Genomic DNA, 71,518 nt, shown 5'->3' on the forward strand with positions numbered 1-71,518 from the left:
AGTCTTCCAACCGACTTCACTATATGTTATTAATGAAATACGTATAAGATTTATCTTGTTGTTGGCTATCATCATCTATCAAAGAATAAAGATCGATGATACGTGGGTTTTAACATTTTTTAAGACACTTTATATGCATATTATGCAATGTTAAGTGTGTTGTGGTAGACCGGTTACGGGTACCCGGACATATACAAGTACCGATGGCTAGACATTACCTTCACTTCCATTTCGAAATGAAAGTATAATATAACGATCGTCCACTTTTGGACTGAGCGACGCAGTATGGAAAAAGGTTTCAAAATTGATGACTGAATAAATTCGAACGTGAGCACATAAGTAGTGCTGTGATTATGAGGCTTGAATATGATGAAGAAATGAAAAAACGCAAATAAAGAAGTCTATTTGTTGCAGCCCTGAGCAGAGATTCCACTAAAGCTTGAGCTTAAAAGACAGACTTGAAAGAGACCGGTAAGAAAAGATAAGCGATAAAAGATAAAGCAACGCGAGAGGTTAAAAGAACACGCAAATGCAATTATTTACGTCATTAATCGTATCAGTACTACAGCATCGCCCTTTATCATTGAACAAGGGATGCGTCTTTGTAGGACATTTCGGCAGGTGCCTAATGGACGTGGCCATGTTCCACTCGAGTGCCAACGCATGCCTATGGGCAAATACAGCTTCTCTGCCCTTCGGCGACCAAACGCTCGCTCTTCTCTTCTTGAAAGAATCAGAGATGTGCAACTATATCTTAACGGTTTGAAATCTTATACCGAAAATCTTCAGTTGATTCGCTGGAAGCTTACCGTCCGGGCAAGGCGACTTCATCGACATCACGAAGTACAACATTTACGTGTCGATCAAATGCCACAAGATAGCCTTGAGCAATGCGATCAATTCGATTCCAGGCGCGTATGTGAATCTGGATGTTGCATAGTCATAAAACTCGCAATAATGGATACACATTCATTTATCAAACCTCAATTCGTAGACTTTCTCTGAGAGCACGGTAAAGCAAAGACATTGGACCTACTGACCACTGGCTTTGAAGAGTGTACAGGTTCACCAAGCTAGAAAGAGCGATCAAATGAATACCAAAATATACATATGTCTGTTGAAAGTAGCCGATTATAATATGTTGTATAAATGTGACCTTTTGATGGAAAATCAACTTAGTGATATATATATATATATATATATAAAAATATATATATATATATATATATTATATATATATATATATATATATTTATATATTTATATACAAAATGGCTGTGGTCGACCCTCATCACCAACGAAGTCAAGCTGCGAGTCTACCTATCCGCGGGATCGGAGACTTGGGCAGCACCGTCTACGGTGATGAAGAGGCTAGGTTGCACGGAAAAGAAGCTTCTTAGACGGCCGCTTGACTACTTTTGACCTATGGTATGGCACAAAGAGGATATTTATGCGGAATTTGATGTGGTGTACCAGCGGACGAGACGTGGAAGTATCAACACCGCCATCGAAAGTGGCTACAGAAAATCGTCTTCATTTCTTTAGTCATATATTGAGAAGACCAGTAAATCGCCTCGTTCAACGAGTCCAGAAGAGTTTGTCGGGTTCAAGCTAGAAAAGGCCGACTGGCTGAAAACGGAATTTCTGGACTGCGGTGGAGAAAGAGGACGTGAGGACACTCGTCGGGGATAGGCAGTTGAGTTGAGAAGTAAAGTTAGGCAAGAAATGGAAAAGCGGCGAATGGTTTGATTCTGTGCAACTTCTTGCTGAAGATCGAAAAGGTTGGGCAGAGCTATTATTAATATGTCCAAGTACGACTCATCCTGGCGAAGATGTGGACAATCGCCTCAGGCGATTAGATCACATAATATTCCCAACTAGCTGAAAGAGCTGCATATACTAAAGCCATCACTCCACGAATCTGAGGTGGTACGGATTTCAGGTGGAGTATTCTTATAAGGGATAGTAGATTAAGGAAAGGGGGTGATTCCGTCCATTTCTTCCTAATTGCCGTAAAGAAAACGGCCCGGAAGATACGGCTTCAGGCGCTCTGGCGCACTGTTTTCTACAGGAAGTTCGACTGGAGCGCACCAGCCTTGTGCCCCGCCGAATCTTCCGGGCCGTTTTTTTACGGCAATTAGGAGGAAATGGACGGAATCACCCTCCTCTCTATAATCTACTATCCCTTATAAGAATACTCCACCAGAAATCTGCACCACCTCAATGGGGTGATGCCTTTAAGCAACTGAAATCAGCAAAAAAAAAAAAAACAGATCACCTTTTTTGCGGTTTCACTTGCTTCTCGAAAAGTTCCCGTCCTGATGCTGTCATTAATTGAAGGCGCTCAATACGTTCACGTTTTTGCTGTCTGCAAGAATGGTTTGTAACTACAGTTTTAAAAATATCTTTAATCCCTAACGAACTGAGGCCGCTAAAACCCACTTTCGACTTTTCTCTCCAGGCTGCAGATCGAGCTCACATATCTTCTGCGCTATCTCCGGGTATTCAGCAACAAGTGCCCTTTCGAAATCCTCAAGGCTTCCATGAATATCCTCGTCACCTCCAGTCGGTGAACGCTCAAGCGCTGTTGATGCATCAAAATCGTTGGAGAACGGATCGCACATGATGATCCCTTCAAGTCTATTCATTGATCTTGCATGATCTGCTAAACCACTGATCTGGTATAACAAAACGTTCGATCATAACTAGTAAAAATGGACGGCAGTATATCGAAAGGCTCAGTTCATCAAGGAAACTGTCTACAAGGGATTGCAACGTTCAAGTCTTCAACAGCCATGCGCATGTTCAAATGAGCAGTTTTGTTTCCGCCATTGGAATCGCAACCTTTGAAGAGAGCGGAGAGGAGAAATTGATGGAGAAGAAAAAAATTAAAAGGCAAAAGCAAGAAAAATAGCTCTTCATTGCGCCGTAATTAGTGCCCGTACAATCGTCAATGGCTATGTTTATCACGACGATCGCGACACGTCCCTGCCCAATTACTGTTTCGCTGCTAAGGTAGTCGGGTAGGGTTACTCTGCCGCGCTAGAATCGACATTTGACATGAGTTAGCTATGCACTTCTGGTAACTAATAATAAAATAATATAAGAGGCCAACCGATAATGAAGCCAGTGTTTTTATCCTCCCAAACAAGTTTGATACCTATTTATGGACCCCGGAAGGATGAGAGGCTTGGTCGGCACTAGGGCGGTCTCGAACCGTGTGACCACAGTGGACCTCTGACCGGCTGCGCCGTGTCTTCCTTTTCTGCTAGTACTTCTAGTCTATATGTCGTCGATCCTCTAGGACTGACGCTTAGGATTTAAGGCTGATTCAGCTTCACCTCTGGTAATGATCTGCGAATGATGATCTGCCGCCTTCTTAAACGTTTTTCTGCTTTTCAAATATGAAAGCTATTTGTCACTTAGGAGCGATCTTTCTGCTCTATGTACGATTTTGCTCGCCGTAGAGGTATAGCGTGTACCTACCCGAGCACGGGTACCTTATCACCACTGTTTTTATGCATAACGCTCCACCTCTTTCCCTTGTACCAATTAAAGAAAGGCTCATCGCAATGGAAGACATTCGGAGATCGCAGACTGTACTCATATCTGATCGCAAATCTAAATCTGTGGGTTTCCAGTCTGATTGTTATATGCAGTCCAGTCAAAACGACATGAAACACGGTGTAGTTGCGCTCGAAGCAGTGCGGTGGAGATAGCGGTTGGAATCGAGATGGGACCATAGCGAGCTGCTGCGGTGCAAAGTGCGAACATGCATCCTCAATCGATCGTAACCGCTGCGCTTCACCGCATCGCTTTGGGGCGGGTCCCTTGCGCAACTGCGGTGTGCTTCACTGCAGTTCGTTTTGACACTACTGTACGTCCGATCTACCCAGATATTAGTATGGAAACTACATACGATTTGTTGTTTGCATAGCACAAATTACCATCCTGCTGTAGGCTGCATCACTTACCGCTGCTTTTCAATCGACTGTGCGAACATGCATCCTCAATCGACTGTACCTCTTTTATCGACGAACTATCTTAATATCAGCTATAATCTATCCCCTGTTCCTACCAGTGGTACGGTGTGGGCTCCTCTTCTTTCTTTCCACCATATACCATAAAACTCAATCAATCTCCAAATTTCAAATGATCATTTTCAAAAGAATAAATCTACTGCTTGTAATAGCTATTTCTGGATCCTACATACAGAAGAGGATTATGTTTTACCGTTTAAGATTTTCTAGATAAAATACACCTATAAACAATGACAGTGACAATATGCTTTTCCTTTTCTAAAGAAAAATAGGAAAAATGGGCAGTCATGTGCAACAAGCAGCTCCTACTTGACATTTCTCCGACTGATCAAGAAAAACAAATCAACTTTATATCCCAACGGTAATTTGATAATATCGTGATTTTTTTTTCCTTTAATACGTTTCTCTTTGAATTTTATCGTCCATATTCTATTCTTAGCATCACTAAAATGATTTTATTGATCAAACAGCAGCATGATTTTATTGATCGAATAACACCAGATGGTATGTGCGAAGTATAGAGTATATTGTAAATTTTTCGTAACGACTTCAAATTATCCCTCAATACGTATTTTCCAATATGTTCCTCCCAAGGCCAACCATTCCCGTTGCACCCAACAATTCAGAATAAGCACTGCAATGTTTGTCGTAACAGCACCGTTTTCTCATCACCATGGAAACCCTCTCGTTTACTTAACTTGCTCAGCGTCAATTCACGTCATTTCAAAATGTGATGCTTAAAACTACCAGACCTCCTTTGAATCTAGAACTATCGACCCTTATAGGAGGAGATCTTCTGCAGGGAATCGAAACCTTGACACAAAAGCTGCCGAATTTCTTTGCCATCACATCCTTCCCTAGTTCTTAATAGTCCAACAAAACTCCACAAACTTCATAACTATGCATTACGCAAACATATCGCTGAGCTCCATGGGTTTTCTTTATGTTATGTAAACAAATTACCAGACGATAATGGGATTTCTTCATCCAAACAAAACACAAACATGTGGTATTTGTTCTCAAAAACACGCGGTTCGGCTATTTGTAATTGACCATTCATCTCCTGCAAGTCAGTTGTTACGTTTAGAAGTATAGATGCAATTCTTGATACGGAATAATGCAAAAAACCACATCAACTCTACTCCTTAGACAATGGCATAGTCCACACCGCTTATATTCTATTTTGAAGTTCTTAAACTCTTTCTTGCATGTTTTACAAAACACTAGTTCTCCTTAAAATTCCTATAAATCGAAGTATACCGTAGTTTTCCAGATAATCAACTAATTCTCAGCTGTCGCGTCAAAAAGCCCCTACGCAAATGCACCCTGGTTCATATCGTCAAAACGATATGAACCACGGTGCATTTGCGTAGGGGCTCGAAACGGCGCGGTGGAGGCAGCAGTTGGAACTGAGATGGGACCATCCCAAACTGTAGTGATGAATGGTGTCAGCAGGGGTTCTACTACGTTCCTAACCGCTACGCTCCACCGCACCACCTCGAGAGAAAAGGCTTACGCCGTTGCACCGTGTTTCATGTCGTTTTGACCCTACTATATATAACGTTACATGCAATATGATTGTAACATAATATTAAATGCTCATAAATTTACTACACACATAATTTGCCAAAAACAGTATTACTCTTCTGCCGTACCCACGTAAACAAGAGTGCACCTCTAATGTTAACCTACCACTACTGTTCTTCCTCTACGTCATCGTTTCAATCGAGTTACGGTAGCACTGTTTCGCGACCAAAATCCAACACAATGTAAACTATTTGGTTAACACCCTACGTCTCTACAGCTGCATCATACCGAGGCATTACTTTATTTTACAGATAGTCATTATGGACCAATCGTGAGATAAGTAGATTTCTGCAGCGAGTTCACCAAGCGGTCTTGAAAAACTGCATTTCCTTCCTTCGACCAATCTCTAATCGATATTTTCACTTCAAAACTACGTAAATCTTAAAACTCATCAAAATGCGGAAATAGCCACATGAGAACCGAGGTTCCTCTTCTGACCTTTCAACAATGGTCGCAAACCAAAATTACTAAACTGCCAGTCAATCTTAGTCATTTTCGTCGAAGCTTGCAGGTCATTTGAATGTGACTGAACGCTTCCACTGTATTCTTAAAAGTACTTTCCTTGCAGTTATCAATAAAGGAGGCAAATAAACCTCAATTATGGGTCAAATAAAGCTGCCTTGCCAACCCTGACCACTACTCATATAACATTTCGTAAAGATTACGCAGGCTTAGCGAAAGCCGAACGCTATTACTGTTTTTCCCATCTTACACATGAACTTTAAAACCAAGAAAGCTACAAAATCGACCACTTCTGCAGATATAACATGTTTCCACAAAAGGGAGTACGAAACTTTTTGAAAAGAAAATTTTATTCAAATAACCCCACCGAGCTCGGTGAAGGCGAGACCCTTAACGTGAAACGCCATCAGACGACCTCGTACTCGACTAGGAAGATGTGCGATGATGGAAGAAACGAACATCGAAATGGTGAAATGACGAGGGGGTTGGGGACAGGTGGTGGTGTGGTAAAGGGAGGGGATGACATGGTACACAGCGGCAATGTAGCCTGTTCGCTACACGACCTAAACTGGTAACATGACAAGAAGAAATCAGGGAATAGGAGAAAGGGTCAGGGGAATAATCAATGCATCATCACTACTCATCGGTTCGGCACCGAAAAACCGGGTGGAGGAGGAACTGCATGAGGGACGATGTGGTGTGGATTTGAACGTCCAGCTACGTCCGCTCCGTATGCAGACGGCGGCCATCTTGCTCCTAGTGATGAGTGTTGTGTATGTTGCTGATGTAGATGGTGGAGATTGCTGCCATTGTGACCGCTCTCCAAATCGCTCACGAAACGCACATTCACATTCGGCAACAACGCTTTCAACCCTTCCTGCCACTCTGAGATAGACTGCGATGTCATTGCAGGACGTTGTGGTGGCGTTAAACCTGGTGGAGGTGCACAATATGGATCAAATTGTTGCCGATGTTGTTGCTGATGTGTTGGATTATGCTGTAAATGGTTGTGGTTAGGTGGCTGATGCAATTGATGATGAAGTTGTTGTTGCTGCTGTGATTGTTGGTGACTGGTCATCAAGCCGGCAAACATATCAAGTGGTGTCGTCTGTGGTTGGGTGGTGTTCATTGCGGGAAACAGAGAGGCAGGACGGCTCCACAGATCTCGTAGCGAAAACAATTGTTGTTGTTGTTGTTGTTGTTGTTGTTGCATCAGTAAGTGGTGGTTCACGTAGGAAGCAATTCTAAACAAAAATATTCTAAAGACTTTTTTGCTTTCCGCACAAGCTTGTCTTGATTAAAAACAATTTCGATTTCATGCCTTTGTAGGCTCACAACTCCTTATCTGATCAAGAAAGCTGAGTTTTTGACAACGAATCCGAAACTACTCAGTGAGTGAGGACCAACTTTTTTTAAGTAGCATTTGGGACCTCTACAAAACTGACAAACACCGTTGAATCTACTACCTGAAACAACGGTGTTCATCGTCAAAATAATAACAGACAAGGGAAAGTAACTAATAATACCTGAGAGCATTAGTTTTACTATCCGTTTCGGAAATTAGCAAAAATATTCGCTTGAAAGAAGCTGACAACATTTTACTGACAGGCATAAACGTACAAACGTTGAGAACTACTGTAGCAGCCTAATAACTTGCCCGTTGCAAAACTATTTTTCCGTTTTGACAATGACTGTACGGGGTAACGACATCAATATGACCCGAGATTTTTAGAATAATTATTTTCAGGTCGTGCTTTACAGCAAACAAAAAAAAAACTTACGTAGGTTGTTTAATCTTTTCCTCCTCCTCTAGCAATCGCGCTAGACCTTTAGATGACTCGTTAAACGGATCAAACCCGAGGTCGTCATCCGACGTAAATCCTCCGAGACCTTGAAACAAACAAAAAACTATCTACGGAACCAAGAGTTCTGAGAATTCCGGAATTCACTTTATGTCGCACCTGGTGGCGGCGTCGTGACTAGAGTCTTTTGTGGAGTCATTGGTGAATGTAGCATTGAAGAAGCATATGGTGTTGTTGTGTTACTCATTGTGGTTTGCGGTGATAAACCCAAAAGAGTTTGCCAATTGACAAGAGGCGCCGGCGCCTCACTGACTGGTGCAGGTGCAGGAATCATACCCGTACCGCTGTCTTCATTTCCGCATAATAACCTGCAATTGTGACAGCTCATCCAGATAAAAAAAAAGTTTAAAAATAGTGTATGACATTAACTTTAACACAAAACATACCGCAATAACTTTGACTCTGTGTCTTGATTATAAATAGAATTAAAGGGCTTTGAATGCTCTGCTGTTTTCGACGAGGGCGGCTTGGTTTCAGAAACTGTTTCGGGTTCTGGTGTTATATAATCCTGAAGATGAAGAAAAAGCAATTTCAGCGTGCGAATAGAATCTCCTACAGTTCACAAAAAGCGGAAAGCAAGGAACGCATACCATTATTAATATATCAATGCTCTTAGGCGAAATAAAAGGAAAGAAAGGTTAGGTGTCTCCTCTATATCATGACTATTTGGATAACAATAGAAACGATTTTTTTGTTAATTCATAATAATTTATAAAAGTTTCTAGGAGAGAAGTAAACGAACTAACTGCTCAAGTAAAAGCACACGAAATGAAATGAAAAAAAAACATACAAGTGACGGAGGAGTAGGTTCTCGTGGGGGCGACGAGGGCGGAGGAGTTGGCACCGCTGGCGTGTTTGGAACGGACGGTGGACTCGATTGTTTAACTTTGCTGCGCTTCGGAATGTTCTCCTTATCGTGTGAAGACTGCCTTTCCCGTGATCCAAATGCTTCTGACGGAGTGGGGTCACCAGAAGGAGACTGCAAATATTAAAATAAACTGAAAATTGGAAACAGAGTTCCACTAAGTTTTTCAAAAAGATAATTTTTCAAACGGTAAAGAAGAGCACAATAGAATCCCGAGCTGCACTATAATTAGAGATATTTTTTTTATGCTTATTAATTGCAAACCTAAAGAAAAAAACAAATCCATCGGCATATAATAGTATTTTGGAAATATGCGCAAAATACATCGTTACAACCATTTACCGTTATATGTATGTTCCCTCATGTACGTGTGCGCAACAGAAAACCAAACAAACGATTTGTTATGAATGTTCCTTTCGAAGGATAAAGTGATGTTTTACGCGAATGAACAAGTTTCGGGCCGTCCCTCTACTTTGACCGGAAAAGAAAAACAATTTTTCGCCCTAAGTCGCCTACTTTCGTTTTTTAAGCTCTGGAACCACAAATCGCCACATTATAATCATAGCTGTATCTAGGTCCACATGTTAAAAAAAAAAAACTTGAAGTGGTCTGTTTCGATAGTGAATTTCACCTATGGATTGCTATATAACACATTCATCCCTCAAGGTCTCAAAATCCCGTTAAAGGCATCACCCCGCTAATCTGAGGTGGTGCAGATTTCAGGTGGAGTATTCGTATACGGGATGGGAGACTACGGAGAGGGAGGTGATTCCGTCCATTTCTTGCTAATTGCTATAAAAAAAACGGATCGGAAGATGCGGCGCCGCACAAGACTGGCGCGCTCCAATCGAACCTCTTGTACAAAATGGTGCGCCAAAACGAATGAAGCCGTATCTTCCGGGCCGTTTTTTACGGCAATTAGGAAGAAATGGACGGAATCACCCACCTCTCCGTAGTCTCCCATCCCATATACGAATACTCCACCTGAAATCTGCACCACCTCAGATTCGTGGGGTGATGCCTTTAATTTCAGATATCATTCATTCACTAATCGAGCGGAAAAAACAACCTGTCACCTGTCATTAGTAGTGATATAAATTAATATTCCATTTCCACTGAAAACCAAACACAGATAATATAGCTGTTGCATGTTGCAACTACCAATATGCAACAGCTATATTATCTGTGTTCTGTGTATGACTTTTCCGTACAAAAAATTAAGTGACAGCTCCAGGCAAGATATGAACGCTTCTCCAAATATCTCTAATAACGCAACAAATTTGCTTCTCCATTGGCTGAATCTATTCAAAACTTGAAGTTTTTCAGTATGAGTGGATTACAACCACATTCCAGCGCGATTTTTAGATAAAGCCGTGGGAAATGTCCAAAATCATCACCCTTCAAATTCCACCATAGCTAACAATGTTTCCAAATACTTCAACATTCAAAATCTCTCTCACATAAAATTACTCTTCAGAATCCACTTATATGTAGATATGAACTGTGCTGGGCGGGTGTAGCGCAATCGGTATACGCAATCGATCGGAGGTTCGAATCCGTCCTAGTGCTCACCAAACCTTTCATCCCTCCGGGGTCGATAAATTGGTACCAGACTTGTCTGGGAGGATAAAAACACTGGCTTGACACATCGGCTAGCCCCCGCAAGTCACTGCATAGGCCAGTTACACGTTCGTAACCTCAAACGACTCTGAATTGAAGTGAACGTGTTGGCGCATCTCAAGCGAATTGATTAACGCCAGGAACTTTATCCTTTATGAACTGTGCTTGAACCACACTCAAAACAACGTTGATCTTATATTGAGCTAGCCATGTTCAGCGTTATCTGCATGAGGGTTTCAAGACATCGATATTGCACTAGTACGACACTCGACAAACCAAGACGAACAACGACAGCAAACGTAACTGCAGACCAAAACGGAATGCAGAACTATCGCAAGCGCTTCGGTCAATTCAAGTTCTTAACAGGTGCTCTAGATAAATAGCTGATTAATGAATAGAACCTAACATAATTCACCTCATCGCCGCCATTGTATCCCCCATCACGCGTATTCTCCGTCTCTTCACTTGTTTCGCTTCCATTTTGTTCCCAACATATATTATTCTTATTATTAACCCAAGCTCTGAAAAAGAAAACGACTAGCACATATCGATAACGAACAGAAAGAAGATGTAGACTGACTGGGTCCGCCTCTCCTGTGTTTGTGGTACAGTTTTATTTAATACCGTATCAATCAATCTGAAAAAAAAAACGTCATTGACATAAAACTAATGAATTTGATGCAAATGCCCAAATAAAATCCATTCTTTTAAGCTGTTACTTCTAGTAGACATGACATTGAAGAAATATTCAGATAGATGCCTTTGAAAGAACTAACTTAAAGGACCACTGAAATAAAATCACGGAGTTCCAAAGGTGCTCAACATTCTCATGAGAAAATCGACTTTCACTTTATGAACTACCATATTTTAAGCGACAGAATCAGGTATTCGGGAAATAATTCAACTAATGTATGTTCACAGTGGTGCATCAACAACATTATTGGGCTCCTACGCTAAAGCGTCCCTACACTTTTTTTTTCAAACTTCGATGCTCTGCATACAAATACTTTCACAAAATGGAATGAAAGAATTTAGAAATTAAGAAAGTATCAACGTAATATCTACATAAGCACAAAATTACAAAGGTGAACGAGGATCCGTCCAATTTCACCAATACGAATTGTGCATCAGGATCTACTCAATTTCCTAAGCCCAATGAGAGCACGGAAGTCTAACACTTTAGCAGCTTATTCTTAGTCTAAGCTACTCGAGAATGCAGTCAAAAACCAACTAGCACATCCGAATGACTAATGAGGTAACCAAACCAGTATTGACGATCCTCCAGAGTTTGCAGCAACAACCGCGTTTTATTTCGGTTACATCCACATTACGTGCTAATCAACTCTCATATTCATTTTGAACAACAAAATTTCCACTCCATTTCATTTTTATTGATAGAAAGTGACTTCTGGCAAACCTTCCAAATAGTATTCCAAAGGCACTGATTTAAGAAAAACCGTAAGATCTACCTTTTCTCATATTCAGCGTGTTTTCCCATGTGCATATCCTCTTTTGTGAAGCTGATATCGCTATCAGCTATTTCGTGCAAGTACATACATTCCTATAAAAAAAAACTTGAGAAAACTTTTAGCAACTCTGGAAGCACCCAGGCAAGAGTAGAAGCTGGTAACCGACCGGTTTGAAACACTTTTGACTTCGCAAGAAAGACGAACAATATTTTGTCGTACCCAACGAGGCCTTCACAATTCGACCATCTAGTTGAGCATTACAAACAGCCTAAAGTAGTTAAAACGACTGTTAACCAATATCTATAAGTAGGCGAACCGATGTTAAAAAATACTTGTATGGCTCGCAAAGCCTCTTCCACCTTGCTATACGTCACATAAGCTGTATGGCTAGGCTGTGCATGCGGATGATTTGCCGTTGGCGCAGTACCTACTACAACCTGTAAACTGCATTTCTTAGATAAAGATAGATTCATAGCAGCAAAAATAAGGCACTGGAAAAGAAATAATCCGTACAATTATGTCTACTACAGACTTGCAACCTCTACCGCACAGAACCATATACTTTTGAAAAAAAGTTGTGTAGTTCCTACGGTGATATTCTTATTGCATTTTGCAACAAACTAATGATTAGGAAGCATAAGCCATCTACTACTTTTCAGTCATAAGTGGCAATCAAGGTGGAATGGACAATAGTATTTCTTATTATTATTATTATATAGTATATTCTTATTAGTAAGAATTTTGAAAATCTGAAATAGACTTTTCTATCTCAAATCAAGAAATATGTAGAGGATTTTCCAAGGAAAATAAGTAAGGAGAAGTCTCACCAGTCCGTCTCACCTTGAGAATCTTTCCAAACCTGCCGAAATACTCTGGTTTCCGTAACGTATCCGGGTCAGCCACTCGCGGAGACAATCCCACAACATAAACAAGGTTCTGAACGCGGCTAGGAACGTTAGAAAATATTCAAAAAAGACACATGTAACCCATTTTGAAAATACCTTCACTAACCTTCTGCAAGACTCTATAATTTGCCAGATGATTTCGTGATTCAGAAATGCGCAACTTCTCCGCTTGTTGTTTCATTCGCTTTTCGTCCTTGATCCGTTGAACATCGGCACAAGATAAAGGCTGGAACAAAACATTCGTTGCATTCCTATTCAACAGTTTTTTTTTTCTTTCCACCTGATGTACAAGAATAAAATTATCGTCAAGATAAAATTTCCGCCAAGACGGTTAGTCATCTTGATGACGAAGACATATTACACACAAAAAACACAAAACACAAGACACAAGGGAAAAACAACAAAATAATGGGTACAATTTGGAAACCTAACATGTAAAAAGCAAAACAAATACTAGAAAATGCACCGAAATATGCCACAGTTGCAATTTTCACTTCGAACACTTTTTTGCTTGTAACGCACAAGATTGGTACAGGTCAAAAAATTCTCTCAGCCAACTATTGGTTTCTCCTCCCTAACTTTTGTTTCCCAAGGCGATATCAGTCTCGCATTCTTTCTTTTTTGTATTAAATATCGTATTCATTATTACCACCGCTAATTACATGATCTTTCCATTACCAGTTCTAATATGGCTACGAGCGTTCTCTTAAAACAGAAACCGCTATAAATGTAAGAAAGTAACCATGTACAATCTCTAAACGACCGACTCCAAGCTCTTTAAATGACATAATGTTTATATCGCATTGTGTACAAGTACTCATAGTGACTGCCTAACTACTCCCGTTGTGTTACTGTGTGAAAAAAATAGAGGAATGTGCTAACAGAAATCACACTGCCTATGAAGTTTTCTTTTGAAATAAAAGCCGCGTTGTAGCTTAGAACAGCTTAGACAATCAAAAATTGCTGCAGCAAATATCATATCCCTTCAGGCTGTGAACAAGCTATAAGCTAAAAGATCATGTCTATCTTACAAACGGATGCATATCCTCACTTTAAAATCCCGCTGTCATGTCTATGATGCAATATAGGGATGCTCAGTTTATTGACAGAAATCATTTGGACAAACTGACATTTGCAAATACATTCTAGGCACTGGATAGTTCTCTTTTTAGTAATCCAAGAAGAAAGATGTAATTATACAGTACACTAACTTAATAAGCAGCCCCGCTTATGCGTGCCATAGTCGGAAGGGGTGCTCCGACCTTTTCACTTTTGGACGGTTGGGGAAGGAACACCCTGCACTTCTGGACTATTGTCGGGGGGATCCTCCTCAGTTGAGCTGCATGCCGAAGAGCTAAATCCTCTTCACCTGAGGACGGTCCGGCTTCTCCCTATCGCTGCAACTTGATTTGTTGCGTCTTGCACTAACCAGGCAAATGGATGCGAGATGCGATAATGCTGTGGAAAGGACTAATATTTAATATGTTCTGGTACCGAAAAAAGCTGAATAGCTACTAATAAGAGCAGAATACTGAGTTGTTAGCACAGTTGTTCTTAGAAGCGAAACAATCTAGCACAAGGAAGACACCTATTACGGTTTTTTTTCCACTGGATTCAGCGCGAGCATTATTTTGCCTCAAACATTATCTGAATGCTACTCACCTGTTACAACCTAGAACCTGTTACATACGACAGACCATCATTTCAATAAAAGTAATGACGTTCAGAACAGGTTCCTTCAAGAGAACATCAAAGTGAAATGCATATCGCGACATATACAGCTACGCTACATAAACCTGCTTCTAAAAACCTTACTGCGTGGAGTGGGCCATTGCACGTGTAGAAATGTGTCAGAAAATACCTCAACAAAAAGGTAGCTCTTTGAGATAGTTGGTAACCCTGTCTTTATGATATTATACCACGATTTAATTTAACACCAAAATCAGGATTTCTGGATACCTTTCGGATCTACACCACAGTATATACATACCATAGGGACCGCTCAGCAATCACTATTCATCAAGAAAGGAAGTCCATCAGATTAATATCAGGATCAGTGGCCCTTTCCAATCAATAACACGTCTAATGTGAGAATGAGTGACGAAAAGCAAAAAACTTCAACTGTGCACACAGGAGACCCTCAACCATTTACATGCATTAGTCCGATTTTCAATAATGGTGGACCTGTTAAGCAAGGCCGAAAAAAAAGAAGTTTCTGCTCTTTAGAAGATGGTGTTAAACAAGGCTTAAAGAAGCCACTTCCCCGGTGAATGAATTAATTACCTTGAAAGTGACAGGATCCTCCGGATATGGTTGTCGACACGCAGGACATAGACCGTTCTCATCCGTAAGCAGTCGATGCCAGCAAAATCTACAAATCTGAAACAAAAAAAAAGTAAATATTGTTTGCGGACTGAAAAGTTATTCATCAAAACATTATCATTGCAAAACAAAAATTTACGGAATGACATCAATGTGAAAGCCCATAACTGGGCATGCGCTACATATACCAAGTCAACTGTAATCATATGAATGCAAAACCCATAGAAGCGATTAATATCTCCATTATGTCGGAAAGTACTTTACATCGTTTCATACAGAGAAATATTCTCGACCCTTTACGAAACTGCTGATACAGCAGTCGCTATTCGATTAAAGACTGAGTGCGAGAAAAGCTGCGGCTCTGAAGTTGTACTAAGTGGCTAAACCAAGGAGAGTTCAGAAAATTATATTCGTCAGATCAATGCCTTCCCTCAATATGAGGAACTTCTTTTCTCTTCAAGAAAGAAAACGTTCAGCAAACAGTATAACAGCTCCAAATATGATTGTATTCAGAGATTTGCTAAGACAAGTACCATGAAGGTCAGGCAACTACGGATCCCAATAGTGACAGATTTCTCTTTTTAATGCAAAATGTTTTAGTGTATACTAATACTAATTCAAATTAATTTTTTCTAATTATACTAATTTCTCCCCAACTCATCGCCTCTGGCGCACTAAAGTATGGGATTTATAATAAGATTTATCAGACACATTTGATACGGTGATGATGATGATTATGGTCACGATTGAGTCATGATAAACCCAACATTCAGCACAATTTCGCGTTGCACAACTGTAATCTTAGCGTACAAATGCAACTCAACACATTCCAAACAGAGCAAGGAGATTTCAAGTCGATTAAAATAAATATGCAAAATTCCTAGAAGTCATGAATGAATTCCCTCATAGAAATAAAAATCTCAAAGAAAGGCTAAAAGCTGCTTGTTTTAGTACGCACATTCTTAGATAAAGAAAACTCTCAAAGAGGTATCCATGAGAAAATCTAACGAAGTTAGGAATGCCTTGGCATCTCAAATGTTCACGATACCTCGGCAGACATTTTGAGTGGGGTTGTTTTTCTGCGGCAGTTGCAAAAACAAGATTTACATTTGACATTGGGTAGAGTTCGTGTTTCGAGTTATTCAAGAATTTCAGAAATTCTTGAGCTGTATAGAGGTCTCTACAACTACGATTAAAAAGAGCAGATTTCAATTAGAAGATCCCGATCGATTTTCTAAGTTCTAGAAAAAACGGATATGGTGCTCATATCGTTGTTGCATGCATTCTCTATGTTATGTTCTTGCCAGGGCTTGGAATGATGGCTAGCAACACTGGCGATTTCATTCGATGAGAAAGTCTTAACGACCGTCATTATTCGCTATTAATATCTATCAACGGCGAAGTCGTCACCGGTAAGGACGATAAGGTACGATGCTAGCCTTGAGAACAGACTAAACTAACTCCTGTACTCAATTTATGAACTTAATTTTATTTTTATTGCCATTTATTTCACAAGCCAATGACGAGTAACATTATTTTCGGGAAATTGATGAAACTGCCCGTAAGGATGAAGCAAGTATCCGTAATAAATATAAATCTGAACCTTAGACCCGCTCTGGCATGAATAGAATAGTTGGACAAGAAATGCAAGGAATATCATATTTTATGACGACAAACCCTATAATGGTTTCACGAAACATCGGAATTACACCTCTCACTGACTGAAGCAGTTCACCTCAAGTAAATATGAACTTTTCTGAACGAGAATGATATGTTAACCTCAAATAGAAAAATTCATATTATGTCATGTGTCAAATCTTCTTTTTATTTCAACCATGTTTGGAAGTTCAGAGAGAACTTTGAATATATTAGTGGTGAAATTAAAGTTTTCTGAACCTTGCAATGAGCTATACAATAATGCTATACTGAGCAAAAGAAGCAGAAACACGAATAACTTATAAACATACAAATGTGACTGCTTTAGATACTAGCGACGTGCATATGTAACAGAAAATTCGCAAGAGTTAGCAAATTTGATCCCTCAACATCTCCATCAACAAAATCTCGGATCAGTTACAACCCCCTTTAAAAAAAACGTCTAAATCGTACCTATACCTTAACTTTCTTCACATTTAGTGGGAGAATTACATCAACTCTTTATGCTGATACGAAGTGACAGTCATGCTGGTGATACACAGCCTGTTCTGCTGTCACGCACTGCTAGAAGCATAAAACATATGCTATATCTAATATCGATTTCTGCCCAGCTACTCACACCTGGCACTTTCCGCAGACACACTTGAAACACAGTGAAACTTACACAGAAGTATGTCGCAACCTCAACGGGGAATTGCTATTTAGATTAGTCCCTCCCAAACAGAAACAAAGTGATTGGGATAGGTTTTTGAAAATTGTCTCATGTTAACTCACTTGATACTCGCATTTACAGGGGTAGAAATCTAGGTCATCGATTTCGAGTTGTTCCATACAAAGCGGACACTGAAAAATTTGGATGTAAATTCATAAAGTACTAAAACCGACGGGAAAATTCTGACTGATCCTATCTGACTTACCTCCTTATCGGATTGTTCATCACTACTGCAGGACATTTTCTCACAGAGCGAAAATCCTATCAACAGAAAATAGTTGATAACACTGAAAACGAGGGAAACACTTAAGGTTCACCGATCCACACCAACGCGAACAAATAAAGTGAATTATGAGCGGTGATATGTGCGAGATACGAAAATCACCAAAAAGTCACAGGGCTTTCGAATCGAGTGCCATTGATCTAATAGAAGAGAGCAGAAGAGACTGTGCAACTAAGGTCGAGCACATCGCTGCGAAGGGGGTTGGACAGCTTAGTGTTGGCAGCCGGCTCGAATCGAAACCGATCGATAACTGCCCAGAACGCGCCATATCCGAACATCAACGGCGGCCCCGAAGATTCTACGCACATGCGTAGGTTGGACCACCAGCAAAACTCAGTGAAAGAAGATGTAACCAGTGCTCCTGCACTTAAAACAGTGAACTCACGAGACACCACCCGTTATCGATTAACATTATCGACTGACCGGCTGGTTCCCGGGCGGGGCGGTGCTTTCGCCACCGTAAAACGAACGAGGCAATTGCTTTCCAGGACCCCTCCCACTACACAATCTTGGATCCTTTAAAGCTTGCCTCAGTTTTTTTCGGTGCGCTGTATCTGCTCCTTCTGTGTATGTAGATTGTGGGAACATTACTTCTACTTGTTCTACTCTCACTCTTTTTTTAATGATGTGTCCGTAAACCGCAGCAGAATGAGTGCGGACAGTCCTGCTAGCTGCAAATTAACGGGAACTCCCATCGAAGAGATCCGCGAGCTGAAGAGAAAAGCGTGCGAGCGAATTTCATCTCTGATACGAGCGATTTCCTCGAATTCGTCTCCGAAAAGGTACGCTCTGTGAATTATTCCCATACTTGAAACGGTAGTGTCAATGTTTTGCAGTTGCTATTATTATTAGAATAATTTATAGGTTAAGGCATTTTTTCACTTAAGAACAAATAGTTTCAGATCGAAAGCTAGTGTTGATTCTTTTTTCACCTACAAGCGATTAGTGAAGTCGTACACGGTTGGTATGTTGGTCGTTTTCATTCACTTCATGAATAGTTTACATTTATGATCTGTAATGAGCCCTGCGAAATTCAATTTGATGCCATACAGAGGTGGTGAACTGAATCAATGAATGTATTCACCATTGTTTTTCAGACTGCCATGTGGCGTCTGGTTACTTTGCAAATCAATCACGAGAATGAATTTCAGTTTGAGCTATGGGCCGGAAATGAAATAAGTCCACGAGAATTAGCCGTGCATGGTTGGGAATGCAAAGCACGGGATCAAGCACAATGCATCGCTTGCAAACAGTTTCTGTGCACAACTTTGCCGAAAATTACCAGCGTAAACATAAGTGTTTACAATAGATGTCTCAGGTACGGTTTCCTCTTGTTTAACTTGTTCAAATCTGTTACAGGGTAGACTTACCCCTCTTTCCCTGATGTGTTCTTCGACGTTACTGTGTAGTTATATAGAATTTAACTGTATTACGAAAAGGAAGCATTTTGCAGAGCTTCCGACTTAGAATCACTTACATTTAATAGCTTTGACCTTACTGACATCCAAAACAGAGATCTTAGAAGACCTAACAGCGAGACTCTGGGTTTCTCGAAGACTCCACTCCGATCTATACAGCATAATTTCTGGTCTTGATATATCTATCTGATTGCTAAGTCTGTGGACCCTCAATGTGGTAAATGGTTCCCTTTTGTTCAATTTGATTAAATTGTTATTTTTTGGTCGTGAAATTTCTTGCTCTTCGTGTCATATGTTTGTACATATGAAGTTTAGGCGTTAACTTTGAAGTAGTTCGAAAACACGTTTGGCGAGTACTTCAGTTTATTCTGTGATGAATAGGACGAGTCCTTTTTTCATATAGAAAGAAATCAGTTAAACTTGAAGCTCGGTTTGAAGTTTTGGTGCTGTTTTGTTTTTTTTAATTGTCTTTTAGGCGGATTCGTGAAAACATCGTCAACTCACATGTACTTACTTGCTTGTACAGATCAAAACCTCTTGAATTCAAACATGACGTTGATGAGACTTTCTTGAATGACATTGTACGACCGAAAATATCAACGTTCAATGTGGAAGGATTGAAGATGAACATGGTGACCAGTTGTTCCCTACATTATTTTTGTTTCTAATTCTTTATTACTTCCTTATTTTATTTCTGGACAGATTTTTGTAGCTGAATGATGTTTCAGGAAACTAAGGCTAGGAATTCTGCTTCTTAACTTTAAATAATTAAGAAGTTGTAGGAATCATTTCTGAGTTAAAAGAAAGAGGAAAACAAAGACTAAAAAACGCAAAGTTAAAGAATACTGCCTCTGCACTAGAAAGAACTGTCATGGCGTGCCACTATTATTTTGCTTTATTTATAATTGCAAATTTTCAGAAGAATTCCTGATCTTGGACTAGAAGAACTTTGTAATGTAACGTCTTTCTAAATCAAACCTTGAAAATGAATCTTTAGGGAATTAATAGTAAAGTGTATTTTGCTGCATATCTCTGTTATGCGCAGTGGTTAGGCGTTATTTGTTGTTTCAGCTAGTAATTCGCCTACAAATGCTGTTATCAGCATTATCAGTACCTAGAATTGATCGCTTTAGTAGTTTGCATTATTTATAGTGGTGTTGTTGTTGGTGTTGTTTACAGTGGTTGTTTCAATTTTAGCCAGTAAGAAATAAGTTTGAGTCGTGCTGATATCAAACTATTACTCAGAAATTTGGTCATCTCGGGAAATGATCGTGAGATGTAAGCTCACAATTGAAGCGGGCCTCACAGCGTCACCATTTATAAGGCAATTACTTTTTGACAGTAAATAAAGTATCTAGGTCTTGCTGCTTCCTAAGCTTGTGTAAGGGTTTGGAAGGGTTTTCCACAGTGAACAAAGCTTCTTATTCTTGTTGTTTTTTGAGCTTGTTCAGGGATCTTTGCAAGCTTTTGTGTAGATGAATGTCGTGTTAGTACACATTTTCCTTTACAAGTTTTATGGTAGTAGCATGTGTTTTGATAATTACATGATGCTTATCACAGTAATATTTTCAAAGGTATCACTTTTGCTTGCTGACTTCAGTTTCTAATTAAAACAACTTTCACATATTTTTTCTCTCCAAATGAAGGTCTGTTTTACACGGATCCCTCACCCCTCGCCATGTTTGTGTCGAGCGTGAGCTAATGGCGCTCTCAGAATGCCTTTCGTGTGTTCGTTTGTGACATACGTGAAAACAACTGCATGGCGCCACAAGGAACATGTCACCGGCAATAGATCTCGTGCATTCTTCGCCAATAGTAATTTAGTGCCTCAATATTTCGTCGCATCTTTATCGCTCAAAGAGACGTCATGAAAGCAAACTTACTGTCGATGTTTCTAATACTTAAGCCTTTGGGAAATTTCTATTAACATCTTCTTGTCTTTTGTCGATATTGTACTTGTTCCCATCATCAGTGTAGTGTTTTCTGACTAATTAGGCTTAATTGATAATGTAAATGTTTTTTCGTGTTCTATAATACTACGACTTCGAAGCGCTGCCACATTGTTGTCGTCTGGACAACTTAAAACTGAAAGCATGAAGAAGTCATGAAGTACTGACGGATTTCTTTTTTTTAAAATATGAATTAACAAAGCAGAACAATGAAATGGGATGTATGCATCTAGGGGTACTATGTAAGAACAGTTCGCCTCTATTTCTTTCTCGTTCATGATTTTCCCTCAATTTCTTTCGACATTTGTGAATTCCTTTTTGTTTGTGAATTTGTGAAGACTTTCACTAATGTCAAGGACTACGGTTATACTAAACAAATAAAAGAAGACTGCTCTGATATTCGCTCCAACATTTTTGTTGTGCAAAGCTAATCCTCTGATTTAATGCAGTGGATGTGGATGTTCGGAATTTGTTAACGTAGGCGTTGTTTCTCTCAAGTTGAGAACAAATATGACATTCGCTTTATAAAAATTTGACTTCTTAGGTTGTTCCTGACGACCTTGTCTGGAGGACTTCGGAGACAAAGTGTCCCGAATCACAGGAACCCTTTATTGGAGCATCACTTGGGTGGTCAATCGAAACAGAGAAAATCGGTGGCCAGAAGCTATACGTTGCTGTTTGCGATTACTGTGCAAGGGACTTTGTTCTAGGGTGGATTTCTTGTTTTCTTTTGCACAAGTAAACTCTAGTCTCCTTATTCTATTTCTTGCATTCACAAATCACCAGATATGAGGTCTTCGATCCGGTGAAAACACACAAAAGATGGTGCCCTGTTATGGATGTGAATCCTGATGATGGTGTACCATTGTGGAAGCTTATCCTTGAGCGCGTATCCCCTACCACGAAACAGGTTGGCATTTTTAAAACTGAACAATCCTAACCTCATCACATTATTCTCATCGATTTATTGATGTTCAGAGAACTAAGCCAGTAACAATAAAGGACGTGGAATCAGCTAAACGTGCTCTCGACCATTCCTTGTCGATTGTTTCCAGAGAAAATATGGTTGATTCTTAGTTATCTACACTATTCTCATCTCTCTTATGGGTTCCTGCTCTTGATTTCCTTGTAGATGGAAAGTTGTTTTTTAAGTGCATAATTCTCTTTCGCCATTGCATTCTGTCTTTTCAATGGCACTTACGGAAGCAGTAAAGGCATATTTTGGAATAAACACTGTATAGGAGACTGGTTTTATCAGTTGACAATCATATCATTAACCTACTAAATTGAGTTTTACGTCTTACAATAGAAGAGATTTAAAGGCACAACTACAAATATGTACAGTGGGCAGAATCATCTCAAACAACGATGAGTGCCACAAATTAATCAACGGAACAAGCGAGTTAATCTCTTCAACGAGTCGCAGTTGTAATAACAATACCATTACACTACGATGAACTGAAGAACTAACTAGGGGAAAAAAGGGGATTATAAGAGCGTATGTGTTCCAATCAATTTAACCAGTTCAGAAAAGTTCTGGATACATTACTTGGATTCAGAATAAGGAGATTTATGAAGTATTATTGAAATAGTTATCTGAAAAGAACCGCAAATGTCATCTTAGGATATACACTGGCATAAAATTCTATCAATATCACAACATCACAATCAGAAATGGAACATATAAATATGGAAATTAGAAATAACAAAAGAATATTAGTGCTACTTGCCAAACGCTTTTGTTAATGCCGAGAAGCCGTTCCTTTTCGTTGCTGTTGCCGGTTTCCGATATGTATTGTCAGGTCGCGCGGGTGGAACTGAAATATCACGACTGTTATAATTCCAAAAGCATGACATGCGAATATATGGTTCCAGCAATTGATCCTACATTACATACGAGATAAAGTACTTTTAGATCTATATTTAAACGACATAAGAAATCCACATATGTTGCAATGAAGAAAAATTCGGAGAAATGAATAATCGGGTGAGCAGAAGAAAAGGATTCGTGTATGTTTCATATTCCCTAAGAGAAATAACATTCGTGAATGTTGTGAATTATATGCAGCACCTTAGATAATATTATTAACGTGAAAAAAGAAGTGAATAAGAGGTTGTTGTGCATAGCAAAATTAAGCGCCAGAAGCAACAAATGAAGCTTGTGCGCATATGAAGCCACACTCGGGAAATCACGAACTACTTTCCTAATTTCAGCTGTTTGTAGTAAAGGCATTCATGATGTTTAAAGTGATAAATTATAACGATTGATTTTACTTGTACAACCCACAATAACACTACTTGAGGACTACTGGCTGAAATTATGTATAGGTTAGAATAAAGGCAGGAACTGGTAAGTAAATAAATAACAACCACCTTCACGTTAATTCTTTTGTAAGCAAATAAGCGGAAGCATGGCGTAATATGTTGGTTTAAGTATTATCCGATGCCGTCATTTGCAAATAATTAGTAAGATTGATGAATCCAAAGACAGCTCTTATCACATCACCATACATGCATCTTACCTAATCTGCTTGCCGCTCCCATTTGCGGTTGAGGAGGTATTCGTGGCGCTGGCTCCGTTCTGTACACTGGTGGTGGATCGATCTTCTTCGCTTCTCCACCGCCTCCTCTTGGTAAACTATTACTACGTTTTGTTGGTGACGTTGGCGCCGCTAGAAATAGCACATTCGCAGCACACCAGAGCAATGCATACAACATCTCAATATTATGTTAGGCACTGCATTCCATTGCCTGCTTCGAGAAATAGTGGGGACTTTTTCTATATGCACTATTTAGTAGTGGAACCAAATGGTGCAAGATGAGGCACTAATTAAAAATTAATACTAATACTGCAACGACAGTACTCACAAATACGGTTTTGATGATTTCAGCAACATTTAACATAACAAAAAATAATAACTTTCTATTAAGTGGTATTAATTTTACCTATTTATTCCAACAAGTGCAGCTTTCTTGGGGATAAAAGTAGAATAATTTTAAACCAAGAATATAATGGAGGCGATGAAGCAAACTCACAATCACAACCTTCATATAAAGTATGGTTTACCTAAAAGTTGCCAAAATAGTGTACAGCGAGACTTAGTGCTTCGTCAAGGTAAACGTTCAGATAAGGGTTTAGTAAGATAAACCATACTTCCTAGCGCAAGTGTTCTGGAAATAGAGATCTACATTTTACTTTAGTTAAAAAGTTCACTAACTCCCCCTTTCCAAGAAAAGTTCTTCTCGCGGCCAATAACTGTCAGAAAAATATGTAACAGAAAAAAATATGTAAATGATTACACGAGCTCTATCACATCCCTATCATCTCAGAGGGAAAATTGGTTACACATCGCTTTCTACAACAAACAACGATATCCTTTTAGACGAAAAAAAATACTGCACCAAAAGTGTTATCACTTGCGCCGATTATAGATTTCAAGATAAAGATCAATAAAGATAATCTTTTCGAGAGGGAAGTTCAATTGTAGAAAATGTTCAGAAAAATCAGGCTAATTCTCACACATGGAAGAGGTAAAACAATACTCGAAATCCAATACCATCCAAAAACATTGCAGCATAAGGAATGAGTTATGCGACCACAGCTGATTCTTGGGAAACCGATAAGGTGATCCAAAAAGCTACGTGCGGTAAGAAATTAGAGAAATCACAGTTATGGAACCTATAGAATAGTCACATTTGTTAGACACATTTCAGACAGATATCGAAGTTTTTTTAAGGGATAAAAGTAGACATTAACAGAAAGTTACAAGAAGATGTCATATGCTTGTAATATGCGACTAAACTTACACGCACCGTTACTTGCGGTCATGGATTCTATAGCAGCTTCTAGTTCTTGCAGCTCAGGTTCAGTGTACCGTGGTGGCTGGGGTCGCCGAGTTGTGCCTAGTCCCATTGCAGGTGTTTTCTTTGTTGGTGAAGAGGGCATTCTGAATTCTGTCAATACACGTGATATAGCGTGCAATCCATTCCCAACCAGATAAGCTACTTTCCTGAGTTTAGTTAGACGGTAAAAGACGTTAATTCTTCTTTTCGCTAATTCAACAGTGATGAGCCATCTCATAAAAAAAAACAGCCTCACCTCGGGGAAGGCACTCCCCTCGCTGGTGAGGAAGGACCGCGCGGAAGGCGGCTTTTTTCTGCCGGAAAGCTGCTTGACGTCGCTAACCTCGTACGAGACGACAGTGTGCCAGCAGACATAACAGGACCAACATCAGAACCACTATTAGATGAGCCGACTGACGCCGCCATTCTGTTCGCTACTACAAGCGAGCGCTCGTCCGCCAGGTGGGGAAGATGCTTAAACAACAAGAATGAGACAGGGTATAGAGAGAAGAATGCTTTCCTGGAAATGGTGAGATGATTGCGATGGAAAAAATATGTTACATGATCACATATTCTCATTATTGCTTTCATTATATTAGCTAGGAAAAAAGTTTAAAAAATAACAAAGTCGAGCATTCGTTAACTGACTGTTCCAGGCTTGTCGAAAGTTAATTTAGTCGATGAGATCAAGTTTTTCCTCAATATAAGAAGATCCGCTTCCTGACCCTTGACTACCTCTTTAAGGCTAAGATTCTCTGCCTAAATAAAAGTAACATCGATTGCTAAGTCATTTAATGCTCAGAGCACAAAAGCAACTGCCAATCACCTTAAGTGACTTGTTCGCACTTTTAAGCGAATCACGTTCTTGCCGTAGAAATGCGACCTCTTTTTTAAGTTCCTCCAGCAAAGCTTGGTCACCGGGCGACATGTTGGAGGCTGAAAAAAAGATAATGGAAGGACAACTAGTTCTGCGTTCAGAATAGCCACACTTATACCGTTATTCAGTACACAGAAACATGCTGACAAATGGAGGTGGGATATATCATCAAAATGTAGTGTGACAGCCTCAAAAGCCGAACACTCGCTGAAATACGTTCATTCCCAATCTCTTCTATGCTCAGTTATGATGCGTCATCAACAGCTGCTTTGAGACTGTCAGCAATCCTTCACAAAGTTTCAGTAACAAATTTTTGAAAAAAAAATGGCAAGAGAATAAAAATGTGTGATTAAAGAAGATTTTTGCAGATCCCTCATAGGAAGTAATGCTCACCGTACGACTCAGATTTAACCCGTAATTCATGCATCTTCACCAACATCTGTTTGCGTTCATTGATGAGAAACAACACCATCGTTTTGTGCCGCTCCTTCTCTGCCTCTAGCTTTCGCTCAATCCTCTCTGTCTCGGCCTTACTCTCAGCCACTTCATTGATCTGGATCTCTAACTGCAATATGGAACCAATAAAAGTACAATTCTTATAAAATTCTGCGAGACAAATGCAACGAGCTACTTCATTTGCAACAGTCAATAAGAGATTTAAAGAAGAGGATTAAACCAAACCTGTTGGGTAAGTTTTTCGCGCTCCTTCTCGAGTAACGCAAGAACATCGTCTCCTTGAGCAGCATATCGACTCTTTCGCTCTTTCTCGAGTTCCAGTTCCCGCAAAGCTTTGAAATGGCGCTTCTCTGCTGCGACCAGCAACTGATATATGGAAATATATGGAATATAACTGATATATGTTATATATATAACTGATATATATTTCTCATGTCTTTTTCTTCCGCAAGAAATAACAGTCAATCCTATATCTATGTCCTCCAACTAGACACTTTATAGAAGTGGATAAACTTTAGAACTCACGCAGTTCACCGTTGCTTTAGAAACTCATCAATAGAATCATTATTACTTCATTCTTGAACTGCAGGAGAGAAAACAAAGTGCAAGGCACTATGCAGAAACTCTATGTCTCACTCACATTTTTCGCTCGAAGGTGACTTCGGCGTTGTACAGCTATGAGTCTCTCAAGCTGGACGAGTTGTGATTCATAAAGTTGTCCGATCTGATACTCGTCCAGCTCCTCCTCAGTCATCGATGAATCGCGACGCAACGCACACATCGGGTCATTTCCTCCAAGTTTTCCATACTTAGCACCGTACAGAAGAAACTTGGTGCGTTCATTCTGGAAATGTAGGAGATATTTTAGTACATATCCAAATTGAAATTAAGAAAAAAAGAGTAGCTGCAACACGCTTTTTTTACAATAAATAACGATACTATTATTAAACAGGTGGGCTAGACGAGAATGGCTGGGAAAAAAAAAGTTGCATTACAAGATGTTACGGTCCAGATAAATCCAATGTCCCATGGGAGTGATGGCTCGATCGCGAACTAATTTTGTAGGTTGAGGGCTGTTTTAACTTCTTTCTAGAAAAAAATGCTAGGTATTGTAGCGTACATAAACTTTGTCATCAAAGATATTCGTCAAAACGACAATATTGTCGACCAATTGCACTGATCAAAAACAGCCAAGTACTAGTAACAGAGCAAACAACGCAAAAGTATAAAGAAACATTATAAAAGAACCGCTCAAAAGATTAGGAGATCTGAACTATCACACAAGAAAAAGAACTGAGACCAGAAAAAATAATCAAGAGTAGGTCACAAACAGAAAAAAAAAACTTTTTTTAGAGAAAGATTCCAAAGCATTGTATTTTTTTAAGCTATTAAAAAAAGATAAAAAAATAAAAGAAGAGGAAAAGATTAAAAAAAGACTGTAACCAATCACATTTCGCTGTCTTAGCACTCGGCCCTGCACTATCATCACTCACATAAAAATTCTTACATTTTCATTCGAATCCCATTTTTATGGAACAAGCAGAATAGATTTATTTAAAATAGAAGATTTTTAAACAAATTTCTCGATAAAAGAGTGAGCTACAACGGTCACAGGCTTAGAAGAATTCTGTATGTGAGGGGAAGGAAAGAGCAGGAAGAAACAGGAATATTAAACAAAAACTGACCCGCAAGCGTGTGACAACTTCGTCTCGAGCTTGTAATTCTCCTTCAAAATATGAAAGAAGTTTGAGCAGCTCTTCACGGGTGAAATCATCTGGATCCGGGACCACATCGGCATTCTGATGAGCGAGTAAATGTTTCGAAGTAGCTTGATTATATTCGCCATCAAAATTGAAGCCGAGGTTCATCACTACACAAGTGCGGCGACCATCGCAGGTTGGTCGATCTCACTGTAAAAGTCGTGAATATGCAACCAATTTACGAGGTCACGCTATTTTCGCTGGTCTGGCGAGTAGTTTTCATGGTTGAAGGAGAAGTGGTAAATCCATGAGATAAGCAAGAATAACTACCCCATGTTTAACTAATGTTGGGCCGCAACCATGACCAGCGTAAAGACTTGAATAGAGTTAAAGATTTAAAAAAGAAGCGGGTAGACCTTAAGAACGGACTTCAACACTTGTAATCTCATACATATAACATTTCAATATTTTGAAGCTTCGCGACTGTGAGCGAAAGAAAAAACGACACCAACACTGACGTTGCGCGAAAAGAAAATAAGTACAAAACGACATTCAATCCCTTTCTTTCAAAAAGAACGAGATTTGACAAAACAAAAAAGAAAGAGGAGAGGGATAAAAACATGTGTTTCGATTACAAACAATAATGTATCGTGAAGGACATTAGTTATGCTTTTGTAGCCACCGAAAAGTTCGAAATACGAAGTGAAAAACGCTCCAATGACTAGAAAAGTCTGGAAATAACCAGGAGAACACACATGAAATATTTCTAGATTCCTCATGCAGCGATGCTGTAACAATTGTTTATAACATAAGTCATGGTACCAGATTTCTTTGGTGCATGAAACCTAAAATTACTCCGTTTTTCGATCATCCATTTTTGACAAACCCAATCATCAAAGAAATACTTGGATCACCAAAGGCGGAAATACGGAGCTAAAATCATCACCAGACATGAGCAAAACCCATAAAAAATAATTAAAATTTCGAGTTCAAAAGGGCTCCATAGCTTGTCCTTCAAGAAAAAAATCGCTTGAATATCGAACTGAAAAAACAGAGATCCTTTACAAAAGTAAAAAAAAAAAACTAAAATAAATAGAAACATGTCGGGCACAAGGCAGACCAAGCGGCTAAGAACTACAAAAAGTGTGTGTAATCATTTCGTCAGACTTACAAGGTGTATTATACCATGTACATTTGGATGTCGATAACGCAGTTAGGAGATATAGGTGTTTGGTCTGAGTATAGTAAGGGAAATTTTAGCAAGCAGTAACCGTGCACTGATTAATCGCGCACAACGGTAAAGTGATGGACCCGAAACATTTCTTTGCGAATACTTTTTCGGCTATTGTAAAGTGGTATTTCAATACTTCCAGTAGTACACAACCAAAGCTAATAATCATGAATTTCGAGGAGAAAGCTTTAGCAGAATCCTACTACTTGTATTCGACAGGACATGTATCTAGGTCTTTTAATAGGAACACCATCGCGGGAGAACTCAACTGGATTCTATCTACAATAGTTGCTCCTCAAGTATCCAACGTTAAGTCAATACGTTAATTCTTACTAGCTAACACCGAATGAAAACACTAACACAGAGTTCAATTGTACATCTTTTATTATACTCGACTGGGCACACTCAACAACTCTAGCGAAAAGCGTGAAGGATAAGTTTCTAATGCAGCTTCCAATGTATTAAACCCTCTAGGGACGAGAATACTTCTTTGCGGTTGCGTTTTAACTGATTCACCGTTTTGAAAAAATCGGGAAGCTTTTTCAAGACTACACTATTATGCGCGTCTAAACAGCTTACTAGAATGTGATTTGATAGTCGAGTCAAAACGACATGAAACACGGTGCGCTTGCGTAAGCGGCTGCGCTTGAAGTAGCACGGTGGAGCTGGCGGTTGGGATCGACGTGTGATCTTTGCAAGCTGCGGCGATGGATGGTCCCCACTCGACTTTAACCGCTACGCCCCATCGCACCGTTTCGAGCGCAACCACTTACGCCACTGTGCCCTGCTTCATGTCGTTTTGACCCATTTTTGACCCTATAAATGGCACTGCTATGAAAAAACAAATAAAAATCAATTGTTGTAAATAAACACAGAATGTTGATTCCAACCCATCAACTTCTGACAGTTTAGCAGTCATAAAACAAATAAGTGACTTTTAATGACAAAATCTTCCGAACCAAATGGAGAAGGTCGAAAATCTCGAAGATTTTCCACAATTAGAGTCATCGAAGAAGTTAACCGTTACGAAAACAGACACTTTTGCCGAAAAAAAAGAGAAAAGAATCAATAGAGTGTAACCGAAAACGAAAAACAGTCGAGGGCTCATCAAAGCAGGTTATGCAGACAACTTTTTTGAAAATTACTGCAACAGCTTCAGTTGGGCGAATAGGTCATCTACTAACAGCGATAACAAGAAATATGTAGGTACCGAAGGAGACTCTAGTAAAACAAGCATTGGAAGACAAGTATGAGGAGTAATGCCCACCCTATCCAATCAGTTAATATGCAATGAATTGCAGTTGTCCCTGAGAACAAATCGCTTCGGTAAAAAAAAGCAAAGAACGAACAAACTCCAGCTTAAAACGCAGGAATGCAGAGCAGCTCCAGCGCCCGCCGTTCTACCCATTCCAGGACCTGGCAAAATCCTAAGCTCGGTTGCCAGTCGCAGGGCCAGCAGGGCATTGTAGCCTCTGCCTCCTTTAAACCTCCAGAACGAACAGCTCGTTCTGGCGGCTGCGTTGCGGCGCATGGGATTGCGGATGTGTTTGTCGCTCGCTGTGCCTGAGGTTCGGCTACAACAGCGTAGTCAGTGGTTTATGAATGCCGTAGGCGAACCAAGTCCTTCATCACTCAATCAATGAATGGGCATTAGACTTGTTTTTGGAGGATAAAAACACTGAGTTGAGAGATCGGCTAGCTATGAAGAAAATGTTGTAAGGATGCTTCCGTGCTCATAAACAGACGATTCTGAGATGAAGTCGAACACGTCCCGAAAGGATTGGTTTACAAGTAGATTCGCTTGATCCACGACTCTGCGGAAAAAACTCCGAGTACTAGGTGCAGAGGTGGCTTCGGGGACAAGCGAATAAAAAGCGATCTGGGCAAAAGATGGCGTAGAATATAATGTCATGTATGCAACTAAACAAACCGCGCAGGCACTTACGACATGATAAAATAATATTTTCTGATCTTCATTTCTATCGCTTTCATATCTTCCACTGCTTGTCAGGTTAGTATTATTTTTCGACATTTCCCTCGCTAATTTGTTAGCTTGTTTGTCTCTTGCATGCGTTTTATGTACGTTTGCATAGAAGCTTCTTTTCTATGCATTTTTCTCAAATATAAGTTATGTCCTCTGATGCGTGCTATGACATGCCATATGGTAATTCCATCGTTTTTCTTCTTCTTTACTTTTCTTTTCACATCTCTTGCTATACCTTCTACCATCCTATGTTGTCGCATGTATATGATCGTGCGAACCATTGGATGCTCTGGAGGGGAAGCTTGATGTATGCTGTGACGTTTCTGTCTGATACCTCCATCAAGGTCTAGCCTTTGTTACCACATCGCACTCAATCTCTGCTGCTAAGTTATCACATCATACTCATAAATAATTCCTATTTATTGAGTTTGTACACATTTAACTTTAGTCACAGAACTGGCACATTAAATAAATAAGGCTATATTTTTGTCATACTACACATCATTTCTCCGCAACTCTGCTCCGTCGCGAGGGCACACATTATTGCTGATACAGTCGGTATACATCCAGTCTTCGCAAGTTGGACACTGAATCCAACAAATTCGATGTTTTGTGCTACCACTGATTGGCTGCATCCGAATGCATACAGCACACGCTTCCCTCTCGTCTTGCGCACAGTCCGGAATGTCCAGGACTGGCTTTCGCTTAGCCTGCTCTGCTTTGCGTAAGTGGGTGCGCTAAAGAAATATTTTAGAGAACTTCTTCTTACATATGATTAGTTTCAGACCTTATGAAGCTTCCTTATCGGAGTCAGCGCTTGAGGACAGCCGACCGAAGGTACGTCATGACGGCGAGCAAGGCGTGCAGTGTCTCCGTTCCTTCCAACATTCTCAGCCAACAAGCCTAACCTCCTGGTTAGTTCGTCCATTTGCTGCAACGCCTGCTCTGACTCCATTTGCGTGCCTTCCGTTGGTTCTCTCATCACTTTAAGCATACTCTCACGAGCTGACGCATACATCTAAACGTATATTTTTTGGTTCTTGACAATCATATGCGTAAATTAACTATAAGAACCATTTCCATCTTTTGGAACATATCTTTGTAGCGGTCCTCTACATCTGTCGAACTTCTTGCGACGGACTCGTTTTTCACATCATCTTCCACCACTACTTCCATCATCTCTTCGTCTCCGTCGCTGCTGTACGGTCCATCATGCTCATTTTCAGCTTCTCCATCAACTACCGAGGAAACGCCATCTCGCTGCGAACGGCGTCCTAGTGACGTAGACAGTCAGATAAAAAGTTTACGAAGATTAATAGGCTGCTAGATTTGCTAGTGATGAAATACAGTCGAGAACGGGGGCCTCCCCTTACTTGCATACTTTTCTGTAAACCTGTCGGACGGTCAGACCACCCCTTAGCAGCGAGACTATAAACTGCTCAGCATTGTTATCAAGTCTCAGCTGAGATGGGCGGACTTCATTTCCGATATGGTGAGACAGTGTTCAACTGTCATACCTTCAGCTTTCTCTCTCACCTAGAATTTGTTTGGTTTTATTACAATTAGTATAAGGAACCAGTAGCTACCGACCGCTCACGGTGGTGTTAGTAGTAATAGGCTGCTAGATTTGCTAGTGATGAAATTCATATACGCTGTGCAATGCTCCAGAGACTTTTTCGTTTTCGCTGGGACAGAGCCTGCGCGGAAAGAGCAGTGGCAGTGTAAATATGTGATTCTGCCGAATTCCGTAGTCTTTGTCTTAGCTGTGAACCGGCTTATCACACCCGATTTCTCCGTGGCTAAGTGCAAATTTTCATATTACTCCAACCTGATAATCTTGTAGACTTTGGAAGTTGATGCTCTCGACCACGAACTCGTCTGCGTTGTAGACATGCTGTTGATGAGCATGCTCTGCGAGCTCACGTTGACTCTATATTTGCAAAAATCAGGTGTTATCAATAAAAATGTGAACGACAATTATTGCACGGTCGTGAAAGCTGTGGACTATTAGTATTACTTACATTAACCGTTTCTCTACAAATGGGACACATTATAACTGGCGTTAAACATTCTTGAGCATGCTTCGTTCCTTTGTGTCGGTTCAGCTCACTAATACTGATGAATTTCGCATCACAGTAGTCACAGCTATAAACAGGCTTCCCCGATACAGCAATTCTCCGGCTCTTTTTCTGAGCCTTGAATTCCGAAATTTGGCCTTGCGAATATCCATGGACATCAACAAGGTGCCTCTCCATTCTTCTTTTAGCCATGCCACAGACCGGGCATTCATTCATAGCTTTACTAGAATCACACCAATCCCACTAGTACACAAAAAAGATGATGAAGTGAAAGAAGAAAAAATAACTTACTTGCGAGTCATATCCATTATGTAGTTTGGAAATACGTTCAGAGAGCAAGGAAAATTGTTCGACTAACTCGGTCGGGAACAACCTCAGATAATGACTTCCTTGCAAGCTTACATGACCCAATGTTGTTCCTCCAGATGGCGGGGTATAAAGAGATCTTCTTTTAACACCACTAGGCATAAGGTATACTCGTTGTATTGGGGTCAGCAAACGTTCGCGTGGACACACCTATTGGCTCAAGCACAATATTAGGAAGGGTATCGTGGTAGTAATTTTTCTTAGAGGTTTCCAACATCCACAAGGTCTGAGCTTACAATTAGGCTTCGTTAGGCCGGCAGTGCCCTAAGGGAGGTATCAGTATCAAAAACGTCACAGCAGACATTAAGCTTCCCCTCCAGAGCATCCAATGGTTCGCACGATCATATACATGCGACAACAAAGGATGGCAGAAGGTACAGCAAGAGATGTGAGAAGAAAAGTAAAGAAGAAAAACGATGGAATTACCATATGGCATGTCATAGCACGCATTAGAGGACATAACGTACACTGGAGAAAAATCCATAGAAAAGAGGCTTTTATGCAAACATACACAAAATGCGTGCGAGGGACAAACAAGTTAACAAATTAGCGAGAGAAATGTCGGAAATAATACTCACTTGATTTCGGGGGCGGTGCGGCGCGCCTTGTTGGGCCATGCGATCCTCTCACTAGAGCGCGAGATAGTCATGATAGTTGGTTGCAGCAGCGACGTTCTCGACCACTTAAGTGACGTTAAAGGATAGAAAGTTGGGAAATACTTATGATACATATATAACATACGAATGTTGGTTCCGACCCCGACTATTTGAACAATGTTTGGTGTGATTATTTTTATAACTTCGCAGTTGTTGTAATTATTTTTATAACTTCACAGATGACGAAATATTATCAGCGGTTACAAAGTACTTTCTAACAAACATAATAACCAGTATCAATATAAAAACGACTCATAGTGCAATTCTGTAATGACCAGTATCAATAGCGAATGAAGAGACTATGAAGGATTTCTTTGAGCGGACAAAAATAGTCTCCTTATGAAAGAAGTGTGGAAAACAAGAATTAAAACGAAGAGAATGCGAGAAAATGTGCAGATATAGATGTAGCGAGTACAATGAGGAGGGGTATGAAGAGACTATGAAGGATATCTGTTATATCTCTAAGTGGACGAAAAGTAGTCTACTTATGTACGACTGAGATGACCTTTTTGAACATTCTACGAGGTCAACTCTCTGATTCCCTTGGATACATATGAGAAGAACCTTCCAGAACATTTACAAGATGCCCTCTCGGTAGAAGTCCATTATATATGAGTAAGGGAGCCTTCCAGAACGTCCCAACTATTTATGTGGTTTGTATACTGTGTTCTTAACATAAGTGTGCTCCCGTTCATATGTTATATATGTAACATAAGTATTTCCCAACTTTCTATTTTTTAACGTCACTTAATTGGTCGAGGACGTCGCTGTTTCCACCAACATGACTATCTCGCGCTCCAGTGAGAGGATCGCATGGCCCAACTAGGCGCGCCGCAGCGCGACCACACCGCCCCCGAGAAGTATCATGAGTGGCGGGTGTGGGTGCCGGCACTCATCAGAAAATATTATTTTGTCATGTCGTAGGTGCCTGTGCGGTTTGTTTAGTTGCACACACGACATTATATTCTACGCCATCCACTTCCGCCCAGTTCGCTCGTTGTGGGGCACTCAACACTGCTCTAACTGAACTGTGCTTTTAAGCGCAAAACGTCCATGGAACGCAAAAACCGTCCTTGAGTGACAAATGGCTTTTCCATGTCAGAAGCATTTGAGAAGGCATAGTTCATAAATCGCAGGTCATCCCTGGAAAACAGTAGCAAAGTCAATCCAGAGCCTTAAACGTTAGCCTTCGAGGATCTATGACATGTAGGCTAAAGGGAAAAAGGAAGATAGAGGTGGAACTAATGCTTTTACCTCACGAAACACTCCAAACAGGCTTACTGGAAACACAGAGCTAAGTCATAGTCATATCATGTAGTACTTTCAATAATTAAAAAAGGACCGAAAATGGTCTGTGTCAAAAACGTTCATTGCGCTCAATGGACGTTTTTGCGCTCGGAAGTGCGGTTCGATTAGAGGAATGTTGGGTGGCTCCCAACCATATTTGCACTGTTTATTCTCCTGGAAAAAAAACGCAAATTTTCAAAGATTTGCAGGCAGAGCAACGATAGCAAGGAGAAGCACATATCGGAGAAGTTATGCAATGTTGCATCACGACTTTTACGGTAGCGTGAGACGGTCACGTAGAAGTTCCTGCGAATCGTTGAAATGTCAAGGAAATTCAGGGAATCAGGAAATCATTAATCCACACATAGTTGTAGTCAAAACAACCTGAAGCTTGCTGCATCCGTGCAAGCTCGGTGGAGCTAGCAATCGAGGGTCCACCTCAATCTCGGCTGCCAGCTCTGCCGCCTCACATCCCCGTTGGCCACAGCAGCACCTACGCAACCACACCAGAGATCCTCAAACCGACCAGTACGACGTTGCAATTCAATTCAGGATTTTCTTTAAAATGGCTTTGAAATAGCATTACTAGCATGTGCGTTGAGAGCTCCAGTTTAGTTGGAATGGGAACAGCGTTATATCTATGTAAATTATTTTTTTAAATGGAAATACAAATATTCCATCAAAGATGTGGAAACTGTGAATTAGTGCCCTAACCCTCACATTTTGACCTATGTCCGAGAGAAGAGAGAGTTGGGATGGCACTCTAAAAAAGTGGTAAAAGTGGTCGCATTGGCTACCTAAGCAGGTTTGTTGGGGTCAGAGCCACTAAATAAGGTTGGTTGATTCAGTAATTACGTTAATTAGCACCTATACTTTGGTTGACCAATTTTTTTTCAAAATTAGTCGTAATTGCTTCCTATGACTCTACCTGGAAGCTTTACGGCAAAAAAAAATAGCACAAATTGTCTCGGCTTCCTATTGGTTGGAGGTTGATCTTGAAATATAGGGTGATTACAAATAGTTCATCGGGTTTTGAATTAATTTATTTTACAAAACCTTATACAAAATAGTGATTGATATACTGTGTGAAAGAACATCTATTCAAGTTTCTTATACATCATTACAAATGTTGTGTGTTTTCTCCTTGTGTTTCGCTTAAAGGCAGCATACCACGAATCTGAGGTGGCACAGATTTCAGGTGGAGTATTCGTATACGGGATCGTAGATTATTGAGAGAAGGGTGATTCCGTTCATTTCTTCCTAATTGCGGTAGAAAACGGCCCGCAAGATACGACTTTCGGCGGCGCACTATTTTCCACAAAAAGTTTGATTGGAGCGCGCCAGCCTTCTGCTCGCGCCGCATCTTCCGGGCCGTTTTTTTTTACGGCAATTAGAAAGAAATGGACGGAATCACACCTCTCTCCATGATCTACTAACCCGTATACGAATACTCCACCTGAAATCCGTACCACCTCAGATTCGTGGGGTGATGCCCTTAACGACACACATCTGTGCGGTGGTCTGGTTCAGCCCATATACGTTCAAGCATGTCCCTGTCAGTGTTCACCAGCGTAGCACTGATGCAATCCCGAGGTTCAGCCAGTGTTGTGGGAAAAAGTGGTGCGTGCACAATGTCCTTCACGTTACCCTCAAAGAAAAAATATCACAAATTGTAAGGTCGGGTGACCTCGGTAGCAACCTTAAGAGGCCCCTCCGAGACAGCTGAACACCCGGAGCCTTTTCCTTTACAGAGGCAGCCTGTTTCCTTAAACTGTCGACACCATCGCAAAATGTTTTGTTGAACTGATGTTTTGCTATCTTTGGAATGCACGCTGCACTGTGGTGACCGATTCTGTTATCTCATATTTAAAGACACAAAATGCTTTCCGTTGATTCGTCGCCATTTTGCAAATTGTTATCACCCTGCCAATTGGTGAATCAAAACGGAACATGCAGTACCATAAATAGAACTTTAAAGTACGTTCTTTCTACTGGTTAATGGTATGACTGGACATTGCATATTTGAAGCTATAACACGTCAAATCCCGGTGAATAATTTGCATTCACCCTGTATTTTCAAAGATCGCCGTCTATGAAGCCCAATCACCGCGAATTCGCCGTTACTAGGTGGCAGGAGCATGTCTCGGTTTTCAAAGAAAAATTTCACGAATAATTTGCTGACTGTGGATTGTTATAGAAGGAACGACCACGCTCCAACCCCAGAAATCCCCGTGAAGTCATGAAGCAGGCGAACGCGGACGGTGAAGATGCGCTCTGGAAGTTCGACTGCCACAAACGGAAGTACCGTAAAAATAACGTAGGTAATTGGGGAAAAATGTACTAGGGGAGAGGGAGGAGGTACTCAGTGGCGCCCTTATTTCTCGACTGTCTAACTTACTTTCTTCTCTTAGTAACTTAAACTTGCATGTCATATATCCTCTAAGACTAATGCCTAGGTTTTGGGGCCCCGACTGATTCAATTATTTACTTCGGGAAATAAGGGTGCCAGAGTGGCCACCCTCAACCACATTTTACCCGGTAATTGTGTTAATAAACGTAATAAAAAACCAACCAACCTTCTTAATGGTTCAGTTCTCAAAGTACCTGCTAAGGTAATCATTATGACCTCTTTCTGGTTGGCCTCCAACTCCCATTCCCCATGTGCGGCTACCGTGTACGGTTTATGTGTGAATGTCTCTTTCACTTTTTGTGTTCCATATTTTTGCGAAAGAGGAAGAGGAGCTCACTTACTCTGACAATAGTGTTTTCTTCTTACTGCATCTGAGTTTTATTTACCTGAATATAGTCAACGTGAAGGTCGGTGCGCTTGTGAAACCAGCTGCGCTCAAAGCGGCGTGAAGCGGAATCGGATGGGAACCCTCGCTAGCATACATCATCGCTGCAGGCCGAGTAACCTAGTGATGGTCCCAACAGCTAGCTCAACCACGTTGCTTCAAGCACAGTAGCGTTTGGAATCGAGGTGGAATCGTTGCGAACTACAGCGATGAATGGTGTTAGCAAGGGTCCCACCACTATCCGAAGCGCTACGCTCCACCGTTCTGCTTGGAGCGCAGCCAATTACGCAACATGGCACAGAACTTCAGGTCGATTTGATCTGGATATGTTAGAGTACGTCGAAATAAGTTTGTTATCTTCACTTCCAGTGTATTCAATTTCAGAGTTTTTTTTTTCAAAATAATAATACATGGGGTCTCATTGAAGATGTCATATTAGTAATAAATAGCGAGTGAAGAGGTACGGTACCTTTGGTTTAGGGTGTCGAGTGCAAGGTAGGATGTTTTCTGAACAGAAAGATAAGTGAAGCGTCTCAAATCACTACAGTGGCGTCGGATCCAACCAGGAAGAAGGAAAAATTAGCGGGGGGGGGGGGGGGGAACTTGACCATTAGTAATCCATTCGATTTATTGTCGATGGTTTGTTCGGTTCATTCATTTGATTCATCTGTTCGGCTGGAACCTTACTGTACTGCAGTACAAGGTCCGAAGACATTCCGCATAACAACGTGTCCAGCCATTTTAAAGGCATCACCCAACGAATTTGGAGTGGTATGGATTTCCGTTGGAATGTGCATGTAAACAGACGGCTACGGAACGCCGTTTCTTACAATAGTGTTTTCTTCTTACCGCATCTGAGTATCGTCCTCTATTGTAATGCGCCACTCTTGCGCCCCGCCCCCGCCTGCGATTCGTCAAAAATACATTCGGACGCACCGATAGGCAATTTATTTCATTCGACGAATTCTAGGGCAGAGCTTATACAAATAAAACGCTTCCTATTTATTACTAAACTATAAATGAATATTTATTAAATTATTGTTGGGTGCAAACGTGGTCTATTTCTTAGAAATTACCAAATAACATGCTTATCACCGTCTTTTTCTTGATAAATGCAAGAAGATGTGGGTCGCCTCGAGGCCCTCAACGGAAAGCAGGGTGGATGGACAAGACAAGACTTGGGCAGCGCCGGCGACGGTGATGGAAAAGCTTGACTGCATGGAGAGAAAGCTGTTTAGTCGACTGCTAGGCTACTTTGGCTGTTAGTATGCCATAACGAAGATCTTTACTCAGAAGTAGACATAGTGTACCGGCGGATGACACGTGAAAAACGTCATCATCTTGCCCGGCCTTCTGAAGTAGTCATGGAAAACCGTGTTCGCTTCTTTGGTCACGTTATGAGGACAATGTCTGGTCGTCTTGTCCAAGTAGTCCTGAGGGTGCTTCCAGATCCTAATTGAAAAAGACCTCCTGGTAGTAAAAGGAAGTTCTGGACGGAGGTAGAGAAGGAAGATCTGAGGACACTTGGCGTTGACAGGCGGTTCAGTCGAGACGTGAAATTCCGCCGCTTGTGAAATAGCAACGGATGGGTAGATTCTATGCGAACTATAGCTGAAGATCAAACAGGATGGGCTCGGATATGTTAAAGGACAACACACCCTAACGAAGATGCGGATAGCCGCGTTAGGCCGTAACACCTGACCGCCGATTAAGTCACAATAAATCAAAGTAATCACCGTCTTTCAAATTCAAAAATAACTTTATCCAAGCGGATGACAGCAGAGGGGAACGATGGAATTCACATCCACAAGTCATCTTGATGATCTTTGTGTGTGCATATCGTTAAATCTTCCCTTTAATAACCGATAGTAAAATCTGCCCATTCACATCTTCCCGCTGTTTCTTTTTGTTTTCAGATTTTCTAAAACTCATTTGGTACAAACCACAACTTTTCGAATGCAGAGCATTTAAAGGCATCACCCCACGAATCTGAGATGGTACGGATTTCAGGTGAAGTATTCGTATACGGAATAGCAGATTATGGAGAGGGAGATGATTCCGTCCATTTCTTCCTAATTGCCGTAAAAAAACGGCCCGAAAGATACGGCTTCGAGCGTTCCGGCGAGCTATTTTCTACAACAAGTTCGGTTGGAGCGCGTCAGTCCTGTGCGGCGCCGCATCTTCCGGGCCGTTTTTTACGGCAATTAGGAAGAAATGGACGGAATCACCTTCCTCCACATAATCTACTCCCCCGTATACGAGCTCTCCACCTGAAATCCGCACCACCTCAGATTCGTGGAGTGATACCTTTAAACTACTCCGTTCCGATCTCTATGATTTCTTTTACAGAATTGAAAAATATTTTGAGCGAAAGGAAACGACTAGTACTTCAGAAACAACTCTGAAGTAACAGTTGTTCTGCTGTAACAGGTAAGGCAGCCGAGAATACAACACCTTCCGCACGTATAAGTATCATTGAAAAAAAAAAAACATATTTATATTCTGAGATCGGTTCACTGTATAGAACAAACGGCGGTGTTTCGTGATTGATCGATATGTCTCCGACGCGGCTCCTTGATTTCGTGCGAGACCTCACCTTGTACTATCGCTATGTCTGCTTCTTGTTCCACTCGGCTCAAAACAATGCGAAGTATATCAGCGGCAACTTGCCTACAAAAAAACTAACATTTGTTTATGCGGAACATCACGTGCGCAATGAATCATCGTGAGAACAGGAGACATCCGAAAAAAGATTTTCAACAAGTACTGGAATGGCGATACATTAATGATGAAACAGTGGATGCCACTTCTTGTATGGTGACAGAGAAATGTGTTCTCCTTCTGACGCTTATAAAGTAGGAGATAAAGGTTTGGAGGTGGTAGTGGTTCAGAGTTTTTTCCCTTCACGTTTTCCGATTTATCATGGAAACGCGTGACGAGCTCAATAGTAACACCTGACATCACTTCATCACCGGTACTGTAACCAAAGGTTCGAGAACAAGTCACTCAAAGGTACATGGTGTTATACGAGTGAAAAAGTGAGAGAGAAGGTAGAACTCGTGATACGCTCATTGGAATGCGTCTGTTTCGCCTTCAGTAGCAACCTTTTCCACCAGTTTCTAAAGTTGGCTTTTGTTATTGTTTGTAATATAGTTTTAATGGAGGTAAACTAGCTGGCACAAAACTGATGGCGAAGGATAGCAGAGGTTTCTGTTGTTGAGAACGCAGAACAGCAGAGGTTTCTGTTGTTGAGAACGCAGAGGCAGAAAGATGAACCAATCATGACAACTCGGGGCCGCCCTGGGGCTAATTCCCTTTACATCTTCACCTAAACTCCTTCCTGCGAAGCGAAACTCCTTCCTGCGAATTCCTGCGAAGAAACTGAAAAATCAGCGACTGACGATGATCTATAATTACAACACAAGTTTCTTGCAGTAAAATACCAGTTAATAAAAAATGGAACACTTGTTTCGGTCAAGAATCAACTACTACATAGACAGTCAGTTGCACGGAGAATTTCACTAGCAGTGATACTATTATTCAGTAAGGGATGTTGTACTGAATGTTTTTTAATTTTGAGAAAACAAGCTTTAAGAATTATTGATAGATCACCCGGACAGAAATATACGAAGATGAGCAAATGAACATTTCCACGAAGTTTTGCACAACAGCAGAATATATCAAGAAATCAAGCGATTTCGTTCGAGACGTTCTATACAAAATTGAGATTAGTGATACGGTCGAAGGTTCTCAATGAATACAAGGATATTACTTGCTGCTGCTTTCGTTTTGCCACTAAATTTCTATCCAGAACGGTATTATAATTCCTTGTTGTTTTATTTTGATTTAACACTCTCTGATTTGTTTCACCCAGTATTATGGAGCGCTCTGAAGGTAAAAAATAAATATGTCAATAAACAAATAAACTAATAAATAAACAATGAACACAATAAACAGCATACAAGATTATGTTTGTATCAAAAGAGGGAAAATGTGAATCAAATCAACCAATTTATTACCATAGGAAGAAAATTCGACAGCTCAGAAAACTTAGAAACTCAGAAATCTGTGCATGCGAATTTTTATTTCATAACTTCCCCTTCCAAGTTATATAAAACTCTTACGTTATCGTGTGGATCCCTCCCAATCTAAATTTCTACTCATTGATTGTTACCACGCTCTCTATGTACACACATAGGAATATTCTACAAGTTTCATAGTGACGAACACTTTAATAACTTACCACATATAGTCATACACAACTAATAAGGATAAATTTGTACCGGTTATGCGTTGTAATTGTCGAGAACACTCTAGTTACGTAGCTGTTCGTCGAGCTTCGTTTGTTCGCGGTATTTTCTTTAACGACGTGCATGTCAGGCACAATCTAGTGCCTTATTATAGAAGTTTGTACATGATCAATGTGATCAGGATAAGTGAACTGATGAGGTGGTTTAGTTTCAGCTAACCGTATATAAGGCCTTTGAAATTCATCTATCTTATTGTAAGGTCAGCTAATAACAGTGATCATTGCAGTATTCCAGCAATTAAAATGATAGAATCTCTTCCTTTAATAAATCGGGGTGAAATATGCTCGATGTTGTTGTAACTCACAGACCTATGTATGATCTTTTGTGGTCACTTTGTCCTCATCCTCGATGTTAGGCCGGGAAAGCTCTGCGCAAGCAAAAAATAAGAAAACTAAAATATTTAAAGTCGGATCTGAGTCCCAGACAAATTCCCATCGTTCAGCAAACAATCGCGACTAGCGCAACACTTACCATCGGCTTTCGACTACGCGTAATGTTTAGTGCAGTAGACCTTCGCTCTCCACTATTATATACAAACATTTAGACGTTGTTTACCTTCCTTTCCCCCTTTATTCCTGCTTTCTTGGAAGTGCAGTTAAAGTTTTGAATGACGAATTTAGGAATTCATTATCATAGCATGGACATATTTCAGCGAGGCGCATAGATAATTACACCTTAGCAGCTGTAGTTCTGCAGAATGTCTTTACTTCCATTTTCTTCATCTTTACAAAAAGTCATCCATGGCGGAATGATCAAAACAATGGAAAACTTACTGACTTATTTTAAAATATTATTCTGTTGCTCCGATGATGTCACCTTAGTAGAAGAAACTCATTATCCTGAAATTTCTCCTTGCGGAAAACTTTTCGTTTTCTCTCATATCTCCTATCTAGATGCAGCATCGTAGATAAAGGCGGATTCTATCGGACAATGGGAGTACAGGTGACTTTGGTTCAAATTTATCTCGCTCTTAATTGATAAGAACGCTGATTCTGACTGGGCAAACCACATGACTAGGCTACTAGGTCAAAGAAAGTTTGAAATCTCTAGTTGTTTCGTTACACACACTTTCCCATAAGTTTCTTTAATACATTTCTACTACTGAAGGATACTGAAGGGAAGCTATGAATGAAAAGCATGTAAGTTCCAAGTTCGACCTTCTTTGAATCTTGGCATCGTAGAGTTTGATTGTGTACTACTTTCTTAAGCTGAACCAAGATTGTTATTGATCTTTATTCTGGCTAACGTTCCGTCGTCGCCGCCTTCTTCAGAGCCTGGAAAAATCAAAGACACGTGTAATCTACTCTCTCAAACGCCTCGTCATCCCACAAGATATGATTTAGCAAACAGATTATTTAAAAGCAACGTCAGAAAAGCAGACCAGCGCTCACCTTGATAGCCACGAAATCGTGATGTATTCAGCCGAGTCAGAGGCGGGTGCATCGTTTCTAGTTAATACTAGCGGCGCAACTCTCACAACTGGTGGTCCGCTAACATCACGATTTCGTGGCTATCAAGGTGAGCGCTGGTCTGCTTTTCTGACGTTGCTTTTAAATAATCTGTTTGCTAAATCATATCTTGTGGGATGACGAGGCGTTTGAGAGAGTAGATTACACGTGTCTTTGATTTTTCCAGGCTCTGAAGAAGGTGACGACGCCGAAACGTTAGCCAGAATAAAGATCAATAACAATCTTGGTTCAGCTTAAGAAAGTAGTACACGAAAAGCATGTATTTTAATACATTTTCTTTAATTTTTATTAATTATTTATTTAACAACAAAGATATTCCAATCAAGGACGTATTCAGCCGGATAAATAATAGTTCTCATCCATCAATGTGATAGATTATTGATCCTTTTTGCCAAGAACTCAAGTTGCTGTGATTTAAAGTGTTGACGAGCGTGGAAAGAAACTTATGGGACAACCTACATAGTATCTCCAGCACTAATCGATCTTCGGTAAATTTGGCTACTATGTGGTCCATGATTTAGACGACGCACAACGATGGTAACGAGGTGATATCACCGATTTGTAGAAGTCCCTCCATTTTCTGGTGCAACGTTGCCCGTGCAGCCGTGACTTGTCGGCAACGGGCAGTCTGCAGATGACGTGGCATGTTTACGAGGACGCAAACAAATGCTGGTGCACTTTCTATGCGAGTCTATGGGGCTGGAACTCGAGCACTCTCCGAATGCCCTGCTATTTCTTATGCTGGCGGCCAGCCGTCCGCTCGGTATTTTGTCGCAATTCAGCAGCATCTGACAAGAGTGCATTCAAGGACGACTCGGCATTGTGTACTCATACTGTAGCACGTGAGAGAAGGCTGTTGCAGACGATAACAACATCAAAAAGCCTTCTCTATACAAGTACTACGTTTTGTCTGGCATTGTTTATGCGACTTGGGGATGGTGGTTGCCCTGTGACCGCTTTCGTCGTTGAATTCACTTGGATGTTATGACTAAGGTCGGCAATTTCCGCTAATTCATGCATGATGCGTCTCGAACTGTGATATTCAAAACAGGCCTAACAAAATAAATATCATGATATATCATGATCATATATATAATAACGGGCTTATTCTGTCACGTGTGTCTGTGTGTATGTGTGTGTCAATCACGAAATTCATAAAGGGGGGTGCGACGGGTCCACCGGCGTCAAGTTGGTGCCTCGGCGCTAGAAAGCTACAAAATGGGGTGCGACGGGTCCACCGGCGCCAGATACCTATAGAAGGGGGTGTGACGGGTCCACGGGCGTCAGATACCCATAGAAGAGGGTGCGACGGGTCCACCGGCGCCAGATGCCAGATTAATGTAGATACAAATAGTATCTACATTAATCTGGCATCGAAGGAGTGTTTGTAGCTGATATTCGAATATTATCCAAATGTAGAATTGACGCGTTTAGAAGGAAAACTCCGTAATCTTTAGTCTTAATTTAAAATATAAAGAAGAGAAGGAAAGCGTTGTTAAAAAAGAAACCACAAATATAATTTTACAGAAAACACCACTACTATTAACTTTCACTTATCAGTAAAAGGGAGCGAAGCTAAAACCACCGAAAGTCTGAATGTCCGGCTAAAGCCGGACATTCAGACTTTCGATAGTTTCTTCTTTTGGTAATAAAATAAAACAGAAACAATCATAGAGAAAGCAGTGCATTGCCTCACAACACTGCAAAATCATAAACAAACACCTTTTCCTCTTTAAGATTCGCTGATTCTCAAAATATCTTCTTTCTGGACTCCATGCTTCTTCGTACTAGCGCGCAATATTTAAACCTTAGTTTTCCGTCATTCTGGCGCAACATAATAATCCTAGAGGGATAGATTCAACCGCTGTCTGGAAATAAATGAGCGAAAAATCTAAAGAAGAAACGTTAATATACTCATTGTGTACGCAAAAGTGATAGATAATTTTGTCCAAACGCATCATATATCACTTGGCAGATAGCACACGGGTGTTTGTTGTTGTCATTGGTGGTGTCACTTCATTACCCGTCGACAGAACAAGAATTTTTGCAGCTGAAAACTCGTAATCTGATCGATCAGAGAGTTTTTCAAAATTCATCTGTTAAGCGTTCAAAAAACACCATAAGCTTTCAAATCCAAATGTGACTTCTTGATAATCTTAATGAACTTATAATCTACAAATTGAATATATATATACATATGTATATATATATATATATATATATATATATATATATATATATATATATATATATATATATATATATATATATATATATATATGGCCAAAGTTCTTATTCCGACTTCTCTTGGGGTTAAAAATAACCAGTCAACCAGAGCTTTGAGAAATTTCTCACAAATAGGTCACCAACGATTTCCTCCTAGAGTTGAAAGACACTCTCAATTCTGATTTATCAAGCAGGGTTTCACTGCAGTGTTAATTTTAGAGCATTGGTTACGCTTCTATCGCGGCAATGAGAGCTGAACTCACTGAAGTTTATGTCTTCATATATATATATATATATATATATATATATATATATATATATATATATATATATATATATATATATATATATATATATGATAAAGATATATATGATATGATAAAGATAACGTTCCACGTTAGATCACGTAAACATCTTGCTACTATTTAAGCAACCGTTTTCATGCGCGTTTTCACTTTCTGAGAACGGCATGCTACCAACTTGAGACGAACGAAGAAAGAAATAGATACGCGGAGGAGTCATGAAGGTGAAAAGCAACGCGCGCAATGACCACGGCTATGAAACGGCTTTAACTATTTATCTTTTGCGACATGCACGCGAAGTTATTGCGCACCATTTCGATTCCCCGGGACCCGTCTCACCCTACCTTTTACCTATCTGGCGTCGTCGCACCAATCCGACGCCGTGGGACCCGTCGCAGCACATTTTCTAGCTATCTGACGCCGGGTGGATATATGTATATATATATATATATATATATATATACATATACATACACATACACACACACACGCACACACACACACACACACACACACACACACACACACACACACACACACACACACACACACACACACACACACACACACACACACACACACACACACACACACACACACACACACACACACACACACACGCGCGCGGACTAAGCTCGTTATTATATATATCATGATCATGATATATAATAACGAGCATATATATATAATATATATATATAATAACGAGCTTAGTCCGCGTGTATATATATATATATATCATGATATGTATATATATATATATATATATATCATGACATGATATGTATATCATGATATATAATAACGAGCTTAGTCTGCGTGTGTGTGTGTTTGTGTTTGTGTTTGTTTGTGTGTTACGAAATTCGAAAAAGGCGGTGCGACGGGTCCACCGGCGCCAGATACCAATAGGAGGGGGTGCGACGGGTCCACCGGCACCAGATACCTGTAGAAGGGGCTGCGATGGGTCCCGCGGCGTCGGATTGGTGCGCAATAACTTCGTGTGCATGACGCAAAAGATAGATGGTCGCAGCCGTTTCATAGCCGTAGCGACTGCCCGCTTTGCTTTTCAACTTTACGACTCCTCCGCGTGTCTATTCTTCGTTCGCCTCAAGTTGGTAGCATGCCATTCTCAGAAAGTGGAAACCCGCATGCAAACGGCTGCTTAAGTAGTAGCAGGATGTTCATGTGATTTGACGTGGAACGTTATCTTTATCAGTAGGATGATGTATTTCACATCATTTAATGCCAAAACACCATTCTTTGATAACTTTTGGGAGAAAACAGGAGGAAAATCCATATTTCAATTTATTCTTTTAAATTTTGTTTGTAATATATTAATAAAGATAGAGTGTTTTGAGCTTAAGTTCGAATGTTCTCCAAATGTAGAACTGACGCATTTCGAAAGAAGACCATGAAATCTTTCGCTTTTAGTTATAATATAAAAAAGGAAGAAAGTTTGTTGGAGATACACAAGTCCATTTTCATAGAAAACGGCACTAATATTAATTTTCGTTGATCAGCGACGAAGCAAACACCACTGAAAGTCTGAAGTCCGGCTTCAGCCGGACATTCAGACTGGTTATATAATAACGAGCTTAGTCCGTGTGTGTGTGTGTGTGTTTGTTTGTTTGTTTGTGTGTCACGAAATTCGAAAATGGGGGTGCTACGGGTCCACCCGGCGTTGAATTGGTGCGCTGGGGTCAGATAGCTATAAAATGGGTTGCGACGGGTCCTCGGTGTCGGATTGGCGCGCTGGCACCAGATATCTATAGAAGGGGGTGCGACGGGTCCACCGGCGTCGGATACCTAAAGAAGGGGGTGGGACGGGTCCAACGGCGCCAGATTGCTATAATATGGGGTGCGACGGATCCACCGGCGTCGGTGGACCCGGTCATTGGAGCGCAATAAATTAGTGTGCATGACGCAAAAGGTAAATGGTTGCAGCCGTTTCATAGCCGTAACCACTTGGCGCTTTGCTCTTCACCTTTATGACTACTTCGTGTGCCTATTTCCTTCCTCTTTCGCCTCAAGTTTGTAGCATGCCATTCTCAGAAAGTGGAAACACGCATGCAAATGGCTGCTTAAATAGTAGCAAGATGTTTATGTGATCTGACGTGGAACGTTATCTTTACCAGTAGGATGATGTCTTTCACGCCATTTTATGTTAAAACATCATTCTGTGATAACTATTGGGGGCAATCAGGAGGAATACCCATACTTCGAGTAATGCTTTCAATTTGTATCTACATTATTCTGGCATCGAAGCAGTGTTTGTAGCTGATGGTTGAATATTCTCCAAATGTAGAATTAATCCGTTTAGAAGGAAAACTCCGTAAACTTTCGCCTTAATTTATAATATAAAGAAGAGAAGGAAAGCGTTGTTAAAAAAACACAAATCTAATTTTACAGAAAATACCACTACTATTAACTTTCACTGATCAGTGAAGGGGAGCGAAGCTAAACTCACCGAAAGTCTGAAGTCCGGCTTTAGCCGGACATTCAGACTGGTAATAAAAGATAAAAACAATATTATATGAAATGAACTATAGATGATGTAATTACTAAACTGGGATAACAGCCTCACCTTAAGTAAAATCAATTACTAATATGGCTCCCGGAAAAGGTTCAGACGATGAGTTCGAAGTGAAGTTCAATAAAACGTCATCTATTCAATTTTTCAAAATTTTTTTGAACCCCTAGAAACAGTTCGAAACTGTTCAATGTAGCTTTTGTAGAGCATTTCAATCACTTTTAGAAGACACTGGAATTGAAGCATGTGGAGTACTACTTGGACTTTTTGCGCTGATAATATCATCACCAAACGAAGTCTGACAACCGTATTCAGCATTTGCCGCATTTACAACGAAGAAATGCGCTGAAAACGATCAGAATTCTGACGGAAGCTTTCATTGTTTCCAGACCATTATTTGGAAATATTCTTTGATATCCTAGAAAAGAAGCCGAGAAGAAGACAGAAAGGAATGAATAAATAAATTGGTAACCAATAGAGTAGTCATGCGAGACAAGATCTAAGCATATAGGAAAAGTCTTCGAGTAGTAGTGGCGATCTCCCACTGAACTAACGGAACCTCTAAAACTTTCTCGGCGATTGCAATGGATCGATCCCCTCGGTCAAAACTGGTCATTTTCCTGAAGAACACTGGTACGTGTTAAAAGTGTAATAATATGAACTGAATAACAATATCCTCACAGACATCATATAAACGATCACTAACTATTCACCGGCACTTTCGATGGTTACCTCTTTTTGGAGCGCGCGTAGCCCAGCGGTACGAAGTTCTGCGGTCGATTGGTGTGGGTAGTCTGATTTTGTACAAGTCATCGGATAAACTGCATATACATTTATCTATCATATCAAGAACTCTACGCTTGCCAACTGAAGTCGAGCGGATCCCAAAAATGAATTGAACAGAGCCAAGTGATCGGTTACGATGTGCTTTGTCCGTTACTAGTTGTTCAGTGTCGGTTCCTTGCGCATTTCAACTGCGTAGGTTCATTGAATAGAAGAAGGAAACTACATGAGTACTTCCCAAGCTCAGCCTTCACTTAATCTCGGGATTGCACGATTCAGTCGTACAGTACCTTTTGAGAAAAGCGATCAATGCGTTTCAGCTTTGCTTCGCCCTTCATCTTCCATTAGACTAGTATTTCACAAGAAAGTGGGTGCATAGTCGGATGGTGGAACGAATGGTGGTGCAACTGCGTGTGCAGATACACCCTCGCGATGGGACCCTCCCTAGTCCTAATCGGACTGCAGAACGTAGGACACGTCAATTAACTGGATCGTTCCACCTTTGCCTGTTTATTTTTACCGTTTATGTATGTCCAGTTAATTTCTGGTGTATTGCACATTGTTCGTAGACATCTTTCATGAATCAGAAACCGTATAATACACACCATTTCAGTTTGACTCAAAATCCTTAGGTGGCTATCAAGAAAAAAGGTTTGTGTGAGATTCGTCACAGACTGTTTCCAAAAGTCACTATTGACGTAAAATTAGAAGCAGACCACGAAAAGGGATACCAGCATCGGTCTACCTGGGTGTATACTCCACTGTACAACACCGCTACTAACTTGTATGCCGAGATCCGTCGTAAAAAGTCGGAATCATTCGGAGGAGGCAAAATTAAAATTTGAAGATACCATTCGGAAGCAAATGAGCTGCTGATTTCAAATATACTCCAAGAATTTAGTTTTGACAAATGCGTAGCCTGAAAACAAGCAAAGTTTCCGCAACCTTCGGTAGTTACTTTCACACCTCCCCAATCCTGCCCATTGGCATATCCCACGGATGTATCCCGTTGGAAAGAAGAGGCGTTAATTTCTCAAAATTAGACGAAATGTTCATTATACTTCTAATCAGGAGACTATTTAGAGCATTTTGGTACCCCACATCACATACGAGTTCAAATTTCCCATTCTCTTCAGAAATTTACAAAAGTGCTCCATTGAAGGTCAATTAAAATTCACAGTTTCCTAGCCGTGAAAAATCTGCCCGTTAATTTTCTAAGCGAACAATTTGTTTTCGACAATAATTAAAATTGTAAGTATCTAGCTTCGAAGGTGCCTTTCTTTTTCAATGTTGAACCTACAACTTTGCTCTACTTCGCTATTTCTTCCAATTTTTGAAGGCTTAGGCGCTTGAAATGGATGACAGCTGTTCATGGTTTTCAAGTGACCAGATTGGACGAAATTCTTTTTTTCTGCAGCCAGATTGCAGATTTCTGCAGCCTCCATTAATTTTTCTGTACCTAACATAGTCGATTCTTCTCGCTCTTCCGAATGATGTCAAACTCACTTGGACTCCGCCCACTCATATACTCGGTAGATATCATATGGCTGGAATGGTTATCGCGACCCAAGCATGGTTCGCCAGGCACCTCACACCTCCGATAGGTGACTCCTCTGGCGATTCCGTGCCACAAACACACCGTTATAATTGAATATAAGCGAACGGCAACGAGAATTCCACATAGCTCTTACTCGTAAGAACAGTAGTGTCAACTTGAAACTGGAAAGGAAGGTGACTAGTAAACGAAATAACATGAAATTTTGAAAAATTAGCGCAAACTCTACGAATACCTCTTGTCTCCAACGGAATGCATCCGCTAAATATGCCAATGGCAGGATTGGGGAGGTGTGAAAGTAATTACCGAAGGTTGCGGAAACTTTGCTTGTTTTCAGGTTACGCATTTCTCAAAACTAAATTCTTGGAGTACATTTGAAATCAGCAGCTCATTTGCTTCCGAATAGTGTCTTCAAATCTTAATTTTGCCTACTCCCAAGGATTCCGACCTTTGCGACGGATTTCGGGACGCAAGTGAGGAGTGGTTTTGTATGCACTTCATACACTCACTTTATGTACTTTCTATATCTAACCCATGAAACGTATGTGCTAACAGCTAAGTAGATCACCACTACAGAAACTAATGGGCAAAGCGCAGCATTCTCTGGCCCCACCCAATCCCTAGCAAATAATGAAAACTCATAGGAAAGAGCAGCACGACGTGTTTTCGACAAATTTTTCATTTCCATATCGGATGTATTTTTTCGAATTCCACTCAGTCATAATGCAGAAATCGCTCGTCAGTTATCTACAAATCATCTCTTTCACAGACAGGTTTAGCATTACTGTACAATACCGTATCATGGCAATCAACTCAGCAACAAATATGCGCCATTTGTCAGCACCAATGAATCAACTGCCTATCATGGTTACTGGTATTATTGATTGGGATCTTGTGAAGCTCTCTGTTGTCATTCGATTTCTTTTCTTTGAAAAATAATTCGCAGTTTTTTCTCGTTTGAAAAATAATCCAGTTTCATTAGTCAAAAATATATTGCCAGATGAGGCAAAAAATTGAGCCTACGATGTTCGCAGTGAAGCATTATTAGGTAAACAAAGAAGCCTAACCATTTGGAAATATCAAGAAATATAATATCTCAAGGGAAATGACTCTACATTTCGATAAATGTTACATTTGGATTGGGCTTTTCTAGATGGAATCCTGTCGAGCGCGAAATACATGATAGCCAAGTAGTCTCAACTCAATAACACCATCGTTCAGTTACGGAGGATTCTTTGGTCTCTATTCTTTAATATACTACACTTCGGCTACGATATACACGGTATCAAATCTTGGGGGCCCATTCAGAAATCTGCGCTCTGAAACAGTGCCTTGCATATTTCTTATTTTTAGTTTTGTTCTCCGTTCACACAATTGATACTCACGAAAACTGGCCCCGACGTTTCCTAATCCTACTGCAATTTACAGTACATCTACTCTATCAATTCTTTTCTCAAATCCAATGCCATTTTTAGTTTTTTGTTTAATATTTCGCTTTTTTAACCTGATTGTTAGTAGGGTGAGGAGCTCCACTAGCCATCACGTCAAACTTTTGCTCCTCAAACTGGTTTTCATAATGAGTGTTGAAAAAAAATTGCCACAGTAGAAGCAGCGTTTACACAAAGGTATTGGAGGGGACATTTGTGAACGAGTTCTCGCAAATTCGCGTGGTTTAAACATCAAGTGCAAAACTTGCTAATACGTCTGTAAATTTAAGAATCTTATGTAGATTAGCGTTCAGTGCACTGAGGCAAGGACGCTGAGAAACAAGTCAATCAGTTTTTCTAGAATATTTTTTCTAGAATAGGGCACATTCTGCGCTGAGAAACTGGAAATTCTTTCTGATTCCCGATAAAGTGAAAAAGGAAAGTAATATGTACCCTTAAAAAAACTGACTGATGGTTCCTTTTGAAAAATTTTACGTGCACACAATGATTTTCTGTTTTCAATCAGAAATTATGTAGTTGTAGCGATTTGTGCAAGTTATCCGGATAGTTATCTGGATCGAAAAGGATTCAGCACGATTGACCACATTCACACTGTTTCGAAACTCATCGAGGTATCACGAGAGTACAAGATGCCGCTCTGTCTCACCTTCATTGACTTAAAGAAGGCTTTCGACTCGGTTGAGACGGAAGCGGTCGTGGAAGCCTTGGACAACCAAGGCGTCCCTACTCAGTATATAAAGGTACTTCGAGAGTTGTACAGTAACTTCACGACCGGAATTTCGCCATTCTACAAGAACATCATTATTGACGTGAAGAGGGTGATACAATTTCACCCAAAATATTCACAGCCACCCTCGAGAACGCAATGCGAAAGTTGGAATGGGACGACGTGGGAGTGAAGGTTGATGGTCGGCAGCTACACCATTTGCGCTTTGCTGATGAAATCGTACTGATAACACTTAGCATCAGCCAAGCGGAACGAATCCAGATGGAATTCAACGAAACATATGGATGCATCGGTCTTCAGTTGAATCTACAAAAGACGATGTTCATGCGGAACGGATGGGTCTCGGATGCCCCATTCACGCTCAACGGAACGAACATATCCGAATGCACCAGCTACGTTTATCTGGGTCGGGAATTGAACATGATGAACGACCTGACCCCCGAGCTGGGCAGGACGACACGAGCGGCTTGGGAAGCGTATAAGAGCATCAAGGATGTAGTGAAGAAGACCAGGAACACCCGGCTCCGTGCTCACCTCTTCAACACCACCGTACTTCTTGCTTTGACCTATGCAACGGAAACCTGGACATTTCGCACGCAGAAAGAATACGCGGTGAGCGTCAGTGAACGCGCAATTGAGGGAGTGATGCTAGGAGTATCCCGTTTCACGCAAGTGAGGGACGGGATTCGAAGTTCTTTCCTACGTCAGCGATCGAAGATTAGAGACGCCGCCACGTTTGCCAAGGAAAGTAACATAAGGTGGGCCGGACACGTGATGCGCTTTGATGACAACCGTTGGATCAGAGCCGTGAGCGACTGGGTTCCCCGCGATATTAAGCGCACTACAGGAAGACCGCCGACCCGATGGTCAGATTTCTTCACGAAGTCCTTGAAAGAAAAATATGATGCTCTTCGTGTCCCACGCGAAAGGAGGAACCACTGGGCTACTCTGGCACGCGATCGGGACAAATGGAAGAATTACTGGCGCCCGCTCGACCAGTTCGAAGATCAACGGGAGTCAAGGTGCAAGAAGTATTGATTATTGATTGGTATGCTAGTGTTGAGTCACATATTATACGTTTCCCATCGAGATTTATGAGTATCCAGACAAGCCTCTTGAAGATCAACAGTCTGGCATCAACGCACATAGGTCATTTTCACAAGAACTTCCCACACTCTTGTAGCAATCTGCTGGATTCTAGTTCTAGTAATGGTGGGCAAAGACCAGAGATGACCCTGGCTTGTGGTTGGTTGGAAATGGAGCAATGTTGAGTTTTCTTACTTCCAAAAAGTTTCGAAGCGATTCCTTTCTCCTTCCGCCGGCTTGGCGGCATTATGCTCATCATCGATCCCCGGCTGTTGTTGTTGCAGCATAACGTATACGGTGTCGATGTTTAGTGTTGTTGTTGGACCTCACACAAAAAGGACCGAAGCCGTTCAGAAAACACGAGCGAATGTGGACAGGCTGTCTGCGTGCGCGTTCCCATCTGAATTCCCCTCCAACACTCTCACGCCTCCCTCTCATTCCACTCACAACACGTTCAATTTAACGCATCAGAAAACACGCAAACAACCCTTACAAGCTACTGATATATATGATATATATATATATATATATATATATTCTAGATGCCACAAACGCGACCGCACTAGGGAAGCGGAGGCATTGCCTTTGGAGATGTTGTCTCAAAAATAACGTATGGAACGCAATCCAAACTGTAATGTTCCATCTTCACCCATAATTTCAAATATATTCACCGAGTTAGGAGCCTTCTTTGTTTTGAAAACAATCTTCCCTTCCTCTCGTTTTTTTTTTTGTCTTCTCGAAAAAAACTTTTCCTACAATTAAAACTACAATTTCCTCTCTCTCGAATGATTGGAAGAGCTACAGAAAGAAGGGTGCATATGAGTGCATATATTATGTTAAAAATCAATTTATGGTTCCCAGTCTTCACAGTGATAGGAAAAACAGTGAAATCGAATCTTTTTAAAGTTCAGACTACATCCAAGATAAGTAAAAGTTTGAGTTTAGGTTTTTAGGTTGAGAGCACTTCCTCTTTCCTAGTCAGATGAACTCAAAAATGCAAATCCATGAAGTTGCAGCCTAAAATATTTCTGCCTTTCATGAATTGGCATAACAAAATAGGAGAGAAAAAGAAAAAAAAATGCATAGGTTCTCCTCAATTCGAGTAATCCTTTCAAAAAAAACTGCATTAACTCTAAAAAAACGACAAAATTTTTCCCTTTTCCCCTTCTTTGCAAAAAGCGAAAAAAAAGCAAGTATGTTGAAACAAACACCCAAAATGATCTCAACGTTAAAATCTCAACCATATTTGATATCGAATCACTGTCAAAGTTTTTAGAAGTTTATTAAGATTCGCTTTCCACTTTCCCAAGAGGATTACATAGTATTTTCCTCTCCGAATCCCTTACCTCCCGCAATCGAACAAAAAAAAAAAATACAACGGAGCACCAATTTCTGACAAACAAATAACACCGAATCCCGGTCCTTCTCAAATGTCGCAATTTATGTGCACGCACGTCAACGACAGTGTACGATCTAAGAGAACCTTTGACGGAAGCCTAAAAACATAAATATTTTCAAAGATTCCCCCCCCCCAAGTGATTGAGGACGTACCGAGTCGAGTATCCGACAGTCACAAAACACAATTTTTTAGAATTTACTAGTTATTTACACTTCTACACTGTTTTTTATCAGATTAACGAATAGGAAGTGAAAGAGGAGGGAAAAAGAGAGAAGGAGAATATACGAATAAATAAACAGATTTTGAATAGACGAATAAGTAACTAAACTGTAAGATTTATGAGAATCGAACGGACTAGATAAATGAATTAATGAATGTATAAATAGAAGGGACGATGAATGAACGAATGAGACGAGAGATGAATGAATGGGCCGGTATTAGTAATGGTAAGATAATTTAAATGCATAAATGGATGAAGGTATGGATGTGGGAGCGAATAAAGAAAACGAAATGGGGGACAAATGTCAATGTATAGAGGGATGAACGAATGCTCGAATGCCCTGATGAGGAGTTCATCGAGATTTAGGTGGAATAATGAACGAAGAGACGAATAGCTGAAGGAAATTGAAAAGTGAATGAAAGAAAATACAAATGAATGGATAGATGGATGGTTGAATGAGTAAACGAATGAACGGTTGGATGAAAAGGGAATTGATTGGAGCATGGGGTGGATTCAAATCACGAATGAATGATGAGTTGGATGATTTTTTGGATGAAAAAACAAAGAACTGGTGGGTGAATTAGGCAAAAATCAAGATACTTAAAATGTATGAATGGGTGAATGAAAAAAACTTATATTGTGGTTAAATATGAGTAACAAGTGTAAAACTCATACACGACAAATGACAGTCTTGGTGAATGTAAACTAGCAGAGAATGTAGTCCCACAAATAAAACATAGAATCAGAAAAATACAAGATAAATGTGAACACTTTTGCATTTTTATTTATTTTCTGGGAACTCAGAAATTGAAAAATATTAGCGCGAAAAGCGGCGAAGAACAGACATTTCAAGACATGGCAAGGGCAATTAAACTAACGGTGAGGAAGAAAAAAAAAGAAAATGAAAACACCAGTAATACTCCTGATACCACGTGAAAACCGGTGTTCCGATAATTTACAGATACCCCGAGAAAAAAGACAGAAAATAGTATTCTGAAACGCATGAGATTATAAAATGTCCGAAATTGTGTCAACATTTGTTACATCCATTTATGGTTCCACTAGGTCTCATTCATTCTTTGAAAAGAAAAATCGATGTTTTGATTTTTGGAGAAGAAAGCAACAACGAATCCATCATTAAACAACACACCTGAACATCATCGTCACCGAATCGCCGGTCTTCGCTGACACATAGAACGCTTTCAGATCGTGTTGCTTTGCGAACGCACAATGAGCGTCGACTTGCACCTTGCGTAGCCGTTCTTCATCGACTTTATTCCCGACAAGAACAATCTGCGGAGGCTGAAACAGAGCACGGCTGCTAATAACAGAAATGTGAAAATTTGGGCCTCGGGCTCAACGGGAATACTATGTGATAACAGATTGGTTGAAATTTCTAGGAAATACATGCAGCAGCAATAAGTCATTCAAATAATTGTTTAACCAGTACTGTTACTGAAGTGTGTTTGTTATCCTTCGCGGACTCAAAAAATTTTCCCCATTTTGCTGAACAGTATGGAAGGAATATAGCGCTGTTGTTTATTCCATCCATATATGATCCACTAAAAAAAAACAAAAAATAAATAGCTAGTATCCGTAGTGGTCAAAAACGTAAGAACAACCTCACGAATGAAAACACAGCCTATACTCTAGACGAATGACGAACTTCATTTCTTAATTATTAAACATGGTTTGATACATATTCAGTGAATATCAGCCAACAAAGGGGCGGTGTGGCGTAGTGGGTAAGAGGTTCCGCTGTGGCTACAACCAATCGGAGTTTCCAATCCGCCCTGGTGCAAACGAAGCCTTTCATCCCTCCTGGATCGAAAAATTGGTACCAGATGTGCATGGGAGGATAAAAAAAAACACTGACTTGACACATCGGCTAGTCCTCGTAAGCCATTTTAAGGCTGCACGCACGTTCATAAACCTCAGACGAAGTCTGAGCTGAAGTCGAACGCGTAGACACCTCCCCAAGGGACTGACCAACGCCGTGCCCTTTATTGAATAACAGAGCTCCAATAAGTAATGTTGAAATGATTCGTAACCTACTGGCAAGTCGGTCACGCATTTTTGCTCAGGAGGAACTCGATGACTCACCGAAAGATCCCGCTTCAAAGAAGTCTTAGGTAGGTAGGTAGTAGTACGAGGGGTATCCACAGGTTTTTTCATTGATCGATAGTTTGAGAATAAGTATCAGGAAACAAATTTATTATAACCAATTTCTTATCTGTAAAAGGTATGAGCAATGCAATTCATCCAAATCTCAAAAATAAAAGTTCCATCTGTAGTCAAAGGGTTGATTTCCACCGATTAACTAGTTCAGTGATTATTATTACACAGACTGGACAACATGGTAACATATTTAACTCGAAAATCTCTTAAACCCCAAAAAAATGTGTGGGTGCAGAATTTCCAAAATCGCATTAATATACACAACCTCTCGTTGAGGTAGCGCTGTGCAATACTTGCGAAAAAATTGATGGAAAAAACAAATGAGCTCCCCACCGTGACTCAGCGCGAAATAAGTGATCACCTTATCAGGCCTACGTGAGCTACATTCTGCGCTTCTTTATGTCGCCTGTTGAGTTGAAGAACCAATCAGAAGCAATTATAATAGAAATAATAATAAATTACACAATGATGAAATAGCAGTTTGTTAGCGTTCTCATAAAATTCAGCCTAGACAGCCTACATCTTCCATTTCTCCTAAAATTCAGGAAAAAATACACGAAGAAGATATGAAGACAAGAAGTCAGAACATAGATAGGCAACCCATCCGTGTTCATCTTGGAGTCGTCTTCTCGAGTTTTATCCACAAGCGCTACCTATTCAAGAGAATCCAGATAATTTTCTTAAATCCGTGCTGAAACGAGATCTAGGACCACTATTTCAGAGTTTGCTTGATCTTTGACACCACATCGAATCACTGGTGTACTGTAGCAGCGCCAAAGCGTACCACATAAAGCTACAACTCTGTAACATCGCTTCTGAATAGCAAGCCACATCTAAGGCCAACCTGGATAGATGAAAACGAAAAACGAAACTAATCCTATGAAGATCACCGCATACGTTTAATGATATTTGTCTTAATTTTTCTCAGAACATTTTTTTCTGCAGGACCATGCCGCTTATCCTCAAGAGTCCCTCATGTTTCACGACGAAAAGTGACGGTGAAAATCCCTCTCCATCGTTGTGGTGGCGCGCTGGCGTGCAACGAGTCGATAGTCGCCCTTACCTCGTACTAACGTAACTATCGACGACGACGGCATTGACAAACAAATAAACGGCTGGGGCATATCTAAACAACGCAAGCGAGAGAGAGAGAGAGAGCGCGGCCTCACCATTCGATTGCGTGGGCATGCTATGTAAACAGCCGTCAATACGAGCAAGGTACTAAAGCACATTTTGGTGACGGACAAACGATGCTGGAAAGTGCTATGGCAACTATGACGCATATAATACGCAGAGGTTACGCAACCACTCAGCTCTCGAAAAGATGTTGCCCACCAAGAAATTATGGGAATGAACACATTTTCGACACAATACAAGCTTTAAAGGTGGGTTGAGAACTTCCTAAAACATTGCTCGATGATGTTTGACCGTCACATCTCCGTGTTTGGTGGAAGTTCGGATGTGGGAGGATCATCTGGATCAATGAACATGTATGTGGCCAGTGGACCACTATATACACTGACCCACGAAGGTCAATCGTAATTTATCAAATCAGTCTTTCTATTCCTGAGACAAATTCAATCCATCGACGCCAGAGAAACATGGAAAGCCTTTGGTAAGAAAAAATTATACAAAAAACCATCCACCGTGCAGGCGCTCGACAAACCTTTTGTCAGTGCACCACACTCGTCCTTGTGCTTTCCTTGACGCTGCCGAATCTCTAGATCCACGATCGATTTCTTCCAGGTTCTATAGACACAAAAAATCAGGGATTCTCCCCAAGAATTATCCATTAAATTCTAGAATTCTATCATGCACCATGGTTTCCATCCTGCATCATGTCTGTCATCTGTGACGCATGATATCAGAACGAACAAAAAACTAAACCAGTCGATATACCCTGACAATGGTCCCGAACCGACTTCAATGGCCATCTTATTTACAACCACAGAGACCTCCATTGTTTTTTTTGGATCCAGGGTATAAACAAAAAATACGTCCACAATAAACAACCCGATGAAAAAGCGGCTACTAGGCTACAACAACAGGTTGGTCATTAAAATGATCAACAGCAACTTTCTTTTGATCTACGAGGAGCAAGCGATTCACGTATGGGCAGAAGTGTAAATCTAATGTAATGGATGCTTATCATCCATAGATTTTTGCAAGATTTGTGGTAATACGAATTACTTTGTGATTCTACAAACCTTCAAATGACTCAGAGACAGACTGTCTGCAAAATGTCTTTTTTTAAAAGTTTTCTTTCTTTTGAGAGAACTATTTAACGTTGACGTCAACAGACAGAGATCACAGCGACAAGCAGAGGGGCACTTTGCCATTTTAATCGAGACCTATAAGTTTCATTAAATTATAACAATATATAAATTTGCAAATAGAGATATAAACGATCGTATGAACTACCTTCAACTATCCACCACTACTCATTTCGTCCAGAAACATAAAGAGAGGAAACTAACATCGCGAGGTTTAGGCAGCTTTCGTTCCAGAAAAACTAAAAATTCCATGGTGTTGGCTTCCCACCTACTAGGCTGCATTATTTCACTTCAGAAAAGTAGATACGTGAACGTTCGGAAAAGATCAGGAGTAGATTCACATAGTTAGATTGAATCGTATGGAACTCGCGCAAACGGCAGACATCAAAACAAAAGATTTTTTTAAGAAATAAAGTTTGCTAAAAAAAAGTTGGTTTCCTTTTTATGATCAAATATTTTCAATTTGCATATGATTTTCAGTCCCCCTCTCCTCCTGATATAAGCTCAACGTTCAGTTGAAGAAAAAAGAACAAAGAAATACGGAGCAATTACTGTAGTCAAGGAAAAACGCGTTGCTGTTGTACGAAAGCACTGCACGTCTGCTGTGGATCGCTCCTGTATCAACTCGTAAAACCATCTTACTTCGAATCCTGTTTTGTTTCCATTTTTCTAATGGCTTCTACGGAATTTTACAAGGCTACTAGACTGAGTAGTAGCTCGATTTGCGAGACTAGCTGAGCGATAATGCCCTTAGAAAAACCAAGAACACTTAAAACTGATGTAGGCGATGTTATTGCAGGAGTTGTACTATTCTGTCAGGACGCAATCGCATTGTTACTCTGACAAAGGGTTTCACTAAAGAATTCTAAGGACGGCAACACCACTTCTCTCGTTTCCCTTCGTTTCTGACCTTAAGAGAATGTTCAGGGGAAACTACCCGGATGAACACCCCTCTTTAGCAACATTTTCATGTGAACATTCAAGGACGACAGTAAATGTTGCACGTCCGAAAATATATGGTGTTTATACCTGGCCGAGCAAAACGGACATGTCGTGTTGACATGAAAAGTGCATTCGCCTTCAATTGTTATTCGAATGGGTCTTTCTTTGGAAGAATGGAGAAAAAAGACAATTCCAGTGCAAGAAAAAAATGCAGCGGGCTGCAAAAACAAGGCCTTTGTCACCTTTTCTGTATGTCACCGGTACTTGATTTTAGGGTTGAAATTCGTCGGTTGAAAAGTTAATAGTTAAACCTACTTACAACGATTAAAAAGTGGTACAACCGTTTCTTTTCTATTGAAACCGAGTCAGATGCTACTAATGGAGCGCACCGCGACCTCGCAATACATGGACTCAGTCTTGTATGTCCTGTCATACATCAAAAGTCGGTGGTTAGAAATGGGTGGCTCGGGCAGGAAATGACATAAGGTAATCCTTGAGGGGGAAATACAGTAACCCGAGGTGTACGCAGACGCAAAAGAGGACCAAAAAAGCAATGTAAGGTCGTGTGCTAAAGTTGCTTATTAATTGCTGGAATTATATATATATATATATATATATATATATATATATATATATATATATATATATATATATATATATATATATATATACATACATACAAGATTTGAATTAAATAAAGAACACAGTTTTTCAGTTTTTTTTAAACTGAAGCATAATGTACATAGGATAATGTTATGGAATAACACATCGGGCAAATGACCCCACGGGTGTGCTGGCACACACGCACTCTTTCATCGAAATTTTTCATGAATTTTTTTGCATAGATGTGGCTTGTTGATATAGTGTTGGATCTCCTCCTTCAATACACGGGTGAATGTGGGCTTGTTGACATGGACCTTTGGGTTCAAATAACCTTATAGAAAGAAATCCAATGGTGTAAAATCACATGATCTAGGTGGGTAATTCTGATCACCGAAACGAGAGAGTAGGCGACCAGGAAATATCTTATGTAGTAAGTGAATTGTTTCAATTATTATTTCATTGGGTTGTACAGCCACCATCTTGTTGAAAGGTTACCATGTCACGATATCGAGCGCCAGAAACAGTACCTGCTTGACCAGCTTCATTTTCAAAAAAAAAGAATGGTTCGATGATGCCTCCCTCCAGCCCATGTGCTATCCCATACATCATCCTATCTTATGTACTTCACATTTCAATTTTGAAAAAGTGGAAAAACTGTGTTTTCTATTTAATTCCAATCTTGCGTAACTTTTGGGACTTCCTATTCAAAAACTGATTCTTGTTGCATTGCTGATATAAGAAATTTGGCATTTGTTTGGTTTGATATGTCTGAAAAAGAAAACCAGGAAAATCAGAAAATGTAGAAGACTAGAGGCAACTCAACCATACACTTGGAATCTTAAAATTACGGAATAAAAATTCTATCCTCTTATCTTTTTCGAATAAATTAAATGAGGTTGCAGATCAAATAAACATTGTTGGAAAGATTAAGAAGAGAAAGATCATTCAAAATACTCGTTCCTACTAAATTTTTCGGAAGGATTCTGCAAATGACTATGCAAATTACTTAGATAATATCCCGCAGGAGATTACTACTCTGCTTACTACAAACTATCCAGACTGTTCTTATTGATGCAAGAAATAAACTAGAAATTAAAAATGGTGCATCAGACACTATCAGAGAGAATAATATAGACACCAACAGTAGGGATGAGGTTATTATTAAGATAAATTCTTAGACCATTCGCCTATTTGACTTAATCGGCGAGATTATATCATCGCCTCATGCTATTTCTCACATCTTGGCAAGAATGTGTCGTATTTGAACACATTAATAATAGCTCTGCGCAACCTTTCCGATCTTCTGCAAGAAGGTGCACAGAATCAAACTATTCGCCGCATTTCCAACTCCTACGTAACCTTATGTCTCGACTGAACTGCCTATCCATGTCGAGTGTCCTCACGTCCTCTTTCTTCACCGCAGTTCAGAAATTCCGTTTTCAGCAAGTCGACCTTTTCTAGCTTGAACCCGACAAACTCTTGGACTCGTTGAACGAGGCGATTTACTGGTCTCCTCAATATAAGACTAAAGAAGTGACTAAAGAAGAAATCAAATTCCGCATAAATATCCTCTTTGTGCCATACCATAGGTCAAAAGTAGTCAAGCGGCCGTCTAAGAAGCTTAAGAAGTCTCCGATCCGTACACCATGATGGGGCGAATTGCAGATAGGTAGACTCGCAGCTTGACATCGTTGGTGATGGAGGTCGACCACAGCCACTTTGTTGAGGCCTTCGCGCACCTTTGCTGGATATCTTTTTCGAAGCTGCCGTTGTTCTTCTGCATACAGCCAGGTAACAGAACTCATCGACGAGTTCAATCGGTTGTTCCCAGAGATTCCCGTTCGAGGTCTCAAAGAGATCCACATCTGCTTGCATCCCCTGATGGTTTTTCTTAGGTCATAATCCATAAATACAAATAAATGAGCAGAACTCTAATAGATAGATGTTGCTGTGTGAGATTTGCGGCTTCCACGCCAAAAAAAAAAATCAGAAAAAAAAGAAAACACCAATGTGTGATTTTTTTCGAGATTTAAGAAGAAAATCCTTATTTCATTTTAGGAGAATATACGCATATTAATTAAGAAAGGAGGCATGCACTGTACTTTCTCTTGACTTTTCGTAACCCGTCGAATCACATTCAACCAATCCTGGCAATTATCAAACGAGTTCATATTAGTGACGTCGTAGACAATTAGGGCAGCATGTGAGCCATAAATGTACTTGTCGATCATCTCACCGGCAATACTTTGACCACCAATGTCCCATACCTGCAAAATCTATGTAAAATTCATTGCTTGTGGCACGGTACCACAACTATCACATTCTATAGATGAACATCCAAAAAATGAAATTTTAAACCCAAATACTTTAGGAATGAGTATGAAAGTATAGAAAAAGAGGGAACCGCAGAAAAACCTTCTCCTTCCGAAATTTCATTTTTTTTCTCTATTTTTACAAAAACTCACACATCACCTTTACCAGTGATCTCAGAAAAATAATCGAAGTAAAGCTTGTGGTGAAAGAAAGAAAGGAAAGAATTGTTCACCTGCATAAGGACCTGCACATCCCCAGGCAATGAGATTCGTTTCGAAAAGAAGTCTAACCCGAGGGTCTGGAAATGGTTCTACTTCGGAACATCATGTGGTAGAGAATACAAAGCACAAATGCACGCAACTCGCAACCTCTTTGTTAGAAGTACCAATTCCCGCAGGGATAATCATAAATGATTTGTGTTTGAAGACTGTTAGCTATTCAAAAGCTCTGTTACGCTCATTTTGCACATGCGTTGGCGTACCTAAGACCCCATAAATCCGGTAATTTCTCGAAGGCTCATCTCTCAAGGTATAAAAGAGTGGATTTCTGAACGGGAAAGCGCTAATGAAGTGCTGCGGACGCGACACGGTCACTTGGGCAAATATGGCGCTGGCGACGTCTTCAAGAAAGTTGTCCTGCTGAGCTATTGTCGGAAATTTCAATACGTCAGAAACAAAGTAGTCAAGGCATCGAAGCTAAACGCAAAATTTCTCAAAGACAGTGGTTCCTCTGAGGATCAAGGTGCTGGGGTTTGCTGCGATGGTCGCAATCGTACAGAAAAGACCCGACATACAATACACGTACAATATTTCATTGAACGAATATCAACCACCAGTCTAAGCCGATTTTTGATCTTCTGAAGGCAAGACATCGGTAACAGTAGTAGAACCTGCACGTGGTAATGAACAAACCAAAAGCTTAACAGAAAACCCCTGCTGAAAGACCCTGCTGCTGTTTTCGTGTGCTAAATTTTCTATTCAAGACTAACAATTCATTATCCTGCTACGCATTTGCGTAGAAATTTACCGGAATTCTACTTTGGAAAGGTTTGAATTCCTCCTGATTACATATTCACCAAACCCATTATTCATTTTCCATTTTGTAAAGCTCAAAAAATCCCTCAAAACAAAAACCAATCGCACATCCATTTCGTCTTCTTGCTTCGTATTGCTCACCTAGATACAACTTGAAGCTACTCTATCTATGTATGCGATGGGGGAACGCTCGACCACCTACGAATTTCATCAGCGATTTCATTGCCGCGTTTTCTAGTTGGAATCACCTTTTACGCGTAAACATCTCCGCTCTTTGCTTTCGTTGTTGAAACTTTGTAGGCTGCATGGATAGATGGATGGAAAATAATCGATGACGGCCGGAGGAAGCATTTGTTTATACAGCAAAAACCACAATGTGCAAGCTAACAAGCATCAGTGAGCGAACCTTCGCTTTTCTCGTTTATCGCAAATGATCTGCTGAACGCTGGCAACACAACAGCAAATCACACGTCGTCTGGTAGTCCGTTGTGCTCATCGCTGATACAAGCGAAGTTCTCTTCGATCGAAGACTAAAACGCAAGCATCCATCCACGACTGTGATGGGATCTACAGGATTGAGGTTGTGCAATGTAAATGAAAATATACATGTAAACATCTAAGTTGAACGTCGTCCCGACGTGGTTATCTGAATTTGGTGCAAGAGTACTTCTCGCACTTGCAACGTTGCAATGGCACATCAACATTGGCAGACAGGTGTAAACGAAGAGACGCAGAGAAACAAACAACTGGACGCCAAATGCATTTATTTGCATGTGCTTCTTGACACAGTTGACGTGTTGAGCGATGAGGTATTTTTTCTCCTTTGCAAAAGGCCGCATTGTTTTCGAGGTGTCATGGCTGCAGTTATTGATTGCACTCAAACAAAAAAAGAGGTGGTCCTTATTACGACCAACATGAAATCCACAGATTAACGTGTAATTCTTCTAAAGAGAAGCGACTCCGAGACGCAGTTGTAGTCGACATAATTTTAAATAAACATGCACCTGATGATATGATCTCTCAAACGTGTCTTTAACGAATCGCTGGCAAACACTGGTTTTTCCCGATGAGCCATCACCACAGACGACTACCTAAAACATGTTGATCTATTTAAACTTCGTGAAATGAACAGTACAGGAATAGAATAGAGCAAGAAAATGAAAGAGAAAGTACTGATATAACATGCAAGCAGGCACTCTCAACTCTTAAAATTAGGCATCGTCAGAAAAAAGTATTCCCCGAACAGAAATTCGTGACGTCCAATTTGATATCAGCTCTCGCGTGTCTGTGTTCAGCGAATCCACCGCACGACACGTGCGCGGCTCCGGTGCATTTGCTTAGTTCCGATCTTTTACGCACAACGATATGTTTGAAATCGCAAACATATCGTTGAATCTGCAGATATCTGCAGATTCAACGATATGTTTGTGTCTGCAGATACAAACATAAACGCTCAAGTTATTTTGTGAATAGGTTAGGCTTACGAAATTAGGCTGATGAAATTCATTATAGTATCATCACCGAGGCTTTTTCTTTTTATCAACATTCCCCTTTAAGAAAAAGATGGCCGTACAAGATGTAAATATCCAAAGAATACAGCATTCTCAACCGTAAAGCTCAATCCTCCGTAATGATTTCTAAGGATCTGCTTCAGTTAATTTCGCTAAAAGCGAGAGCATTTCAACCAAAAATAAACCTGTAAATGTTTTCCTTACATGGACAGTTACATAACTTTTCTTTTAAAAACTGAGGTCTCACTTTGGCCAAATAAGCAAGAATAGCGATAAAAAAGACTTCAAGAACACTTTACTATTATATATATATATATATATATATATATATATATATGTATATATAGTAGTATTATATATAACAATACTCTAGTAAAATTTATTTGTTGTTCCTCCTCTACGCTGCAGCATTTACTAAATTACATTCTTATTGTGCTTTTATATTTACAACAATTATGTTGTATTATTATGAATAATTTACTGTTATACGTAAACTTATTATAAGATTAAATTTGTTTAACAAGAATATAAATTAGAACTTAAATCAGCTACGACTCTACAAAAAATAGGGCAAATAATTCTTTATTCGTAAGCGCTACGAAGATTGTTCCAAAATATCCAAAAAAAAATTACAGTAATGGGAATTCTCTCAAGTGAAAGAACTACACACTAAGAAAAAACAAATGGATGCAACACTAATGAATGATTACCAATAAATTCTCCCGCAAAAAAGGTGAAACCCCAAGAACCGTACAATTAATATTATCAACGTTATAGTGTTGATAGTATAACTACTTGTCTGTTTATTTTCTTTTTACATCTTAATCTGTTTTAATGAGCAGAAAAATGTTGGCAGCATGTAGCTTGCAAACGAAATAATGGTGACCAAAAACGTAAGAAAACAAAGCATAAGAAATCCAGAAAAAAAGGAAATCAGACTTCGATGAAAAAATAAATCACCACCAGAAAATGAACCATTTCTAATGGACCTAAATTCCACCTTAGTTTTTGTAATGGAATCAACAATAATAAACAAACAAATCAGTAATATTATCATCCTTCTTCTCAAGAAGACCACTGATTACCTTTAGCACAACCTCTTCGGCAGCCGTTTCAGCATCATCATCGGACATCCCACGTGACGAACAATAATAGAACGGGTTCCAGCTAGGATCACCAAAGCTTTATGAGCTACCGGGCCAGGCTATACAGTGTTTGTCGAAAATGACTGAATCGCTGGATGCTTCAGTTAGAAGCAAGGTTCACGGGATGAAGGCCCAGTTTAGAAGTAGCGCAACACCGACTGCACGCGAAATTCTCCATGGTAACCGGCTTCACTTAACTCGTTCACTACTAGAAACCCTTAGATATGCAATTCCCCATCTCAGTCAAATTTTCACGGGATCATTAAGGCTCTTACAGCCCTTTGTTGAGTTTATTTAACGTATTATTCATCTTTTAAAAATAAATTTATTCAAAATCTGAGGTTGTTAACAAGGCATCAACAATGGTAACAGGAGAGAAGAATAACCCGGTTGAGATCGAGGGATGTGCATCTTAGTAATGGTATGGATAGGCTTTATGCCCTATATATAACTACATTAATTGTAAGAAAAAAAATCCGCAAAAGGACTGAGACAGAAGAAAATTACGCACACAAACAATATCCTGAGAACTGACGACGTCGGCGCAAAACTTAGAATTCGTAATAAATTTGTGTTTACGTTTGCAGTGAAATGATACTAGCGCATTGAATTTCAAGTTTAATACAATTAAAACAAAGAAAATTCACTTGGAGAAAAGACAAACAAATGAAACATGCCCTGAATGGATGATATTGTCTGGAATATATGCGACGATACGCTTGCGGATTTTGAGAATGATAGCAATGGCGAACAACATCTTCGCGAAAAAAGTAATATTAATGAGAAAAAAAGACAAAAGTAAAAAAAGAAGAAAATGACGTCAAAACATCACAAGACTGGTAAATACATCACACAAAAAAGGGAATCTGAAAGTTCGTAAATCCATCGACAAAGAGGATACATACGGAACACAGCTTCAAAGAAGCGAACTGGCTGGGATTTCTTTCAGCAGTCGACTCCCCGGAATTTTTTGGTTCATTATTGATTTGGCAACTAGCCAAGGTATTCTGCGTGGTCAGCAGCTTGATGCTACTGTCGGAGTGGGCGGTTGAGGTTGTTCATCAACTACCAGTCTGGATTCATCCTCAGCTGGTGGAGTCGCATCTGGATCATGAGCATCTGAAAGAAGATGAGATTTATTTGAAAATTATTGCCTTAGAATCTTGATAGCAACAGTATGAGAACTGCTATAGAACTTGTCCACCATAGGCGATTTTTTTGCCACATGCAAGATATGAAAGTACATTAAGTTAGTACAAACGAAATCTTCCACTTAAAAGAAAGAATTCTATTCTGACTTTTACATACATATGGTACAATTGATGCTGCCAAGTCTAATCGTGCATTGCCAACGGATCAAAGCTGGTACTGTGGAGTTTCGTTAAAAATACGAAATACCCACGCCATCTATTCCAATACATTGACACTTCTACTGGACGACCACATCCATCATTAAGAAGTCCAAGATACACTTGGAAGGATTAGTATCAGAATTAATACCAAAGTCTGACAACTATCCAGTAGCTAAAATGGAAAGGAAACAAACTGTGAAAATCCTAAGGAGGGTAATTCGATAGAAAATGGCACTCCGTAAGACCCCATTTTTTCGCAATAATCCCAACAAAATCGACTTTTCGAAACTCTAGAACTTAGAGCTTAAAACTAGAGCTTTTTATAGAAGAGGGAAAATTTCAATTGAAAGTCCCTATTCATAGTACAATTCCCCTCATTTCTCCATACGAATTTCCTCGAATCAATCCCACATATCTGGATGTGCTGAGCAAACACATCAACACAAACAAATAGTGCAGAAAGGCAAAATATTGCATGGTCGCTCCCAATAAATAAACTAATGGAAATTCGACACACCTAATCTACCATTCAGGTGATTCTGGATCTGAGCCGCTTGTGCTACAGCATCGATTTCGATTGAACCGTCTCGCGGTTCTTCCTTGACCAGCAAATTCGGTGTGACAGAACATGAGCTTTGTTCAGAAGCCGCAGCGGCAGCCGACAATAAAGAAAGTGGGTTGCCGTCGCCAGTGCTAGCTAAAATAGCATAAAATCAAGGAAATCAATCAGAAAGCAATCGAATACATTCCAGCAGCTAGAGATGCACAGCAAAACACTTACTCAAGAAAGACAGTACTCCTTCTAATCCACCGTTAAGCAATGTAGTATCAGCTAGGTGCACACTGCCATCCACTCGGTTCTCAATCATACTCAATGCGGTTTGATCGATAAGCCGCTGCGCCAACATCTACACAAATTCAAAACAAAGAGAGTAACGTGTAGATGCCATTTCTCAGTCGATAAACATTTCTCACTTCTTCCGGTAGGGGAGTGTTCGGTTGACTTCGGGTGGCCGCCGTACGTTGTGGCCGTCTACGGTAAAATTCACTGTCGTCCACGGTCCACACTGCTCCTTTCACATTTTGTTCAACACGTTGGAAGCATTTGTGCAACGATAGGTTGTGTCGCACAGCATTCTAAAATCATACAAAATAACATGATAAGCCTACTCACTTTCGAGAATACCATGCGCTAAAGAGATTTCACTTAAGAATTTTTCCTAGCAAATTCCAACCACAGCACGTTGTGATTGGTTCTCGATATGGAACAAAACAACTACAGGTGACACGCCCCCAGGACCATTCCAAGTCTAGGAATGGGAGACGCCATGAGTGGATATCTCGCATTGAGTAGAAAACATTTTTAGCAAAACTGGACTACTAATATTAAGAAAACGGAACTGGACCACACTGCAACAACGCACCCATGACAGCACGAAGAAAAGCTCCTTTGAACAAAAGAATGCCAAAGTTCGCCATAAACCAGTCTTTTCAACCGTTTTCACGTTTCCAGTAGAATTTTCCGTCAGAAATACACCTAGGACTTTCCAGAAGTAATTCTGACCGTACTAGACTTTGCAACACCTAAAATTTCCGAGCACAAAGGGCTGTGAAGATTGGACGAAAGCATTTGTTTAAATCCATATTAGTGAAACCAATATTTACAGCATAAATCCCACGACTGTCTCC

At 40.2% G+C, this 71,518-nt stretch overlaps 10 protein-coding genes across 19 annotated transcripts in view; 3 read left to right on the forward strand and 7 right to left on the reverse strand.

The window, feature by feature from the left end:
* Positions 1–539: 539 nt before the first annotated feature.
* RB195_002119 (uncharacterized protein) lies at positions 540–17,741 on the reverse strand (the record flags this gene model as incomplete). 6 transcript variants are annotated; one of them, XM_064199214.1, is made up of 21 exons in its annotated part: positions 540–723; positions 810–925; positions 983–1,073; positions 2,279–2,368; positions 2,443–2,632; positions 5,004–5,103; positions 6,934–7,333; positions 7,871–7,979; positions 8,051–8,259; positions 8,338–8,459; positions 8,742–8,930; positions 10,852–10,957; positions 11,017–11,073; positions 11,906–11,997; positions 12,072–12,173; positions 12,238–12,342; positions 12,746–12,841; positions 12,917–13,036; positions 15,094–15,189; positions 17,563–17,631; positions 17,706–17,741. In XM_064199214.1, 21 exons carry the CDS (start codon positions 17,739–17,741, stop codon positions 540–542), a joined length of 2,679 nt encoding a protein of 892 aa, XP_064055091.1. The 6 variants fall into 6 exon arrangements, with proteins under 6 accessions (XP_064055091.1, XP_064055092.1, XP_064055093.1 ...); XM_064199212.1 differs by having other exon boundaries at positions 540–753; XM_064199213.1 differs by having other exon boundaries at positions 2,443–2,662.
* A 690-nt stretch (positions 17,742–18,431) lies between these two features.
* On the forward strand, positions 18,432–22,227 carry RB195_002120 (uncharacterized protein; the record flags this gene model as incomplete). Of its 2 annotated transcripts, none has more annotated exons than XM_013436064.2 (7): positions 18,432–18,565; positions 18,686–18,743; positions 18,935–19,101; positions 19,677–19,833; positions 21,695–21,861; positions 21,937–22,060; positions 22,129–22,227. In XM_013436064.2, the coding sequence occupies 7 exons, from the start codon at positions 18,432–18,434 to the stop codon at positions 22,225–22,227; spliced, it is 906 nt and encodes a 301-aa protein (XP_013291518.2). The 2 variants fall into 2 exon arrangements, with proteins under 2 accessions (XP_013291518.2, XP_064055096.1); XM_064199215.1 differs by having other exon boundaries at positions 18,941–19,101.
* A 493-nt stretch (positions 22,228–22,720) lies between these two features.
* On the reverse strand, positions 22,721–28,194 carry RB195_002121 (uncharacterized protein; the record flags this gene model as incomplete). 2 transcript variants are annotated; one of them, XM_064199217.1, is made up of 11 exons in its annotated part: positions 22,721–22,746; positions 22,881–22,967; positions 23,673–23,822; positions 24,964–25,097; positions 25,250–25,467; positions 25,642–25,752; positions 25,820–25,929; positions 26,264–26,435; positions 26,552–26,692; positions 26,967–27,170; positions 28,012–28,194. In XM_064199217.1, the coding sequence occupies 11 exons, from the start codon at positions 28,192–28,194 to the stop codon at positions 22,721–22,723; spliced, it is 1,536 nt and encodes a 511-aa protein (XP_064055097.1). The 2 variants fall into 2 exon arrangements, with proteins under 2 accessions (XP_064055097.1, XP_064055098.1); XM_064199216.1 differs by lacking the exon at positions 22,721–22,746 and having other exon boundaries at positions 22,873–22,967.
* Positions 28,195–31,735: 3,541 nt separating this feature from the next.
* On the reverse strand, positions 31,736–38,525 carry RB195_002122 (uncharacterized protein; the record flags this gene model as incomplete). Of its 2 annotated transcripts, XM_064199218.1 has the most annotated exons (7): positions 31,736–31,978; positions 32,029–32,259; positions 32,316–32,515; positions 32,759–32,777; positions 33,070–33,171; positions 33,263–33,542; positions 33,611–33,627. In XM_064199218.1, 7 exons carry the CDS (start codon positions 33,625–33,627, stop codon positions 31,736–31,738), a joined length of 1,092 nt encoding a protein of 363 aa, XP_064055100.1. The 2 variants fall into 2 exon arrangements, with proteins under 2 accessions (XP_064055100.1, XP_064055099.1); XM_064199219.1 differs by lacking the exons at positions 32,759–32,777; positions 33,263–33,542; positions 33,611–33,627 and adding exons at positions 35,410–35,484; positions 38,425–38,525 and having other exon boundaries at positions 33,070–33,152.
* Positions 38,526–39,545: 1,020 nt separating this feature from the next.
* RB195_002123 (uncharacterized protein) lies at positions 39,546–44,439 on the forward strand (the record flags this gene model as incomplete). Its single annotated transcript, XM_064199220.1, has 3 exons — positions 39,546–39,684; positions 44,156–44,251; positions 44,369–44,439. 3 exons carry the CDS (start codon positions 39,546–39,548, stop codon positions 44,437–44,439), a joined length of 306 nt encoding a protein of 101 aa, XP_064055101.1.
* Positions 44,440–53,911: 9,472 nt separating this feature from the next.
* Positions 53,912–54,811, forward strand: RB195_002124 (uncharacterized protein; the record flags this gene model as incomplete). The annotated part of the gene is made up of 1 exon (XM_064199221.1): positions 53,912–54,811. One exon carries the CDS (start codon positions 53,912–53,914, stop codon positions 54,809–54,811), a length of 900 nt encoding a protein of 299 aa, XP_064055102.1.
* A 2,728-nt stretch (positions 54,812–57,539) lies between these two features.
* RB195_002125 (uncharacterized protein) lies at positions 57,540–58,653 on the reverse strand (the record flags this gene model as incomplete). Its single annotated transcript, XM_064199222.1, has 5 exons — positions 57,540–57,555; positions 57,629–57,780; positions 57,923–58,040; positions 58,101–58,120; positions 58,534–58,653. 5 exons carry the CDS (start codon positions 58,651–58,653, stop codon positions 57,540–57,542), a joined length of 426 nt encoding a protein of 141 aa, XP_064055103.1.
* A 5,411-nt stretch (positions 58,654–64,064) lies between these two features.
* On the reverse strand, positions 64,065–64,349 carry RB195_002126 (uncharacterized protein; the record flags this gene model as incomplete). Its single annotated transcript, XM_064199223.1, has 1 exon — positions 64,065–64,349. One exon carries the CDS (start codon positions 64,347–64,349, stop codon positions 64,065–64,067), a length of 285 nt encoding a protein of 94 aa, XP_064055104.1.
* Positions 64,350–64,528: 179 nt separating this feature from the next.
* RB195_002127 (uncharacterized protein) lies at positions 64,529–68,465 on the reverse strand (the record flags this gene model as incomplete). 2 transcript variants are annotated; one of them, XM_064199224.1, is made up of 4 exons in its annotated part: positions 64,529–64,741; positions 65,020–65,085; positions 66,826–66,912; positions 68,418–68,465. In XM_064199224.1, the coding sequence occupies 4 exons, from the start codon at positions 68,463–68,465 to the stop codon at positions 64,529–64,531; spliced, it is 414 nt and encodes a 137-aa protein (XP_064055106.1). The 2 variants fall into 2 exon arrangements, with proteins under 2 accessions (XP_064055106.1, XP_064055105.1); XM_064199225.1 differs by lacking the exon at positions 65,020–65,085.
* Positions 68,466–69,492: 1,027 nt separating this feature from the next.
* The window catches only part of RB195_002128 (uncharacterized protein), a gene marked incomplete at both ends in the record, with an annotated part of 17,732 nt that continues 15,706 nt past the window's right edge, over positions 69,493–71,518 (reverse strand). Inside the window, 4 exons of the mRNA XM_064199226.1 lie at positions 69,493–69,596; positions 70,347–70,526; positions 70,611–70,737; positions 70,805–70,966. Coding sequence (XP_064055107.1) covers positions 69,493–69,596; positions 70,347–70,526; positions 70,611–70,737; positions 70,805–70,966 — 573 coding nt within the window. The remainder of the gene's footprint in view (positions 69,597–70,346; positions 70,527–70,610; positions 70,738–70,804; positions 70,967–71,518) is intronic.

This window comes from Necator americanus, chromosome IV (genome assembly GCF_031761385.1).
Source record: "Necator americanus strain Aroian chromosome IV, whole genome shotgun sequence".
NCBI classification, from domain to species: domain Eukaryota; kingdom Metazoa; phylum Nematoda; class Chromadorea; order Rhabditida; family Ancylostomatidae; genus Necator; species Necator americanus.